This window comes from Cucurbita pepo, chromosome 10 (genome assembly GCF_057944985.1).
Source record: "Cucurbita pepo subsp. pepo isolate OVF chromosome 10, ASM5794498v1, whole genome shotgun sequence".
Lineage (NCBI taxonomy): Eukaryota > Viridiplantae > Streptophyta > Magnoliopsida > Cucurbitales > Cucurbitaceae > Cucurbita > Cucurbita pepo.
Window position 1 is genome coordinate 10,422,669 of NC_141807.1, and position 72,089 is coordinate 10,494,757.

Below are 72,089 nucleotides of genomic sequence, written 5' to 3' on the forward strand. Positions count from 1 at the left end.
GTAGAGAACCACACCTCAAGCCACGTTCATGTGGGCTTAACAAACTTAAAATCCAAGAACACAGCCCCTTAAATGGAAACCGGGATGCTAAGGAATTAAAAAGCTTTATTTTTGACGTAGAAAAATACTTGAAGGTTACTTGAACTTACTCATAGGACCTAAGAGTTACGTTGGTCGCAATGCATCTCATGGACGATGCAAAACTATGGTGGCGCTCGAAGGTGAATGGTATAAGAAATGGGTCATGCACCATAAACTAATGAGAAGACTGTTGATAGAATCGATGCAATCGACGCTCCTTCTTATACAAAATTTGGATCAACCAAGAGATAAAGCTAGAATTAGATTATGGAATCTTTTTCTAAATCGAGTCACTCCACAATCGAACTTCATCGAGGCTTGATTGAATGACTCAGATGCAATCTACCACAAGAATTGCATAAAACTTAGAAATGACAAAGATATGCTCGAATTTATACAGGAGGGGTCATCTCAACTTGAGAGATCAATTTCATTGATCACAAATATGCTTTTACATAATAATGTGTGGGTATTTATAGTCTCCCCACCAAAGAAGTTAGTGGCCATGATTTAATCTCAATCCCTTTAGATCACCACAGAAGACCAAGTCAATTTGAGCATTACAAACTTTATGAAATTAAAATAAGAAATAAAGTTTTCTAACCACTCATGAAATGATGCTTGCAACTTCATCCACTACTTCAACCATGCAAATATTTACTTTTGAATCTCCAAATGGTCTTGACTCAAACGACTCAGCTTGTCACACATGAAATGATGGTTGAACCTAGCCTATCCAATTTTGTAGAGCTTGTCACACATGAAATGATGGTTGAACCTAGCCTATCCAATTTTGTAGATGAAGTATGAATGCTTGTTGAATCTTCTTGGCCTTGGGTTGTGTAATAGGTCTAGTTGGAACACCGTGATTCTTGTCATCATCCCCCTATTCAAAAGGATTTTTCCTCGAATCAGAAAAATCATCACCTACATCAAAAGGACTCAACTCAGCAACATTGAAAGTAGAATGTACACTGTGATTCTTATCATCATTCCCCTCTTTAGTATTCGTCCTCGAATAAGAAAAATCATCACCTACATCAGAAGGACTCAACTTAGCAACATTGAAAGTAGAATTAGGAATCTAAGGGAAGATCAATTTTATTGTTCCATGCAATAAAATGAGTCATTTTACTAAATGTCTTATAGAGCATTTATAGTCAAATAAAGAATTAGGAATCCACGCTATCTACAAACGCACTCCCAATTGAGCTATCCACGCTAACGTTAAAATGAAAATTCATCAGTAAAATTATTTACGCTAACTCATTGAAATTTTAAAAAGAAATCATCTCTAAATTTAGATAAGATAGTAAGTTATATTACTTGAATCAGGTGTGGTGAAGGTCGAACAACACCTGACCTTCAAATCTTCAATATTAAGCTCTCCCAACTAAAATGAAAATTCTGAAATTTTAAAAAGAAATAATCACTAAATTTAGATTAAATTGTCAAGTAACTTTAAAAAGAAATAATCACTAATTTTAGATTGAATATTTAGGTTATGCAAGTTAGTCAACTTGAATTAGGTGCGGTGAACGTGGATCAAACACGTGACTTTCAGATCTTTAGTGATGCTCTCACGTGACTTTCAGATCTTCAGTGACGCTCTCCAAACTGAGATATCCCCGCTAACATTAAAAATAAAAATTCATCGGTTAAGATGTTTTCACTACTTCATTGAGATTTTAAGAAGAAATAATCACTAATTTTAGATTGAATAGCCAGGTTATCCAACTTAGTCAACTTGAACGCTCTCCAAACTGAGCTATCCCCGCTAACATTAAAAATAAAAATTCATCGGTTAATAAGATATTTTCACTACTTCATTGAGATTTTAAAAAGAAATAATCACTAATTTTAGATTGAATAGCGAGATTATACAACTTAGTCAACTTGAATCAGGTGCAGTGAACGTGGATCAAACACGTGGCCTAATCACTAATTTTAGATTGAATATTTAGGTTATGCAAGTTAGTCCACTATAATTAGGTGCGGTGAACGTGGATCAAACACGTGACTTTCAGATCTTTAGTGATGCTCTCACGTGACTTTCAGATCTTCAGTGACGCTCTCCAAACTGAGCTATCCCCGCTAATATTAAAAATAAAAATTCATCCGTTAAGATTTTTTCACTACTTCATTGAGATTATAAAAAGAAATAATCACTAATTTTAGATTGAATAGCCACGTTATGCAACTTAGTCAACTTGAACGCTATCCAAACTGAGCTATCCCCGCTAACATTAAAAATAAAAATTCATCGGTTAATAAGATATTTTCACTACTTCATTGAGATTTTAAAAAGAAATAATCACTAATTTTAGATTGAATAGCGAGGTTATACAACTTAGTCAACTTGAATCAGGTGTAGTGAACGTGGATCAAACACGTGACCTTGAGATCTTTAGTGACGCTCTCCCAACGAAGCTATCCCAGCTAACATTAAAAATGAAAACTCATTAGTAAAGTATTTAGCTAATTCATTGATATTTTAAAAGGAAATAATCACTAATTTTAAATTGAATAGTCATGAGTGAAGTTATGTGACTTGACTCAGGTGCGGTGAGCGTGGATGGAACACGTGACCTTCCCATTTTCAGTCTGACACTCTCAAAACTAAGTTATCTTCGCTAATATTTGAAAAAAAAAATCATAAGTAAAGGTATTTCCGCAAATTCATTATATTTTAAAAACAAATAATCACTAATTTTAGATTGAATAAAGTTATGCAACTTAATGAACTTATGCAACGTAAACCAAGTGCGGTGAACGTGGATTAAACATGTAACCTTCAGATATTAAGTCCGAACTAAGCTATCCCCGCTAACACTAAAAATCAAAATTCATGTGTAAAGGTATTTCTGCTAATTCATTATTCGTTGAAATTTTAAAAATAAATAATAACTAGTTTATTTTTTATGCAATGTAAACCAAGTGTGGTGAACGTGGATTAAACATGAAACATTCAGATATTCAGTCCGAACTAAGCTATCCCCGCTAACATTAAAAATCAAAATTCATGTGTAAAGGTATTTCCGCTAATTCAATTCATTATTCATTGAAATTTTAAAAATAAATAATAACTAGTTTATTTTTTATTGAATAGTCAGCTTATGCAAATGGAAACAGGTGCAGTGAACGTGGAGATTAAACATGCCTTCAAATCTTTAGTTTGACACTCTCCCAATTGAGCTATCCCCGCTAACATTAAAAATAAAAATTCATAAAACTATAAGGTGCAATGGATGCAGATTGAACACAAGACCTTCCAATAATCAATCTGATGCTCTCCCAACTAAGCCATCCTAGATAACATAAAAAATAAATAATCACATGTTTTAGATTGAATAGTAAAGATATGCAACTTAGTCAACTTATGCCAGTTGGATAAAAAACGTGACAGATCTTTTGCTAATTCATTGAGATTTTAAAAAGAAATAATCGATCTTCTGCTAATTCATTGAGATTGAGATTTTAAAAAGAAATAATCGCTAATGTAGTGAACGTGGATCAAACGTTACCTTTAAATCTTCCTTCTACTAATTCATTGAGATTGAGATTTTAAAAAGAAATAATCGCTAATGCAGTGAACGTGGATCAAACGTTACCTTTAAATCTTCAATATGACGCTCTCCTTGAGCTATCCACGCTAATATTAAAATTAAAAATTCAAAAAGAAATATTCGCTAATGCAGTGAACGTGGATCAAGCGTTACCTTTAAATCTTCAATATGACGCTCTCCCTGAGCTATCCACGCTAATATTAAAATTGAAAATTCATAAGTAAAGGTATTTCCACTCATTCATTATATTTTAAACATAAATAATCACTAATTTTTGAAAGAATAGTCAAATTATACAACCTGAACAAAGTGCGGTGAACGTGGATCGAACACATGACTTTCACAGATCTTCAGTCTGACGCTCTCCCAACTGAGCTATCCCCGCAATCATTGGAAATGAAAATTCATCAGTAAAGGTATTTTCGCTGATTCATTGAGATTTTAAAAAGAAATAATGACTAATTTTTTTATTGAATAGTCAGGTTATGCAAAAAGAAACGGGTGCGGTGAACATGGAGATCGAACACGTGACCTTCAAATTTTAAATCTAACGCTCTCCAAACTAAGCTATCTTCGCTAACATTAAAAATGAAAGTTTTTAAGTTTTAAGTAAAGGTATTTCCACTAATTAATTGAAATGTTAGAAAGAAATAATCACTAATTTTAGATTGAATAGTCAAATTATGCACCGTAAACCATGTGTGATGAACATGGATCGAACACGAGACCTTCAGATCTTCAATCTAACGTTATCTCAACTGAGCTATTCACACCAACATTAAAAATGAAAATTCATCAGTAAAGGTATTTTCGCTAATTCATTGAAATTTTAAATAGAAATAATCACTAGTTTTTAATAAGATATTCAAGTTATCCAACTTGTATAAGGTGCGGTGAACTAGAACACGTTAGGTATTTCCGATAATTCATTGAGATTTCAGAAAGGAATAATGACTAATTTTAGATTGAATAGTTGGGTTATGCAACTAGAATCAGGTGCGGTGAACGTGGAGATCAAACACGTGACCTTCAAATCTTCAGTCTGACGCTCTCCCAACAGAGTTATCCCTGCTAATATTATAAATGAAAATTCATAAGTAAAGGTATTTCCGCTAATTCATTGTATTTAAAAAAGAAATAATCTCTAATTTTAGATTGAATAAGCAAGTTATGTTTTTAGATTGTATAGTCAGGTAATAAACTTGTATTAGGTGCGTTGAACGTGGATAAAACACGTGTGACCTTCAAATCTTCAGTCTAACAATCTCCCAACTGAGATACTCTTTCTAACATTAAAAATTAATATTTATCAGTAAAGGTATTGGGTACGCTTCTGGAAATTCAACAAAAGGCAATAGTATTAGATCGAGATGCCAGATTTAAATCTCGCTTCTGGAAAATTCAACTAAGGCATTGGGTACGCAGTTATAGTACGACATTCCACCCATAAACAGATGGTCAAACAGAAATGCTCAAGCAAATATTGGAAGACATGTTGAGGGTATATGTGATGGATTTTGCAGGAAGCTCGGATAATTACCTACCCCTTATGAAATTCACTTATAATAATACTTGCCAAGCCACCATACAAATGGCCACATACGAGTTTCTCTATGGACGAAGATTTTGATCCCTTATCTTTTGGGAAGAAGGGGGGCAAACGACAACTATTGGGCCACAGTTGGTGCAAAGTACAACGCCGTAGTCCAGAAGATTAAAGCTAGGATACAAACCGCACAAAGCCTAGAGAAAAGCTATGCAGACCTAAGGCGCAAGAACATGGAATTGTAGGTAGGGGATCATATATTCCTAAAGGTAGCACCCCATGAGAGGGGTGCTCAGGTAGGGTAAAAAGGGGAAGCTAAGCCCTAGGTTTATCCGTCCCTTTGAGATATTAGAAAGGATTGGATCTGTGGCCTATAGAATCAGGCAATGCCCAAACTTGTCTGCAATACATAATATCTTTCGTGTATCCATACTACGGAAGTATACCCTAGATTGTTCGCACGTACTGGCTCATGAAACTCTCTTCTTGAGAGATGACCTAACGTATAAAGAAGACCCGATTCAAATAATAGACAAGAATGTCAAATGATTGAGAAACAAGGAAATCTCTCTTGTTAAGGTCCTATGGAAGAATCATAGAGTAAAAGAAGCCACTTGGGAAACAGAAGGCAAATAAGAACCTTGTACCTTGACCTATTTTAGAATAAACACTTTCAATGACTGAAAGTTTTCAAAGGAGAGGAGAATTTGCAACACTCAAGGTCTTCAATAAGAGACAGTATATAATCCCTACTAGGTTGTATCTAGAAGTAAAGAACAAGTAAAATTGAAAAAATATTGAGAAAATTGTACTTTTTCTAATTTGTATAAACTTCCCGAATCATTAAATGTTTTATAGAATAAGAATTACAAGTTGCTTAAAAAAGGAAGGCTCCGATCGGAGAAGACTTTTCTGGTAGAAGATTCAGAAAAATCAAGAATGAAATTATAGAAATTCTAGACGTTTCATTGATAGTGGAAAATTCGTCTATAAATTATGAATAAGGGTAGACTATTAGGGGAAAGAAGCAAGCTTAATCGAGTACCCAATCGAGAGATACAAGTTTTTTGTTTTGGGGTATCGTGTTCATGGGTTTACCTAGAATTCGAGAACTATAGTCCACTATTCATGTCCAAACTTGTTCCTGCACCTTCTAAATAAGTTTACCCATAAGTTTGGTGAAGGAAAGAGGTCCTCAAAGTGCTAGTAGGTTTTCACACCAATTAGTCCACGTTAGGTTACCCTTTAATGTTTTCCTAAGCTAAAACCTCAACTCCTAAAGCCTAATCCATGACATTATGTATAAACACCTAGGTTCATCAATAATCCATGTATCAAGTACCTAGAACTATATGAATAACATGTTAAATAAGTTGCTAGGATCCATACCCATAAGTAACCATTATCTGCATTACGATGTGTACTAAAAGGCCCCTATTCCTCTTTAGGTAGGATGTCCTACAATATGTATGAGGAGCTGGATGTTATGATAGGCCTACCTTTCCCATCAGCTAAACGAGATGTCCTGCACCACGATTTACCAGTAGAATTACATGATTATGACGACACCACTCATGTGTTCATGGGGAGAAAATTGAAGGTTATTTTAGCGGAAGGTTTTCAGGATCAGTATATGATACATGACACGATGACCTCTAAGTTCTAAGATCCTGAAAACATAACAAGAAGTAATATCCTTGCTTAAGGTCGCGATTAAGAACCTACGAGTAGGCTACTTACTAAGTTTTACTCACTCCATGTTTATCATTTTTTTCAAGTAACTAAGAGTTGGTCGTGGATGAGAGTGGACTTTGGAGTGTGGTCCATGGACTAACCTCTATTTTTAATCTAGTATTTTTTGTTCTTCTCTAGATTCAAAATAAGCGGAAAATGATAAAAAAGCGATGAGGAATTTGTAGAAAAATTATGGATTTTTCGAGAAAAATAATAATAAAATATTCGAAAAGTAGCAAATGACCAAAATACCCCTAGAAGAATGGATAATTACAGAAATGCCACTCTAACTAGAATCAGAGCATCTACCGTGACCATCCGAGCAAAATCCTTCGAACACAAATTTCAATCGTCGGATCTCCTCCAAAATTTGATATGATCTAGAACGAACACGCACGAATCATCACATCCAACGACTAGTATTCAAAGCCAAGGTCGGTAAGGCTATGATCGGAGTTGATATCTCCGAAAAATTATCCGGAAAGTTTGATCTCTAAATAACGAAGATTCTGGAGCTCTCAATGTCTGTTTAAGCTCCTCTTATAAAGCCAGAAGTAGGAGCAACAATACGGAATAAGAATCGAGAAAGGTCGATCCCACAATCGAAGGCAATAAGCGTTTAGATTGTAGGTCTCTTACTCTCAGATTTCTTCCAAATTCGAGAGAAATCCTCCACCATTTCTCTTCAAACTTCTAAATAACGAAGAATCTGGAGCTCTCAATGTCGGTTTAAGATCCTCCTATAAAGTCTTAAGTAGGAGCAACAATACGGAATAAGAATCGAGAAAGGTCGATCCCCCAATCGAGGGTAATAAGCGTTTAGATTATGGGTCTCCTACTCTCAGATTTCTTCCAAATTTGAGAACAATCCTCCACCATTTCTCTTCAAACTTATTCCTACCGTTTCTCAACAAGATTACCCACAAGTTCTATGAAGAAATATAGTGCTGAAAGAGCCTAGAAACCATTCCCCCAATTCAATCAACCATTGAAGAACTTCAAGAAAAACTTGAAAATCCAATCTGAGGATACATGATGATTCGTAGAGCAAGAATGATTCCAATCAGTTTCTACACCTCCAAGGAATGCTTCCATAGAAGACCACAAAGAAAAGTAACCTCGAGAGCGTGTCGAATTGAAGGAAATAGGTTTCAAAATTAAATTGGGGATAAGAGTCGAATTCCTATCTACGATCTCTTTTTCTTCAAATTAAGGATCCTCTAGCTTCAGAGGAAGAAGTTGAGTAAACTTGATGAAGGAATCGAGAGAGGAAACATCGTAAAACAAGCTACCCAAGAGATCAAAAATTCTGGCGTTTCGAGTGAGTTGCATGCCAAGAACGATTTTTGGAAATTAAGGTCTTACATTCAAAGACGTTCCTCCAAACCAATTCCTTTAGCCTTAAGAAAGGATATGGAAGAGGTTCGATGAAGAAATAGGGCCTTGAAACCCCTAGAATTGGCTACCCAATAAGAAATCCTTTGTTTTATCTCCAGCGATAAATCAGATTTTGGATGAACTTTGGTAGCGAATATCTTAGGTTACAATCCACGAGAAGGTATCAAATCAATCCCTAGCCCTTCCTTGTAATAACAATCTTTAAGTTTCATGAAGAAATCGAGGAGAGAAACGCTGTAAATGTGGCTGTACAGGCCGAGTTTCAGATGGCGACGACGCGAAAAATGCGCATCTTCTTCCTGTTCAGAGGAAGAAAATGATGATATGGCCAGTTCAACTAAACTGTCCAAGTCAACTCAAAATTTGACCTTTTCTCGAGTTTTCTCAATTTTAACCCCATTCCAGACCGATTCTCATAGAAAATCTTATGGTTTCAGAAACTAGACACAATAAGGAGTACATGGAAGGAAATTTTGAAGTAATTTAGATATTGGAAGCTCAAGAATGGACGTCCCAAACGTCGATGACGAGGCAAGTAGCCACCTTGGACTTTTTGTTAAGAAACACTTGTAGAAATCGCTTGGATTTTCATATGAACCCTAAACCAAGTATGAATTAAGGATATATGAAAGAAAAACCCAAAGAACCGTGAGTTAAGACCCTGAACCGATCAAATAGCTCGAGATTTAAGTAACGTTAAAATAATCCACTATGAGCTCCGCTTCCTATCAAATTTTAATACAGAGCATATTATAGTATGTTGAGGTTAGAAGTGAAATTTGGTGGTCATTGGATAAGGATAAGTAGGTAAACGAAGAAACGGTGTAAAATGACCATAGTGCCCCTAAGGTAATTTACCTTCGGTTCATGACCTAGATGACCTTCAAATGCTATGAAATTCATCTGTAGATCTTATTTTATGAAATGTTATATGAATCCTTATCCCAAGAGGTTATATAACGTAATGAAGTTTGGGAGTTATTGGAAAACTTTAGTTAGCGAAACCAAGATATGGGATAAAATGCTCATCACGATCCATATGATCTTTGCCATGAAGCACGATGTTTATAAGTTTTGTAGTCAATGTTGCCAATGTTTGCTGCACACAAAAAAAGATAGGGATGTTAAATTTTTAAGCCACTTTTGGAATATTAAGTTATAAATTGGGTAACAAAATATTAGGAGCATTGCTTAGGGCTATTATTTATAAGAATATTAAGTCATAAATTGGGTAACAAATTATTGTTTTCAACTACATGTCATCTTCATATTAACGAGCAAACTAAGGTGGTTAATAGAACGTTAGGAGCATTGCTTAGGGCTATTAACAACAACTCTTTAATAAACTAAAATCATACCGTCAACATACTTAAACTATATAAAACTCTCTCGCCTCCCTTATTAAGTTTAGCTCTCCATACAAACTGAATTAAACAGAGGAATCCGCATCTTCATCATGTAAGATTGATGGAATAAGGAAAGAGAATAAGGAAATAGAGAGTTATCCCGGTTTGTTGTCGTTCGTCAATGAAAGTTCCCTTCTCTTGAGCTCTCACGTCCACCTCTTTGCCCTAATCAATTCTTGTTGGTCTCCTTTTCTTTCTGCTGTCAACAGCTGCTGGATTAGTGTTTTCTTCTTCTTCTCTGGTTTCACAGTAGAGGCTGCTGCTGTGTAATTCGATTTTCTCCCCAAAATGTGGCTCCTCTTCTCTTGGTCTTCCTTTTCCTTTTATATTGAGCTTGAGTTCCCCTTTAGGGCCGAAAAGAAATAAGTAGTCCACAAAGGATGTTCCTCATTGGGTAGTCAATGACCCACTTGGACTGATGATGTGGATTTAAAATTTTCATGTCATTCCCCATTTGTTTCCAAATTTGCTACTCCCAAATGGTTTAGCATAAATGTCTGAAATTTTACCATATAACTCAACTAAATATACAATTAAGATCGATTTATGCCAAATCATATTTTTTTTTTCATGTTAGACCGCAATAAACGATTTCATGCTCACTAAGTAGAATAAATGGGTAATAAATGAGAAAATTGTGAATAAGGGTGCAATATTAACTATAAAAAGACTTGATATAACTCTACTTTTAGAGAGTTATCAATATTATAATGGCTACTACCTAAATTATAACCTAAAGTTGATAATTGATGTCCAATTAGCCAACCCTAAATTTGTAATCATTGTGGAGTGATTGAAATTACAATGGAAGTAGTTTAAACTCCTAGTACCTTAAATGAAGTTGGTCTCTTCTAATAAAACACGAATTTCTCTTTAATATCATTAATACAATTATGCTTCATCTTGAACCTACTAAACATGAAACTAAAACTGCGTTCAATTTAACTCAATTTTATTGTCATCTTGAATGACGTGTAGGATATATTCTTGATTTACCTCGATATTTCATATTAGTTAAGCTTTTTGCAAAATCACAATTAGACAAAAACAAAGATGAACTTGGGTCAATTCATCTAAACAAATTTTATTGCCATACAACATAGATGACAATTATAGCCTTCAAACAAAAACTAGAATAGTTGTGGTGAACGGGATAGAAACTCTAGTGTTCATCCATAATATACAACCACTACCTAAATTATGACCTAAAAATTTGAAAACATAAGTTGTAGTTGAAAATTACATAAAACAATCCCCTAAATCCAAGAACTCTGTCCAATTAGTAAATCCTGAAGATAGTAGCTAACATAGAGTAATTGAAGCTCCACATGAAGTAATTTAAAGTTCCAGTTACATAACTAAAGTTTATCTCGTCTTTAATGAAGCATGAGTTGCACTTAAGTTCATGAAATGTTTATAGACTCCAACTCTTAGTACTATTAATGCAATTATATTTCATATGAGTTTGTCATAAATGAAACTAAGGTGCATTCAATACAACTTTATTTTCTTGTCATATGAGGCAAAATAGAAAAATTAAATCAAACAAACTAATGAACTGAACCGAATCAATCCAACCAAAATTAATTAGTTTGTTTCTTTTGGTTGGTTGTTGGTTTATTTGATAACCCTTGTATATTATAACGATTCAACTTTTCGTTTTATAGCCCTCCAACTACTAAGAGAAAAATATATTTGAGTAGAAGCTAAAAATATTTGGTGTTCAAGAAAAGGCATTTGGTTTAGTTGGGGTGCATGAGGTTTTGAGTTCAATTCTTGAAATGCCCCTATGTCTAAATCTTTTCTTATCTAAGGACTTCATATTCGAAATCAACCTAACTTCATATTCGACATTTTACACTTATCATCATGCTCTTAATACTCATAGTCTTTCTTAACATCTCATCCCAAGGCTTTATTCTCCAAGACAAATTCTACATCCAAGGTATTCTCCAAGACAAATTCTACATCCAAGGACTCCACGTGTTTCCTGCAATACGACAAAATACGACCTTAATACCTAGGCCTAAGGCTTCATACATACGTTTCAAGTGGTATAACAAGGGCATTTGGTCTAGTGCTATGAAAGTTCGATTCTCAAAATGCCCCTTCAAGAGATTGTAGTATGAAAGACATTTACCAAGTAAATAAATACATTAAAATAACACAAGTGACACATATGTAAACTATGTTATTAATATTTTATTTCTATTACATCTTTCCTTATTTATGAAATAATGAGTGGAGATATTTTTCATTTTCACAATTACCGATGACGGGAGGTTTACGATTTTTTAATGTAAGAATCGTGGGGATGTAGCTCAGATGGTAGAGCGCTCGCTTCCGATGTGGAAAGTACGGAGATCGATACCTTGCATCTCCAAATGAATCGATCACTAAATATATTATTTCTTTTCAATTTTTTCTTATTTACGACATAATGAGCAGGGATAGTTTCTAATGTCACTATTATTGATGACGAGATGTTTAGGATTTTGTGACGTGAGATCGTGGGGATGTAGCTCAAATGGTAGACCGCTTGCTTTGCATGCGAGAGGTACGGGGATAGATACCACGCATCTCCAAAATAAAACTATCTATTATTAAATATATTATTGAAAATTATTTCTTTTCAATTTTTCCTTATTCATGATAGGTTGAGTAGCGATATTTCTTCATTTTCACTATTATTGATGATGAAAAATTAAGGGTTTTGTGATGCAAGAATTGTGGGGATGTAGCTTTGCTTAGCATAAAAGAGGTACGACTTAGCATACGAGAGGTACGAGGATCGATACCTCGCATCTCCAAAAGAAACTATTTATTATTAATATTTTATTTCTATTCAATATTTTCTTATTTATGACATAATATGCAGAGATACTTTTTCATTTTCACAATTATTGATGAAGGGATGTTTAGGGTTTTCTGATGTAAGAATGGTAGGGATGTAGTTCAAATGGTAGAGCGTTCATTTCCCATGTGGAAAGTACGGAGATCAATACCTTGCATCTCTAGTTGAATCGATTACTAAATATATTATTTCTTTCCAATTTTTTCTTATTTAGGACATAATGAGCTGGGATAGTTTTTCATTTTCACTATTACTGATGACGAGATGTTTAGGACTTTGTGACATAAGAATTATGGGGATATAGCTTAGATGGTAGAGCGCTCACTTTGCATGCGAGAGGTACGGGGAGATACCCCGCACCTCCAAAAATAAGACAAATATATTTTTTCTTTTCAATTTTTCCTTATTCATGACATGTTGGGTAGCAATATTTCTTCATTTTCACTATTCTTGATGACGAGAAATTTAGGGTTTTGTGATGCAAAAATTGTGGGGATGTAGCTCAGATGGTAGAGCGCTTGCTTAGCATGCGAGAGGTACGAGGATCGATACCCTGCATCTCCAAAAGAGAGAAATTATTTTTTTAAGTATTGAGTTAATTTAACATGTTATGTATCAGTGGGTACGAGAGAAAAAGAAAAGATACTTATATAAGGATTATTATATTTACTTATATAAAGATTATTATATTATTATGGCTATGCCAGTTTTATAGATAAAAGAGAGAGAGAGGACTTATTGTAAGTAGTGAACAGGGAATTTGATGAATTCCTCAAAAGATAAGTGCTAGGATGGTGGAAGAGAGAGAGAGGACTTATTGTAAGTAGTGAACAGGGAATTTGATGAATTCCTCAAAAGATAAGTGCTAGGATGGTGGTAGCGTCTGATGCATATGACAATGGTGGTAGCGTCTGATGCATATGACAATGGTGGTAGCGTCTGATGCATATGACAGAACTTCTTCACAATTGCAATATCTAACCAATGAATATTATTGTCATTTATAGCTTCTATCCCAATACTATAAAATTTGGGGTCAAAGCCTATATGGGACTGAAAAGACCATTCACCACACGCTTGTAAATTAAATTATATCTACTACCTCTGAAATTTTCCACGGCAAACCTTCCAACAGCTTGCACTTCTTCATCATTGACATCCTTAATTGGAACTAGATTTTAAGGCAAATCTTCTCCACGACTCATTTTGGAACTCTTTTATAGATAGTTTCAACAAACTTACTTTGCTCGTGAATACTTTGGAGTTCAATATTTATAGTTGGAGAACGCTATTCAAATTGATATGGTCGAATCTTACAACAAAGTCTAATTGAGCCTCACTCTATTAGGAGATAGCCTCGAATCAGATTCTTTAGTTTGGACAATGGTTGCATTGTTTTAGTCAAACAACCGAGACTAGTCTATTACCAATAGTATAGACATTTTGTACGTGTATTTTCTTACATATTAACAATTGTATACAAATAATAATTAAATTTATGAGTAGAAGTTTGGATGGAGTTTTATTAAATAGGTACTTAAATTATATATAAAAATATATAAAATTTTTATTTTTTTATTTTTTTTATTTTTTTTATATACATTTAGGAGAACAAAACAAAGATTCAAGAAGATGTCATTCCTGCCATGGTTTAAATTTTATTCTTTCTTATTTCTCGAAGATTAAAAAAAAAAAAAGTTATCCTTTCTCAAATATGGTTCGTTATTTGATTATTTTCTCTTGAGTGAATTTTAAGTGAAACACATTCTCTACCCAAGTAATGGCAAGATGCAAGCTTCACACCAAGAGGAATCAAAGTCTCAAGTATCAACGTCCTTAAGTGTCAATTTTTATTCTCCATCTCAACATAAATTAAACTTATTTTCGTGAAGATATATATTTATAAAAGCAAAATATCTCAGAGTCACAAAAATAAAAATGAGATATAGATACGAGACATAAATATGATACCAAATAGATATGATAACTGTAAGGATTAGATTTGATCGAGTTATTTGGATTAGCTTTTATCTAGTTATTTGAATTAGATTTGATTTAGTCATTCTTCAATTGGATGAGAGATTTCTCCCGATTCTTCTGATCTTTCCAGTTTTCTTTTTCTGTTCCTAACATTTTGGTATGAGAGTCATGCCCTAAACTAGTTAAAACTAGAAGCAGCAGTCTTCTACGTTTGTCATAATAAAAGTATGTCGATGGAGAGTCCACTTGTGCAGTCTGCTGGAGGAAGGAGTCAAGGTCGTGGAAGCTTTAGAGGCATATGAAGGGGACGAGGCCGACAAACCTTCAACAAGGCCATAGTGGAGTGCTATAACTGTCACAAGCTAGGACATTTTCAATGGGAATGTCAAAGCAATACCAGACGAGGCAGACAAACCTTCAACAAGGCCACAGTGGAGTGCTATAATTGTCACAAGCTAGAACATTTTCAATGGGAATGTCAAAGCAAGGAGAAGGAGACAAACTATGCAGAGAGTGAAGAAGAGATGTCGTTGAGGCTTACGTGAATATGAATAAGGCCAATAGAAAAGATATGTGGTTCCTTGACTCGGGATGTAGCAATCATATGTGTGGGAAGAAGAAATATTTTTTCAGCTTTTGATGGAAGTTTCAGAGATTCAGTGAAGCTGGGCAACAACTCAAGCATGGTTGTAACTGGAAAGGGTAATGTATTGCTGGAAGTGAATGAAATCATAATGATACTCACAGGAGTGTTCTATGTGCCAGACCTGAGGAACAATTTGTTGAGTATTGGTAAATTGCAAGCAAAGGCGTTACCTTTTTGTTTCAAAATGGAACATGCAAGGTGTTTCATCCTGAGAGAGGCTTAATCATGGAGACAAAGATGTCTTTGAATCGAATGTTCGTATTGCATGCTATATCTCAGCCTGTAGCAGCCGTTCAAACTCAATTGAAACTGATGGGGAAAAGTGGTTCAAGGTCTCTGTCGTACACTCACCGCTCCAATTCCTATCGCCATAGTCAGAGAAGCAGAAGGGACCCAAGTTCTTCCCCCTATCATTCCACTACCAATTCCAGGAGAAGCAGCTGTTCAAGTTCCCTCAGCCGCCAACGCAGAAGTAGGTCTTCCTCGTTATCTTCTTTTCCCAAATCGTCCAGTTTCAGTCCTAGTCGTGCATCCACTAATCGAAATCATTCCATAGAGAAGCTTAAGAAAGAGGAAGAAGAGAAGAAAAGGCGTGAAACAGAGTTGAAGAAGTTAGAAGAAGATGCAGCTAGGAGGATGGAAGAACTAATTCAGAAGAATGTTGAAGAAAGGCTAAACTCTGAAGAGACTAAATTAGAAATACAGAGGCGAATAGAGGAAGGTCGCACGAAGTTGTTTGATGATGTTGATGTGCAACTTGAGAAAGAGAAAGAAGCCGCTCTTACTGCTACAAGACAAAAAGAAGAACAAGCACGAAAAGAGAGAGAAGAGCTAAATAAAATGCTGGAAGAGAATAGAAGAAGGGTAGAAAAAGCACAACGGCGATTAGTTCTGGAGCTGCAGCAAAAGGAAGAAGAACAATATTGTGAGCTCGAGTTGATTCAGAGACAAAAAGAGGAGGCAGCTCAGAGAACTAAGCTAGATGATAAGAGTTTGAGTTATGTTTTGCTGGGAGTTAGTGAAGAGTCAAAAGCTTACAGACTCTATGATATAGAAACGGCAGATGAAAATAAGGATATAGAAGCGGTAGATGAAAATAATGATATAGAAGCGGTAGATGAAAATAATGATATAGAAGCGGCAGATGAAAATACTGCAGAGGAAAATATTTCATCTGGCTCTTTGGCTGAAGCAAGCTCTCCTAGCTCGAATAAGGCAAGGAATAAGAGACCACCAGTCTGGATGAGAGACTATGCAATAGGAGAAGTTTTTTTTTGTAAAGAAGATGATGAAGCTCAGCCATGTTTACCCCTATTGAACCTGCAAACTTTGTAAACTTTAGAGAAGTATTGAAGAGTGAGAAATGGAGGCAAGCCACGGATCTGGAGCAATAAACAAAAATGACACATGGGAATTGATGAAGTTACCTGGTGGAAGTTTGGTATGAGGTCGTAGATATAAACTGATTACTATTCTTGTTCAGTTTAAGGGAGGGATTGTTAGGATTAGATTTGATTGAGTTATTTGGATTAGATTTGATCTAGTTATGAATTAGATTTGATTTAGTCATTCTTCAATTGGATGAGAGATTTCTCCCAATTCTTCTAATCTTACCGTTTTCTTTTTCTGTTACTAACAGTAACATGTCATTCTTAAAAAACTAGGATACCGATGTGACAATGATACATTAATTAAAAAGAATTATTTCAAAAAATTTATCAATTTTATATTAGAAATAAATTCATATAAATAAGTTTATATATTTGTATACTTAAAAAAAAAGCTTAATGTATGTTTCACTCTCAAAAAATATTCACAGTCAAGTGTCTGATACGATGGATTATAAATTTGTAATGTATCCATTGTATTAACAAGTGTTCAGTACATGCCCAACACGTGTCAGATTAGTGAAACTAAGTTATTCTCATGCTCTCTTTACACCCATTTAAAGTAGTTTGAAAACTAGCACGTCAAATATTATAATTGACTAACTACAACTTCAATTTTGTGCTTTAAGGATTGTTTTGACCCAAGAGAAATAAAATCCTTAATTTAGTACATGGTAGCAAAGATGGACATGAGAATGAGTTATTCTCATATGGAAAGAGATTTAACCTTAAGTTATATCTCATATCCTCTCTTAACCAATTATTTAGTTTTATTTAGTATGTTTTACAAAGATACGTCCATCAATAACAAAAAAATAAAATAAAATAAAATAGAATAGATTAAATTAGCCAAAAGTAATGACTAACATAATTAAAAAAAATATATATAGACATTTCAAGACCTTACTCGTGAAGTAAGATTAGGAACAGGAGTAAAAAAAAAAAAAAAAAAAAAAAAAAAAAAAAAAAAAAAAAAAACAAAAAAAACAAACAGCCAAAAAATCAAGATTTGGAAAGTGTTAAACAGTTTTGATATATAGACATTTCAAGACCTTACTCGTGCAATTTTCCCATGAAATCTAACACTAGAGCATCATAAAATTTAGAGAAATGATTGAAATTGATGTCATGTTCATATAGGTTGACTTTAATACAAAAGACAAATCGAACTTTGTTAAGGATAAATTGGGGACACCAGCCTAAGCTAATCAGGTAGGTGTCCTTACCATCCGTATGGTTATATTTGATGTTGACTGTGCTCGTGGTTCTGCAAGTGTCATATATATTGATATGTGTGAAATGTTTGTGAATCGATATGTTTATGATATGTTAGAATATGTGAATTGTATGATAATACTTACGGTACCATGTGTTCAATGGTATATTTGAGATAGGATACGAGAAGGATGCACTAAACGTAATGTAACGATAGGAGTAAGACATGTTCATGAAACGTTATGGTTTGGTTACGTATCGAAGTGCTATGGGTATGACAGATTGATAACAATGATATGGTCACGATGGATTCATAAAACAATACGATTAGGTTATGGGTAGAAAGGGATAGGATTATGATAGATTGATAGAACGATAGCGTTAGGATACGTTCCTGTAACGTTAAGACTAAGGTACGTTCACGTAACAACACAACTATGATATGTCTAAGGACGTTAAAGCTATGATAAATTAGGGAAGGATATAATCACGAAGTTTTTATGACATGATATGATTATGATACGACATGTGAAGGACTAGTAACACTAGTCTCAATATACTAACAAGTACTAGTAACACTAGTTTCAATGACTTAAAGAATACAACTATTATCTCGAACTATAAAGAATTTAATTCCAACCTATTCTAATGGAGAAACGCTTTATTAGACTCTATTGTAAGATTTCACTTCATCAATTTAAGTAGCGTTCAACTACACCTATAAATATCAAATTCTTAAGTATTCATGAACAGAATCGGCCTAACAATGTCTCTTGGAACTATTTACCAAAGGTGTTAGTAGTGCAGAATGCAGGAAGGTTCGTAGTTGAAAAGAATAACGAGAATAGTGGACATCGTTTCATCTACAAGCTTGTGGTGAACGATCTGGTTGGTATGACTAGAGAACGTCGTCCTCGCAGAATTTATATTATTGTGATAGAAGGTATAAATAACGATGATATTCCTTGGTCTTTTATTACAAAGGTGCAGAACTTTTAAAGAAGTTCTCGAGTTCCTTGTCCCCAAGTAGCAATACAACTACTAGAATGCTATCTCGACTTATAATAAAGCCCTCTCTCTCTCGAAATATATATGTGTGTGTTTGTGGATGTATTACTCTCTTTTATTAATGAAATAAGGCATAGTCATAATGATATTATGAGTATCTTTTCTATCCCTCCCTTCCTTATCGCTATATAAAGAATATGAAGATTATAAGTAAAAGATGTACAAGTAATATGAAGATTATAAAGAATATGAAGAATATGAAGATTAATGAAATATGACATAGTCATAAAATGCTTATAATTCAATATATCTTTGTTATCAACAATAATTATCAAACGGTATATAATTTTGTCCAAGTAAGGTCGCTTCTCATTTCCAGTATGATATCATAACACAAAATCGAGTGGAAGGGTTAACGATAAAATGATAACAAAAACCCATTCGTCGAACTAACTATAAAGGAAGGGTTGGTTGGAAACCATGTCTATACTTCTTTGCTTTAATCACAGGTAACTAAAGATATATAAGAACAACAGAATATAGCATGCCCAGTCAAAACATAAAAAAATTCTTGCCATGTTATAGTTAATGAATATGGTATGCACAAAGATCCGATGTCACACTTCATGATTGGAGACCAATACAGTGAGCTATGGTCGTCCATAACGTCCTTTGGTCCAATTATGTCAAGCAAATGTTGTAGCAAGCAAAGAGTTCTTAATAAGTTTGCTATTGCAAAGAGCTCGGTTTAAGGCACAAATGTCTCTGATGTGAAAGGCGCACCAATTCAACGAGATTTAAGTAACCATGAATAAGACACATGATACAGCTTGTAAACAAAACGATGTCCATGACTCTTGTTATTTTCTTCCACTACAAACCTTCTAGCCTCTTGCACTTTTTTGTCATTGACATCCTTAATTGAAATTAGAATTGAAGGAAACACTTCTCCACAACTCATTATGGAACACCTTTGATAGATAGTTTCAACAGATTTACTTTGCCGAGGAATACTTTAAAATTCGATATTTATAGTTGAACGCTACTTCAATTGATGAAGTGAAATTTTACAACAGATGTTAATAATCGTTTGTCTATTAGAAGAGAGCTTGGAATTAAATTCTTTATAGTTGGGATAAGGGATGTTTTAGTCAAATTAAGTATACTTTTTAGTTTTAAAATAAATTAATTTTTTAGTTTAAAATAAATTGATTTTTTAGTTTTAATTTTATTCCTAATAAATTAATTTTGATGCGGTGTTATGTATTTTAATAAAATTAATATTAACTTAATCAACCAAAATTTGTATTTTTTTTTAAATTATAAGCTAAATTAATAAAAATACCATTGAACTTTGCACTTTATCTAAAAAAATACTCATAATTTTTTTAGAAGTTTCAATAATACACTTAAATCTTTAAAAAAAAATCTATAGAAACTATTAATTTGTTTTTTAAAAAAATACAGTTGAATTTTCAAAAAAAAAAAAAAAACTTAAAAACTACTAGTTAACTTTCAAAAGTGTTTAAAAAAAGATAGATGGGGAGAAAATTGAAGGTTATTTTAGGAGAAGGTTTTAAGATCCTGAAAACATAACAAGAAGTAATATCCTAGCTTAAGGTCGCCATTAAGAACCTACTAGTAGGCTACTTACTAAGTTTTACTCACTCCATGTTTATCATTTTTTTTCAAGTAACTAAGAGTTGGTCGTGGATGAGAGTGGACTTTGGAGTGTGGGCCATGGACTAACCTCTGTTTTTAATCTAGTATTTTTTGTTCTTCTTTTAAGTCTGCTTCTTATTTTGTGTTTGTCACGAGTATGTATATGTAACACCCAAAAAATGAAGGAAATTATCTCCCATAAGAATAAGCCACTCATGAAAGACCCAATGGATAGAAAGGAAAAAAATTAAAGGATTAAGCAAGAACAAAGTACTTAGTCAAGTCACTCGTGTACCCTAACAAGTGATTTCATGGAGTTAAAGGCCTTTTGAAAAGGATTGGAAACGAAAAAGTAAATCAAAAGGGCAAAAAAGTCATTTTATCAATTATAAAAAATCTTTCCGGATTTGTAATTCCTTATCTAGAAGGAATCTCAAGATTCAAAAAAAAAAAAAAAAAAAAGGGAAAAATGATAAAAAAGCGGTAAATTACCAAAAAAAAATAATAAAATATTCGGAAAGTGGTAAATTATCAAAAAAAACCCTAGAAGAATGGATAATTACAGAAATGCCACTCTAATTAGAATCAGAGCATCTACCGTGACCATCCGAGCAAAATCTTTCGAACTCAAATCTCAACCGTCGGATGTCCTCCAAAATTTGATATGATCTAGAACGAACACGCACGGATCATCACATCCAACGACTAGTATGCAAAGCCAAGGTCGAATGGCCATGATCGGAGTTGATATCACCAAAAAATTATCCAGAAAGATTGATCTCTAAATAACGAAGATTCTGGAGCTCTCAATGTCGGTTTAAGCTCCTCCTATAAAGTCGGAAGTAGGAGCAACAATACAGAATAAAAATCGAGAAAGGTCGATCCCCCAATTGAAGGCAATAAACGTTTAGATTGTGTTTCTCCTACTCTCAGATTTCTTCCAAATTCGAGAGCAATCCTCCACCATTTCTCTTCAAACTTCTAAATAACGAAGAATCTGGAGCTCTCAATGTCGGTTTAAGCTCCTCCTATAAAGTCTAAAGTAGGAGAAACAATATGGAATAAGAATCGAGAAAGGTCGATCCCCCAATCGAAGGCAATAGGTGTTTAGATTATGGGTCTCCTACTCTCAGATTTCTTCCAAATTCGAGAGCAATCCTCCACCATTTCTCTTCAAACTTATTCTTACCATTTCTCAACAAGATTACCCACAAGTTCTATGAAGGAATAGAGTGCTGAAAGTGCCTAAAAACCATTCCCCCAATTCAATCCGCCATTGAATAACTTTAAGAAAAACTTGAAAATCCAACCCGAGGATACATGATGACTCGTCGAGAAAGAATGATTCCAATCAGTTTCTGTACCTCCAAGGAATGCTTCCATAGAAGACCACGAAGAAAAATAACCTCGAGAGCGTGCCAAATTGAAGGAAATAGGTTTCAAAATTAAATTGGGGATAAGAGTCAAAGTTCCTATATACGATCTCTTTTCCTTCAAATTAAGGATTCCTCTAGCTTCAGAGGAAGAAGTTGAGTAAACTTGATGAAGGAATCCAGAGCTAAAACGTCGTAGAATAAGCTACCCACGAGATTGAAAATCTGGCCTTTCGAGTGAGTTGCATACCGAGAACGATTTCTGGAAAATAAGGTCCTACACTCAAAGACGTTCCTCCAAACCAATTCCTTTAGCCTGAAGATAAGATATAGAAGAGGTTCAATGAAGAAATAGAGTCTTGAAACCCCCAGAATCGGCTACCCAATAAGAAATCCTTTGTTTTATCTCTTGTGATAAATCAGATTTTGGATGAACTTTGGTAGCGAATATCTTAGGCTACGATCAACGAGAAGTTATCAAATAAATCCCTATCCCTTTCTTGTAACATCCATCTTTAAGTTTCACGAAGAAATCGAGGAGAGAAACACTGTAAATGTGGCTCTACAGGCCGAGTTTCAGATGGCGGCGATGCGAAAAATGTGCATCTTATTTATGTTCAGAGGAAGAAAACGATGATACGGCCAGTTCAACTGAACAGTCCAAGTCAACTTAAAAGTTGACCTTTTCTCGGGTTTTCTCAGTAGATCTTATTTTATGAAATGTTGTATGAATCCTATGAATCATTTTCCCGAGAGGTTATATAAGGTAATGAAGTATGAAGTTTGGGAGTTATTGGAAAACATTAGTTAGCGAAACCAAGATATGGGAGAAAATGCTCATCACGATCCATATGATTTTACCTCCTAGGATAACTAAAGTGGTATCCCTAAAGTAATAGATTCCCCAGGCTCCTAGGATAACTAAAGTGGTATCCGTAAAGTAATAGATTCCCCAGATGTACCCTTGGTCGCTATTCCTAAGAACTTATAAGTGGGATGCTATGGTATATGTACCATGAGCAGCCTACACCACGATTTGCTAGCAGGATGCCACGATTATGACAACGCCACCTATGCACTTATGGGAAGTGGTAACACCGTTTTGTTTTAAAATGTCTTGTGTTGTCAAAGGTCCTACCGGGAGTAGAACCCAAGTCGTTGGATTCAAAGTCCAAAGTGCTAACCACTACACCATAGAACCCCTTGTAAAAATTTATTTTGGAATGGTTTTCCTATTTTATGCAGATTCCATAAGAAGGGAGATCCTATCATGAGTCAAACTCAAGTTATTGGATTCAAAGTTCTAGAGCTATTTTATCTAACTCGTTGTGATCTTGAGCACCTTTAGAGTGGTTGCAGAAGTAACCCTCCGGTGTTGATTGAAGCTCTTGGAGAACATGTAATTTTATATATTTTTTATAGTTAATTTATATATTGTTGTATATTACAAACAAATTGAAATAATACTTTACATCCCCGTCTTTCTTTCTTCCGTGCAAAACTTAACATGAAAACTATATTATTTCAATATTCACTCGAGAAACAAGGGGTGAAAACTATATTATTTCAAACCCTCCATTATTGCTTCTACTTTGCGTGAAAATGCTTCCACTAAATCATGTTACTAACTAGTTGGTTTGGTTTGGTTCAATTCTTGGGTCCACTAGATTGAATTAAACTCTTGATAATATAAAAATCATAAGTTTCTTAAATTAAGTTAACTTAAAAGTTTAACCCCTAATTTTTTTTAGAATGTTTAGCTTTGTGTCTAGTTGATTTCTAAATGCTTAGAAGTATCTAATAAGACTTCTATTTAAGGAACTTTTCACTATAAAAGATGTAAGACTTCATGTTATTATTAAGGAATTTCAAATGAGTGATTTGATATATCGTAGAGGACAAAATATTTATTTGTTTCAAATATCTAACGTTGACCATTCTTTTTTGTCAAGTATTTTGAATATTATCATTGTGAATTAATGGCATTAGATTGAATCTAATTAATAACAATATCCCAAAACTCATATAAAGATGACATCAAAATTAATACTTTAATTTCATCTTCAAAATTTATTTCCACTTAACTCAGTTGACTAATAATCATAATAGTCACTCGTGCACAAATATTTACAACCTTAAAAAGTAAAATTAGAAGGAGTACAAGAAAAAAGTGTTTAAAATAGTTTCAAACTATAGAAAAAAAAAATAGTAGGAATTGGTCAAAGTCAACATCCATTGATCACTTATGGCACAACACAACACAACACATATGAGGGTAACATTTTTTCATTTCTCTACTATATTAGGCCCTTTGGTTTATTGGCTTTACAAGATGGAGACATGAGGTTTTCTATGTTTGAAATAAATTTGGTTGATTGTTTTCTGGTTAGCATTGGTACCATCAAAACTTGTTTATTTCTTTGAAATGTTTGAGTTTACAATTTACATGTTTTCATTTTTCTACTTTGTCTGCTTGCATTTTGAAATGAAGATAAATTAGTCTTAGGGTTTTAGGCAGATTGTTATAATTATAATTTTTAACTAAAAAAAAAAAAATTAGTCTCGTTGTCACGCTTAAAACTACCCTATAGGTATAATCGACCTATTATCCTTCCACCAATAGGAGAAAAAGGCAACGTTACTATGTGAAACTAGTTTCATGTCATTTATTCAACAATAAGGGTGTTAGCATGCATTTGGAAATGAACCCATATTTAAAAAATTTATATAAAATAGAAAAGAATTGTTATTTCAAAGACAATGATACTATGTGAAACTAGCCTCAAGATGCTTCCTTAACTCTTAGGGGCGGTAAACCAATGGTTCCTTCACCCAAGACCCATGGTCCGACTCCCTACATTGAAGGGATAATCTAGAGAATCATTCCAAGAACCCTAACGGATGGGTTACAAACTCACATTTTGGTGGGTTCTTAAAGCACGGATTGCAAGTTAGAGGTTGAAAACAAAGTAAAATGATAAAAGGAACCAACCAAATTCGAACGGGTGACCTCTTGATCTGCAGTCAAATGCTTTACCACTGAGTTATGGACTCATTTTGCATGATTTCAACCTTAATGACCCCTTCTACAGAGTGTCAGTCTAAAAGTGTAAAAAGCGTCTCTCCAAAATAAAAGGGCCCAACCAAGTTCAAACGGGTGACCGGTCAAATTCTCTACCACTGAGCCATGGATCCATTTTGTAGGATTTTAACCTTAGTGACCCCTTAGACATAGTGTCGGTCCAAAAAGTGTAACAAATTTCTATCCAAGATAGAAGGGCCTGTTAGGATCGCACAACAACGCACACGCTCAATCTAGATGAACACAAAGAACAGGATAGAGAAAAGTGCAAGGAGAACTCTGGCTAAAAGGATTTTTCTATTGATGACTTCACGTATGTACAGTAAGAGAGAATTACATAGAATAGAAAGTACTTTTCAAAGCTCTGGCGGACGGGATATATATATAGTTCAGTTTACTATATATAGGTTTACCAGATTTAATCATCTACTATATATAGCCATTTACTATATATAGCTTTACCCTATTTAACCATCTACTATATATAGCTATTTACCATATATAGGTTTACCGGATATAGTTTTACCAAATATAGCTGTACCGGATATAGCTTTACCAAATATAGCTTTACCGGATATAACCGTTGACCAAGATATAAATAAGCCGCAGGCTCCATATCCTAACAATTCTCCCACTTGGAGACTGATCTAGTCAACCAAGAATTTCATTCTCAAACGACCATGAGCATCTTCATGGTCTTCATGGCACCATATCAATTGAGGCTTTGCACAACCTCAATATTCCAACAACACATTTTGTCAACATGTTTGCTGGATTCTTTGCATCCTCTATCTTCTCCAAACACATCACCATCTTTCACTAACCTGCAAGTGAAATGGTATCGTCTTATGTGTTTTCTCTTTAAATGATAGACCGGGTTCCTTCGCCAACTGTATGACACTATGACTATTTCTGTTAAGAATCTTCGTGCTGCTTCTTGCCCATTCTTCCAGATAGTCAGTCATCCATATCGTCTTCTTTCCAGCTTCAACTATTGCCACGTACTCAATGTCAGTACAACGCATTTTTGAAGCCTAGACGTCCCATCATCCATGGCTTGCTCCTATTTGGTTGTATCCTCCAACTGTAGGGTCTCATCAAAGGGTTGTGGTTCCCTTTCATCAGCAACAGATAGTGTAATGAAGGTATATACATATCTGGTACTCTGATAGTACAGGATGATCTTCTCAACACCAGTTCAAGTGTCAGTTGCTCCACTGCTGATTCCTCCGCAACAACCTCAGGAGTTTGTTGAGTATCTTCTACAAGATCACATGGTGATTTTCTCCGCAACTCAACCTCAACTCCCACTTGCTTTGTTGTCTTGGAACCTTGCTCCACATCTGGTTCCTCAGCAGTAGTCTCAGGAGTTTCTTGAGTATCTGCTACAACAACACTAGGTGAGTTTCCCTGCAACTCAAGCTCAACTCCCACTATCTTCATGCTCTTGGAACCGTGCTCCACATCTGGTTCCATTTCCAATCACACTTTCTTCAATTCTCTGGCGGTCCTTGTGAAGCTAACTCGTTTCTGCTTGCTCATAACGTAGTTCTCACAACGACCCACATCAACAGATTTCAGACCTTCTAAAACTCCTTTCGCAGCCAGCCTCTTCATTCCTTTCGCGCTCATAGGTTCAAGTCTATTGTGCTGTAGACTTGAATTTGAAGCACTCTCAGCAACAGCAGCTATGTTCATACACCCTGCAGTGGTGTATAAGGTTCCAGATTTTGAGCCACGTGCTACCACCGTAGCACCCTTCATAATCTTCCACGAACTCTTCCCTAACTTTGTTGCATAACCTGTGTTGTCCAACTGACCAATAGAGATCAGGTTTCTTCAGAGACCAGAAATATATCTGACATCCTATAATGTCCACTGATTTTCTGCTGGAGTTTTTATGCAGACATCTCCTTTTTCTTTAATCTCCAAATCTTTGTTGTCGGCAAGATACACCTTCTCGAAATTTCCAGACTTGAAATTCCAGAACAACTCTTTATTTGGAGACGAATGAAAAGATGCACCTAAATCCAAAATCCAGGATTCAATCGAACTATCCACGCTGAGGATTAGAGCATCCTCAATGTCTTCTGCTGAATTTATAGAATTATCACATCTCCAGATTTGTGATTCTGCTTTCTCTTTGGTCTTGTACAACCTGTCCAAAAGTGACCTTTTTCTCCACAATTCCAACACGTTACGTTTGGTCTATTTGGAGATTTTTCTCGGTTCTTTCATTTTGATCGCCCTTTGTTTGAGCCCTTCGGTTTACTTCTTCCCCTTCGATCAACACTGAGAGCATTGCCTGGTGAATCTCCAGTTTCCCGTTTGTGAATACTTTTGCTGAAAACTACATCTCGAATTTCACAAAACTTCAGTTTATCAGATCCTCGGGAACTGCTGATTGCGGCAACAACAGTATCCCATGACTCGGGTAAGGATGACATCAAAATCAATGCTTTCATTTCATCTTCGAAATTAATTTCCACCGAACTCAGTTGACTTATGATCATATTGAATTCATTTATATGATCAGCAACAGGTCCACCTTCAGACATCTGTAGATTGAACAATCTCCACATCAAATACGCCTTGTTCATAGCCGATGGTTTTTCATACATATTTGACAGCGTCTTCAATAGATCTGGCGTTGTCTTCTACTTGATAATGTTGAACGCCACGTTTCTGGATAGCGTCAACCGAATCAGCCCCAAGGCTTGTCGATCCTTGAGCTTCAGCTGTTCCATGGTCATGGATTCCGACTTCACTCCCAACAGAGGTTCGTGAAGATCTTTCTGGTACAGATCATCTTCAATCTACATCATCCAGAAACCGAAATCGGATCCATCGAACTTCTCAATTCCAATCTTTGAACTTTCCATCTTTACAGATCGTGGTGAATTTCGCCTAGCTCTGATACCAGTTGTTGGGATTGCACAACAACGCACACGCTCGATCTAGATGAACACAAATAACAGGATAGAGAAAAGTGCAAGGAGAACTCTGGCTAAAAGGATATTTCTATTGATGACTTCACGTATGTACAGTAAGAGAGAATTACAGAGAATAGAAAGTACTTTTCAAAGCTTCAGTGGATGGTATATATATATAGTTCAGTTTACTATATATAGGTTTACCAGATTTAACCATGTACTATATATAGCTTTACCTGATTTAACCATCTACTATATATAGCTATTTAATATATAGCTTTACTAGATATAGTTTTACCAGATATAGTTTTATCGGATATAGCTTTACCAAATATAGCTTTACCGGATATAACCGTTGACCAAGCTATAAATAAGCAGCAGGCTCCATAACCTAAAGGGCCCAACTAGGTTCGAATTGGTGACCTCTTGATCTGCAATAAAATGCTCTAACATTGAGCTATGGTCCCATTTTGTATGATCTCAACCTTAGTGACCCCATTTACAGATTATCGGTCCAAAAGTGACCCTACCAAATCGGCTATGGACCAATTTTGTATAAATTGGTGGATTACCTATCGGGAATTAAACACAGGTCGTTAGATTTAAAGTCGAAAGTGCTAACCACTACACCATAAAACCACTTGTTAAACTTTATTTTGGCAGCGATTTTGATAAGCGCTAACAACACTGGATTTTGCAAAGCTAGAGATCGTAGTATCCTTATATACTTTCACAAGGTGTTTTCAACTTCTTTTATAGGTAATTGAACTTTCGAGTCCATGTAAATGATTGGTTGGATTAGTATCAGTTGAAGAAGACAGAGGAGAGAAGAGAGACTTTGTTAGAAATTCTCCCATAGGTAATCCCCCAAGGTGTTTTCAACTTCTTTTATAGGTCGAATTTTAAAATCAAACCACAACAAAATTTACTTCTATCTAGCAAAATTATTTTTTTGTTTGAAACAAGATTATTCCCTTCTTTTTCTAAAACTAAATTTGACTCTCGAATAGATTTTAATAGTTTTGTTATTTAAATGTTCTTTAAAATTTTTGTACACCGAGTACAATGGAAATAATACTTTATTTATTTATTTATTTTTTACTATTTTGTAATTTGTATGGTATTATTGGAGGCTTTTGAATGAAATATGATAATTGATTCTATGTCCTCTTTGACAATTTTAGATACCTCAATATCCGATATTTGATTTTGGGTATGGATACAACTAGCTGATTTCTTTTGATTACATTAATGAATGTATGTAGATGTTTAAAGTGTTGATCTTAATGGTTTTAGAAAATATCAACACATCATCGATATAAACTATCGAATTTTTTTGAAAGGATTGAAAATATCATTCATAATCTTCTGAAATTCGGATGGAGAGTTATTTAGCCTAAATGGCATGACGATCCTCTCATTAAATGCTATTTTATATTTGTCCTTTTAGGAAACTAGAATTTTCCGAAATCCCAATTTCATGTCGAATTTTATAAAAACATTTGACTCTAAATTCTTTTTATCAAATCATTTTTGTTTTGGATTGGATATCTTATTTATTCTAAAACCTTATTCAGAGGTTTGTAGTTAATTACTAGTATCAGAATTTCTGGTTTCTTTTCACCATGTTGTTAACCTAAAATGCCAGACATGACCACATGCTCTTTGAAGACCTTATCAGCTTCCTCTACAAAATATCACCTAAAATGTCACACTATTTAGTGTTCGATGCTTTTTGACTTAACCCTAAGGTTCTATTTAAAGTGAACTTGTGATAATTTTTGTCAAATTATATATTTGAATACCTAATACATTAAGATATAATCTTATTTCAATAATATTAAAATGTCGTAGAATATCATAATATATGTTTAATTAATATGAATCTCATTCAAATTTCAAATATATATTTTTATTTAATGTTTATGATACACATCAATTATTTTAATATTTAACATATCAAATACGTTAATATGTTTTGATATTATACTTCAAGACTATAGGAACTTGCTCAGAGGACCTGAGAGTTACATTGGCCTACAATGCATCTCATGGACGATGCAAAACTATGGTGGCGCTTGAAGGTGAATTGTATAAAAAACTGGTCATGCACCAAAAAATCATGGGAAGACCATTGATGGAATTGAAGCAATCGACGCTCCCCTGTATGGGTTTCCAATCAAAGACCTAATGTTTGATGTTGACTCTTTTGAAGAAAGAGCCACATGATCAAACAACAAGAAACGGGGCGGTATCTCTAAGAACTCTATCACACACATAAAAAAAAATATGTCGAAGAGTTAGACATTACACAGAAGATCTGGCTTTCATCGAGGAGACCCGAGTTCGATTCTCGAAAATGAAATTTTATGTTCTTATTTCGTTTATTTTATAGTTTCATCTTTTGTCACCAATTATATTTAAACTTTACCTAGGTTTGAGAAGCACTATAATGGATGAGTTCAATAGTATCTTAAATTCAAAAGACTTTTATGAACTTGGTTTGAGAGGCACTATAATGGTTAAGTTCAATAGTATCTTAGATTAAAAAGACTTTTATGAACTTTGAACCTTTAATACTGTTATGTCATAGATATTTGGTTCAATTTCAACAAGTGAGGTTGAGGTCATTCAAATGGTTAATGTGATAATCCGGTCATTTTCAAGGTCTCTTTTGTTGAACGCCATCATGGCTGAGATGACTGAGATGAGCACCAGAGTGAGTTTGACAAGGAGGGTCGTAGAGAACCACACCCCAAGCCAAGCTCATGTTGGGCTTAACAAACTGAAAATCCAAAAACACAAACCCTTAAATGGGAACCAGGATGCTATGGAATTAAAAAGCTTTATTTCTTACGTAGAACAATACTTGAAGGTTACAGGAACTTGCTCATAGAACCTAAGAGTTACGTTGGCCACAATGCATCTCATGGACGGTGGCGCTCGAAGGTGGATGATATAAAAAATGGGTCATGCACCATAAACTCATGGGAAGACCGTTGATGGAATCGATGGAATCGACGCTCCCCTTGATGGGTTGCCAATTAAAGACCTGACGTTTGATGTTGACTCTTTTGAAGAAAAAGCCACACGATCGAACACCTCGAAATGTCACGGTAGCTCTAAGAACTCTATCATACGACCTGAGAGTTGAGGGCTACAGGAACTTTCTCATTCGACCTGAGAGTTACGTTAGCCGCAATGCATCTCATGGACGATACAAAACTATGGTAGTTCTCGAAGGTGAATGGTATAAAAAATGGGTCATGAACAATAAACTCATGGGATGATCGTTGATGGAATCGACACTCCCCTGGATGGGTTGCCAATCAAGGACCTAACATTTTATATTGACTCTTTTGAAGAAAGAGCCACACAATCGAACAGCTTGAAACGTCGCGGTAGCCCTTAGAACTCTAACACACACAGGGAAGGACGTGTCGAAGAGTTAGACATTAAGCAAAAGATCATGCTAAAACTCTTCAGCGATCTGACAAAAGACTTCAAGACATCTACACCAAAAATCCATTGTCATCCAACGGTAAGGATATTTGGCTTTCACCCAGGAGACTCGGGTTCGATTCTTGGCAATGGAGTATTATTTTCTTATTTCATTTCATTTTACAGTTTCTATCTTAGACTAAAAAGACTTTTATGAACTTCGTACTCTTGTTATAGTTATGTTATAGATATTTTGTTCAATTTCAAATGGTTAATGCGATAATCCAGTCGTTTTCGAGGTCTCTCTTGTTGAACGACATCGTGGTTGAGATGAGCAGGTAATTCAAATGGTTAATGCGATAATCCAGTCATTTTCGAGGTCTCTCTTGTTGAACGACGTCATGGTTGAGATGAGCAGGTGATTCAAATGGTTAATGCGATAATCCAGTCGTTTTCGAGGTCTCTCTTGTTGAACGACTTCATGGTTGATGAGCACCCGAGTGAGTTTGACAAGTTGGGCTGTAGAGAACCACACCTCAAGCCACGTTCATGTGGGCTTAACAAACTTAAAATCCAAGAACACAATCCCTTAAATGGAAACCGGGATGCTAAGGAATTAAAAAGCTTTATTTTTTATGTAGAACAATACTTGAAGGTTACTTGAACTTGCTCATAGGACCTAAGAGTTACGTTGGTCGCAATGCATCTCATGGACGATGCAAAATTATGGTGGCGCTCGAAGGTGAATGGTATAAAAAATGGGTCATGCACCATAAACTCATGGGAAGACTGTTGATGGAATCGATACAATCGACGCTCCTTCTTATACAAAATTTGGATCAACCAAGAGATAAAGCTAGAATTAGATCATGGAACCTTTTTCTAAATCGAGTCACTCCACAATCGAACTTGATCAAGGCTTGATTGAATGACTCAGATGCAATCTACCACAAGAATTGCATAAAACTTAGAAATGACAAAGATATGCTCGAATTTCTACACGAGGGATCATCTCAACTTGAGAGATCAATTTCATTGATCACAAATATGCTTTTACATAATAATGTGTGGGTATTTATAGTCTCCGCACAAAAGAAGTTAGTGGTTGTGATTTAATATCGATCCTTTTAGATCTCCACAGAAGACGAAGTCAATTTGAGCATTACAAACTTTATGAAATTAAAATGAGAAATAAAGTTTTCTAACCACTCATGAAATGATGCTTGCAACTTCATCCGCTACTTCACCCATGCAAATATTTACTTTTGAATCTCCAAATGGTCTTGACTCAAACGACTCAGCTTGTCACACATGAAATGATGGTTGAACCTAGCCTATCCAATTTTGTAGATGAAGTATGAATGCTTGTTGAATCTTCTTGGCCTTGGGTTGTGTAATAGGTCCAGTTGGAACATCGTGATTCTTATCATCATCCCCCTCTTCAAAAGGATTCGTCCTCGAATCAGAAAAATCATCACCTACATCAAAAGGACTCAACTCAGCAACATTGAAAGTAGAATGTACACTGTGATTCTTATCATCATCTCCCTCTTTAGGATTCTTCCTCGAATAAGAAAAATCATCACCTACATCAGAAGGACTCAACTTAGCAACATTGAAAGTAGAATGTATTGACAATTCTAAGGGAAGATCAATTTTATTGTTCCATACAATAAAATGAGTCATTTTACTAAATGTCTTATAGAGCATTTATAGTCAAATAAAGAATTAGGAATCCACGCTATCTACAAACGCACTCCCAATTTAGCTATCCACGCTAACATTAAAATGAAAATTCATCAGTAAAATTATTTACGCTAACTCATTGAAATTTTAAAAAGAAATCATCTCTAAATTTAGATAAGATAGTAAGTAATATTACTTGAATCACGTGTGGTGAAGGTCGAACAACACCTGACCTTCAAGTAATTTTAAAAAGAAAATTTTGAAACATTGAAAATGAAAATTCTCAAATTTTAAAAAGAAATAATCACCAAATTTAGATTAAATAGTCAAGTAATTTTAAAAAGAAATAATCACTCATTTTAGATTGAATATTTATGTTATGCAAGTTAGTCAACTTGAATTAGGTGCGGTGAACGTGGATCAAACACGTGACTTTCAGATCTTCAGTGATGCTCTCACGTGACTTTCAGATCTTCAGTGACGCTCTCCAAACTAAGCTATCCCTGCTAACATTAAAAATAAAAATTCATCGGTTAAGATATTTTCACTACTTCATTGAGATTTTAAAAAGAAATAATCACTAATTTTAGATTGAATAGCCAGGTTATGCAACTTAGTCAACTTGAACGCTCTGCAAACTGAGTTATCCCCGCTAACATTAAAAATAATAATTCATCGGTTAATAAGATATTTTCACTACTTCATTGAGATTTTAAAAAGAAATAATCACTAATTTTAGATTGAATAGCGAGGTTATGCAACTTAGTCAACTAGAATCAGGTGCAGTGAACGTGGATCAAACATGTGACCTTGAGATCTTTAGTGACGCTCTCCCAACGAAGCTATCTGGGCTAACATTAAAAATGAAAACTCATTAGTAAAGTATTTAGCTAATTCATTGATATTTTAAAAGGAAATAATCACTAATTTTAAATTGAATAGTCACGAGTGAAGTTATGTGATTTGAATCAGGTGCGGTGAACGTGGATCGAACACGTGACCTTCACATTTTCAGTCTGACGCTCTCAAAACTAAGTTATCTTCGCTAATATTTGAAAAAAAAAAATCATAAGTAAAGGTATTTTCGCTAATTCATTATATTTTAAAAAGAAATAATCACTAATTTTAGATTGAATAAAGTTATGCAACTTAATGAACTTATGCAACGTAAACCAAGTGCGGTGAACGTGGATTAAACATGTAATCTTCAGATATTAAGTCCGAACTAAGCTATCCCCGCTAACACTAAAAATCAAAATTCATGTGTAAAGGTATTTCTGCTAATTCATTATTCGTTGAAATTTTAAAAATAAATAATAACTAGTTTATTTTTTATGCAACGTAAACCAAGTGTGGTGAACGTGGATTAAACATGTAACCTTCAGATATTAAGTCCGAACTAAGCTATCCCCGCTAACATTAAAAATCAAAATTCATCTGAGCTATCCTCGCTAACATTAAAACTAAAAATTCATAAAACTATAAGGTGCGATGAATGCAAATTGAACACAAGACCTTCCAATAATCAATTTGATGCTCTCCCAACTAAGCCATCCTAGATAACATAAAAAATAAATAATCACATGTTTTAGATTGAATAGTAAAGTTATGCAACTTAGTCAACTTATGCCAGTTGGATAAAAAACGTGACAGATCTTCTGCTAATTCATTGAGATTTTAAAAAGAAATAATCGATCTTCTACTAATTCATTGAGATTGAGATTTTAAAAAGAAATAATCGCTAATGTAGTGAACGTGGATCAAACGTTACCTTTAAATCTTCCTTCTACTAATTCATTGAGATTGAGATTTTAAAAAGAAATAATCGCTAATGCAGTGAACGTGGATCAAACGTTACCTTTAAATCTTCAATATGACGCTCTCCTTGAGCTATCCACGCTAATATTAAAATTATAAATTCAAAAAGAAATAATCGCTAATGCAGTGAACGTGGATCAAACGTTACCTTTAAATCTTCAATATGACGCTCTCCCTGAGCTATCCACGCTAATATTAAAATTAAAAATTCAAAAAGAAATAATCGCTAATGCAGTGAATGTGGATCAAGCGTTACCTTTAAATCTTCAATATGACGCTCTCCCTGAGCTATCCACGCTAATATTAAATTTGAAAATTCATAAGTAAAGGTCGCTAATGCAGTGAACGTGGATCAAGCGTTACCTTTAAATCTTCAATATGACGCTCTCCCTCAAGCGTTACCTTTAAATCTTCAATATGACGCTCTCCGTTACCTTTAAATCTTCAATATGACGCTCTCCCTCAAGCATTACCTTTAAATCTTCAATATGACGCTCTCCCTCAAGCATTACCTTTAAATCTTCAATATGACGCTCTCCCTCAAGCATTACCTTTAAATCTTCAATATGCTCTCCCTGAGCTATCCACACTAATATTAAAATTGAAAATTCATAAGTAAAGATATTTCAACTAATTCATTATATTTTAAACATAAATAATCACTGATTTTAGAAAGAATAGTCAAATTATACAACCTGAACAACGTGCGGTGAACGTGAATCGAACACATGACCTTTCTTCAGTCTGACGCTCTCCCAACTGAGCTATCCCACAATCATTGGAAATGAAAATTCATCAGTAAAGGTATTTTCGCTGATTCATTGAGATTTTAAAAAGAAATAATGACTAATTTTTTATTGAATAGTCAGGTTATGCAAAAAGAAACTGGTCCGATGAAGGTGGTGATCGAACACGTGACCTTCAAATCTTAAATCTGACACTCTCAAAACTGAGCTATCCCCGCTAACATTAAAAATGAAAGTTTTTAAGTTTTAAGTAAAGGTATTTTCACTAATTAATTGAAATGTTAGAAAGAAATAATCACTAATTTTAGATTGAATAATCAAATTATGCACCGTGAACCATGTGTGGTGAACATGGATCGAACACGAGACCTTTAGATCTTCAATCTAACGCTATCTCAACTGAGCTATCCACACTAACTTTAAAAATGAAAATTCATCAGTAAAGGTTCGCTAATTCATTGAAATTTTAAATAGAAATAATCACTAATTTTTAATAAGATATTCAAGTTATCCAACTCGTATAAGGTGCGGTGAACTAGAACACATTAGGTATTTCCGATAATTCATTGAGATTTCAGAAAGGAATAATGACTAATTTTAGATTGAATAGTCAGGTTATGCAACTAGAATCAGGTGCGGGAAACGTGAAGATCAAACTCGTGACCTTCAAATCTTCAGTCTGACACTCTCCCATCAGAGTTATCCCTGCTAATATTAAAAATGAAAATTCATAAGTAAAGGTATTTCCGCTAATTCCTTATATATAAAAAAGAAATAATCACTAATTTTAGATTGAATAAGCAAGTTATGTTTTTAGATTGTATAGTCAGGTAATAAACTTGTATTAGGTGCGTTGAACGTGGAAAAAACACGTGTGATCTTCAAATCTTCAGTCTAACAATCTCCCAACTGAGCTACTCTTGCTAACATTAAAAATGAATATTTATCAGTAAAGGTATTGGGTACGCTTCTGAAAATTCAACAAAAGGCAATAGTATTAGACCGAGATGCCAGATTTAAATCTCGCTTCTGGAAAATTCAACTAAGGCATTGGGTACGCAGTTATAGTACGACATTCCACCCATAAACAGATGTTCAAACAGAAATGCTCAAGCAAATATTGGAAGACATGTTGAGGGTATATGTGATGGATTTTGCAGGAAGCTCGGATAAGTACCTACCCCTTATGAAATTCACTTATAATAATACTTGCCAAGCCACCATACAAATGGCCACATACGAGGTTCTCTATGGACGAAGATTTCGATCCCTTATCTTTTGGGAAGAAGGGAGGCAAACGACAACTATTGGGCCAGAGTTGGTGCAAAGTACCAAAGCCGCAGTCCAGAAGATTAAAGCTAGGATACAAACTGCACAAAGCCGAGAGAAAAGCTATGCAGACCTAAGGCGCAAGGACATGGAATTGTAGGTAGGGGATCATATATTCCTAAAGGTAGCACCCCATGAGAGGGGTGCTCAGGTAGGGTAAAAAGGGGAAGCTAAGCCCTAGGTTTATCCGTCCCTTTGAGACATTAGAAAGGATTGGATATGTGGCCTATAGAATCGGGCAATGCCCAAACTTGTCTGCGGTACATAATATCTTTCATGTATCCATACTACGGAAGTATACCCTAGATCGTTCGCACATACTGGCTCATGAAACTCTCTTCTTGAGAGATGACCTAACTTATAAAAAAGACCCGATTCAAATAATAGACAAGAAGAGAAACAAGAAAATCTCTCTTGTTAAGGTCCTATGGAAGAATCATAGAGTAAAAGAAGTCACTTGGGAAACAGAAGGCAAATAAGAACCTTGTACCTTGATCTATTTTAGAATAAACACTTTGGATGACTGAAAGTTTTCAAAAGAGAGGAGAATTTGCAACACTCAAGGTCTCCAATAAGAGACAGTGTATAATCCCTACTAGGTTGTATCTAGAAGTAAAGAACAAGTAAAATTGAAAAAACATTGAGAAAATGTTACTTTTTCTAATTTGTATAAACTTCCCGAATCATTAAATTTTTTATAGAATAAGAATTACAAGTTGCTTAAAAAAGGAAGGCTCCGATCGGAGAAGACTTTTCTGGCAGAAGATTCAGAAAAATCAAGAATGAAATTATAGAAATTCTAGACGTTTCAATGGTAGTGGAAAATCCGTCTATAAATTATGAATAAGAGTAGACTATTAGGGGAAAGAAGCAAGCTTAATCGAGTACTCAATCGAGAGATACGAGTTTTTTGTTTTGGGGTATCGTGTTCATGGGTTTACCTAGAATTTGAGAACTATAGTCCACTATTCATTTCCAAACTTGTTCCTGCACCTTCTAAATAAGTTTACCCATAAGTTTGGTGAAGGAAAGAGGTCCTCAAAGTGCTAGTAGGTTTTCACACGAATTAGTCCACGTTAGGTTACCCTCTAATGTTTTCCTAAGCTACAACCTCAACTCCTAAAGCCTAACCCATGACATTATGTATAAACCTAGGTTCATCAATAATCCATGTACCAAGTACCTAGAACTATGTGAATAACATGCTAAATAAGTTGCTAGGATCCATACCCATAAGTAACCATTATCTGCATTGCGATGTGTACTAAAAGGCCCCTATTCCTCTTTAGGTAGGATGTCCTGCAATATGTATCATGAGCTGGATGTTATGATAGGCCTACCTTTCCCATCAGCTAAACGAGATGTCCTGCACCACGATTTACCAGTAGGATTACATGATTATGACGACACCACTCATGTGTTCATGGGGATTCAAGGTTATTTTAGCGGAAGGTCTTCAGGATCAGTATATGATACATGACACGATGACCTCTAAGTTCTAAGATCCTGAAAACATAACAAGAAGTAATATCCTAGCTTAAGGTCGCGATTAAGAAACTACGAGTAAGCTACTTACTAAGTTTTACTCACTCCATGTTTATCATTTTTTTAAGTAACTAAGAGTTGGGTCGTGGATGAGAGTGGACTTTGGAGTGTGGGCCATGGACTAACCTCTATTTTTAATCTAGTATTTTTTGTTCTTTTCTAGATTCAAAATAAACAAAAAATGATAAAAAAGCCATGAGGAATTTGTAGAAAAATTATGGATTTTTCGAGAAAAATAATAATAAAATATTCGGAAAGTGGCAAATTACCAAAATACCCCTAGAAGAATGGATAATTACAGAAATGCCACTCTAATTAGAATCAGAGCATCTACCGTGACCATCCGAGCAAAATCCTTCTAACACAAATTTCAACCGTCGGATCTCCTCCAAAATTTGATATGATCTACAACAAACATGCACGGATCATCACATCCAACGACTAGTATTCAAAGCCAAGGTCGGTAAGGCTATGATCGGAGTTGATATCTCCGAAAAATTATCCAAAAAGTTCGATCTCTAAATAACGAAGATTCTGGAGCTCTCAATGTCTGTTTAAGCTCCTCCTATAAAGTATGAAGTAGGAGCAACAATACGGAATAAGAATCGAGAAAGGTCGATCCCCCAATCGAAGGCAAAAAGCGTTTAGATTGTGGGTCTCCTACTCTCAGATTTCTTCCAAATTCGAGAGCAATCCTCCACCATTTCTCTTCAAACTTCTAAATAATGAAGTATCTGGAGCTCTCAATGTCGGTTTAAGCTCCTCCTATAAAGTCTGAAGTAGGAGAAACAATAAGGAATAAGAATCGAGAAAGGTCGATCCCCCAATCGAGGGCAATAAGCGTTTAGATTATGGGTCTCCTACTTTCAGATTTCTTCCAAATTTGAGAGCAATCCTCCACCATTTCTCTTCGAACTTATTCCTACCATTTCTCAACAAGATTACCCACAAGTTCTATGAAGGAATATAGTGCTGAAAGAGCCTAGAAACCATTCCCCCAATTCAATCAACCATTCAAGAACTTCAAGTAAAACTTGAAAATCCAATCGGAGGATACATGATGATTCGTCGAGCAAGAATGATTCCAATCAGTTTCTACACCTCCAAGGAATGCTTCCATACAAGACCACAAAGAAAAGTAACCTCGAGAGCGTGTCGAATTGAAGGAAATAGGTTTCGAAATTAAATTGGGGATAAGAGTCGAATTCCTATCTACGATCTCTTTTCCTTCAAATTAAGGATCCTCTAGCTTCAGAGGAAGAAGTTGAGTAAACTTGATGAAGGAATCGAGAGATCGAAAAATAAATACATTAAAGACATTTACCAAGAGATTGTACTATGAAAGACGTTTACCAAGTAAATAAATACATTAAAATAACACAAGTGAGACATATGTAAACTATGTTATTAATATTTTATTTCTATTACATCTTTCCTTATTTATGAAATAATGAGCGGAGATATTTTTCATTTTCACAATTACTGATGACGGGAGGTTTAAGATTTTTTAATGTAAGAATCGTGGGGATGTAGCTCAGATGGTAGAGCACTCGCTTCTGATGTGGAAAGTACGGAGATTGATACCTTGCATCTCCAAATGAATTGATCACTAATATATTATTTCTTTTCAATTTTTTCTTATTTACGACATAATGAGCAGGGATAGTTTTTCATGTCACTATTATTGATGACGAGACGTGTAGCTCAAATGGTAGACCGCTTGCTTTGCATGCGAGAGGTACGGGGATAGATACTACGCATCTCCAAAATAAAACTATCTATTATTAAATATATTATTGAAAATTATTTCTTTTCAAATTTTCCTTATTCATGACAGGTTGAGTAGCGATATTTCTTCATTTTCACTATTATTGATGATGAAAAATTTAGGGTTTTGTGAAGCAAAGAATTGTGGGGATGTAGCTTCGCTTAGCATAAGAGAGGTACGACTTAGCATTCGAGAGGTACGAGGATCGATACCTCGCATCTCGAAAAGAAACTATTTATTATTAATATTTTATTTCTATTCAATATTTCCTTATTTATGACATAATATGCAGAGATACTTTTTCATTTTCACAATTATTGATGAAGGGACGTTTAGGGTTTTCTGATGTAAGAATCGTAGGGATGTAGTTCAAATGGTAGAGCGTTCATTTCCCATGTGGAAAGTACGGGGATCAATACCTTGCATCTCCAGTTGAATCGATTACTAAATATATTATTTCTTTTCAATTTTTTCTTATTTAGGACATAATGAGCTCGGATAATTTTTCATTTTCACTATTACTGATGATGAGATGTTTAGGACTTTGTGACATAATAATTGTGGGGATATAGCTTAGATGGTAGAGCACTTGCTTTGCATGCAAGAGGTATGGGGATCAATACCTTTCATCTCTAGATTTTCTTCATTTTCACTATTATTGATGATGGGAATTTGAGGGTTTTATGATGCAACAATTGTGGGGATGTAGCTTATGATGGGAAATACGTTATTAATATTTTAACCTTTACTTATTTATGACATAATTAGCGGAGATATTTTTTCATTTTCACTAGAATTGATGACCTGACATTTACGGTTTTTTGATATAAGTATTGTGGGAATGTAGCTTAGATGGTAGATTGCTTGCTTAGCATGCAAGAGGTAAAGGGATCGGATCGATACCCCATATCTCCAAAAGAAACTATTCGTTATTATTATTTTATTGCTATTCAATTTTTCCTTATTTATGACATAATGAATAGCGTTATTTTTTTATTTTCACTATTATTGATGATGAGATGTTTAGGATTTTGTGACGTAAGAATCTTGAGGATACAGCTTAGATGGTAGAGCGTTTGCATCCCATGTGAGAATTACTGGGATCGATACCATGCATCAACAAAGGAAACGATTACTAAATATATTAGTTCTTTTAAATTTTTCCTTATTAATGACATAATGAGCGGGGATAGTTTTTCATTTTCAATATCATTGATGACGGAAAGTTTAGAGTTTTTTTATGTAAAATCGTGGGATTGTAGCATGCGAGAGATACGGGGATCGATACCTCGCATCTCCAAAAGAAACTATTCGTTATTACTATTTTATTTCTATTCAATATTTCCTTATTTATGACATAATGAGTAGCGATATTTTTCATTTTCACTATTATTCATGATGAGACGTTTAGGGTTTTGTGATGTAAAAATTGTGGAGATGTAGCTTAGATGGTAGAGCACTCGCTTTGCATGCGAGTTGTACGGGGATTGATAACCCGCATCTCCAAAAGAAAGTATTTAATTTGTTATTATATTTTTTCATTTTCACAATTATTGATGCCCCGCATCACCGAACAAAACTATTTGTTATTAATATTTTGATATTTTTTTTATTTTCACTATTATTGATGATGGGACATTTAGGGTTTATGATGTAAAAATCATGGGGATGTAGCTCAGATGGTAGAGCGCTCGCTTTGCATGCGAGAGGTACGGGGATCGATACCCTGCACCTCCAAAAATAGGACTATCTATTATTAAATATATTATTTCTTTTCAAATTTTCCTTATTCATGACATGTTGGGTAGCAATATTTCTTCATTTTCACTATTATTGATGACGGGAAATTCAGGGTTTTGTGATGCAAAAATTGTGGGGATGTAGCTCAGATGGTAGAGCGCTCGCTTAGCATGCGAGAGGTACGGGGATCGATACCCTGCATCTCCAAAAGAGAGAAATTATTTTTTTAAGTATTGAGTTAATTTAACGTTATGTATCCGTGGGTACGAGAGAAAAAAAAAAGATACTTATATAAGAATTATTATATCATTATAGATAAAAGAGAGTAATGTCCCACAAGCACATATAGAGAGAGGACTTATTGTAAGTAAAGTCCTCTATTGTAAGTAAAGAGGACTTATTGTAAGTAAAGTACAATAAGTAAAGTCCTCTATTGTAAGTAAAGAGGACTTATTGTAAGTAAAGTACAATAAGTAAAGTCCTCTATTGTAAGTAAAGAGGACTTATTGTAAGTAAAGTCCTCTATTGTAAGTAAAGAAAGCAATCTAGTAGTTATTATTGTAAGTAAAGTCCTCTATTGTAAGTAAAGAAAGCAATCTAGTAGTTATAAGTAAAGAGGACTTATTGTAAGTAAAGTACAATAAGTAAAGTCCTCTATTGTAAGTAAAGAAAGCAATCTAGTAGTTATAAGTAAAGAGGACTTATTGTAAGTAAAGTACAATAAGTAAAGTCCTCTATTGTAAGTAAAGAGGACTTATTGTAAGTAAAGTCCTCTATTGTAAGTAAAGAAAGCAATCTAGTAGTTATTATTGTAAGTAAAGTCCTCTATTGTAAGTAAAGAAAGCAATCTAGTAGTTATACTGCTACTTGTGAAGAGGGAATTTGATGAATTCCTCAAAAGATAAGAGCTTATAGGATGGCGGTAGATGCATATGACGAACTTCTTCACAATTGCAATATCTGACCAATGAATATTATTGTCATTTATAGCTTCTATCACAATACTATAAAATTTGGGGTCAAGGCCTATATGGGACTGAAAAGACATTCACCACACGCTTGTAAATTAAATTATATCTATCACTCTGAAATTTTCCACGGCAAACCTTCCAATAGCTTGCACTTCTTCATCATTGAAATCCTTAATTGGAACTAGATTTTAAGGCAAATCTTGTCCACGACTCACTTTTGAACACTTTTATAGATAGTTTCACAAACTTACTTTGCTCGTGAATACTTTGGAGTTCAATATTTATAGTTGGAGAACGCTATTCAAATTGATATGGTCGAATCTTACAACAAAGTCTAATTGAGCCTCACTCTATTAGGAGATAGCCTCGAATCAAATTCTTTAGTTTGGGCAATGGTTGCATTGTTTTCGTCAAACAACCGAGACTAGTGTATTACCAATAGTATAGACATTTTGTACGTGTATTTTCTTACATATTAACAATTGTATACAAATAATAATTAAATTTATGAGTAGAAGTTTGGATGTAGTTTTATTAAATAGGTACTTAAATTATATATAAAAATATATAAGATTTTTATTTTTTATTTTTTTTATATACATTTAGGAGAACAAAACAAAGACTTAAGAAGATGTCATTCCTGCCATGTTTTAATTTTTATTCTTTCTTATTTCTCGATTAAAAAAAAAAAAGTTATCCTCTCTCAAATATGGTTCGTTATTTGATTATTTTCTCTTGAGTGAATTTTAAGTGAAACACATTCTCTACCCAAGTAATTGCAAGATGCAAGCTTCACACCAAGAGGAATCAAAGTCCCAAGTATCACCAAGAGGAATCAAAGTCCCAAGTATCAACGTCCTTAAGTGTCAATTTTTATTCTCCATCTCAACATAAATTAAACTTATTTTCGTGAAGATATCTATTTATAAAAGCAAAATATCTCAGAGTCACGAAAATAAAAATGAGATATAGATACGAGACATAAATATGATACCAAATAGATATGATAACTGTAAGGATTAGATTTGATCGAGTTATTTGGATTAGATTTGATCGAGTTATTTGGATTAGATTTTATCTAGTTATTTGAATTAGATTTGATCGAGTTATTTGGATTAGATTTTATCTAGTTATTTGAATTAGATTTGATTTAGTCATTCTTCAATTGGATGAGAGATTTCTCCCGATTCTTCTGATCTTTCCAATTTTCTTTTTCTGTTCCTAACATTTTGGTATTAGAGTCATGCCCTAAACTAGTTAAAACTAGAAGCAGCAGTCTTCTACTTGTGTCATAATAAAAGTATGTCGATGGAGAGTCCACTTGTGCAGTCTGCTGGAGGAAGGAGTCAAGGTCGTGGAAGCTTTAGAGGCATAGGAAGGGGACGAGGCAGACAAACCTTCAACAAGGCCATAGTGGAGTGCTATAACTGTCACAAGCTAGGACATTTTCAATGGGAATGTCAAAGCAATACCAGACGAGGTAGACAAACCTTCAACAAGGCCATAGTAGAGTGCTATAACTGTCACAAGCTAGGACATTTTCAATAGGAATGTCAAAGCAAGGAGAATGAGACAAACTATGCAGAGAGTCAAGAAGAGATGTCGCTGAGGCTTACGTGAATATGAATAAGGCCAATAAAGAAGATATGTGGTTCCTTGACTTGGGATGTAGCAATCATATGTGTGGGAAGAAGAAATATTTTTTCAGATTTTGATGGAAGTTTCAGAGATTCAGTGAAGCTGGGCAACAACTCAAGCATGGTTGTAACCGGAAAGGGTAATGTACTGCTGGAAGTGAATGGAATCATAATGATAATCACAGGAGTATTCTATGTGCCAGACCTGAGGAACAATTTGTTGAGTATTGGTAAATTGCAAGCAAAGGGGTTATCTTTTTGTTTCAAAATGGAACATGCAAGGTGTTTCATCCTGAGAGAGGCTTAATCATGGAGACAAAGATGTCTTTGAATCGAATGTTCGTATTGCATGCTATATCTCAACCTGTAGCAGCCGTTCAAACTCAATTGAAACTTATGGGGAGAAGTGGTTCAAGGTCTCTGTCCTACACTCACCGCTCCAATTCCTATCGCCATAGTCAGAGAAGCAGAAGGGACCCAAGTTCTTCCCCCTATCATTCCACTACCAATTCCAGGAGAAGCAGCCGTTCAAGTTCCCTCAGCCGCCAACGTAGAAGTAGGTCTTCCTCGTTATCTCCTTTCCCCAAATCATCCAGTTCCAGTTCTAGTCGTGCATCCACTGATCGGAATCATTCCATAGAGAAGCATAAGAAAGAGGAAGAAGAGAAGAAAAGGCGTGAAACAGAGTTGAAGAAGTTAGAAGAAGATGCAGCTAGGAGGATGGAAGAACTAATTCAGAAGAATGTTGAAGAAAGGCTAAACTCTGAAGAAACTAAATTAGAAATACAGAGGCGAATAGAGGAAGGTCGCACGAAGTTGTTTGATGATGTTGATGTGCAGCTTGAGAAAGAGAAAGAAGCCGCTCTTACTGCTACAAGACAAAAAGAAGAACAAGCACGAAAAGAGAGAGAAGAGCTAGATAAAATGCTGGAAGAGAATAGAAGTGTTAGGCTATGAAGCCTGATACTTATTTATAACTTGGTCAACGGTTATATCCGGTAAAGCTATATTTAGTAAAGCTATATATAGTAAAGCTATATATGGTAAAGCTATATCTGGTAAAGCTATATATGGTAAATAGCTATATATAGTAGATGGCTAAATCTGGTAAAGCTATTTATAGTAAACTATACCATATATATATCTCGTTCGGTAGAGCTTTGAAAATGTACTTTTCTATTCTCTGTACTCTCTCTTGTTGTACATACCTGAAGTCATCAATACAAAATCCTTTTAGCCAGAGTTCTTGCAACTTTTCTATATCCTTTTTTTCTTTGTGTTCATCTAGATCGAGCGTGTGTGTTGTTGTGCGATCCTAACAACTGGTATTGATCCTAACAAGAAGAAGGGTAGAAAAAACACAGCGACGATTAGTTCTGGAGCTGCAGCGGAAGGAAGAAGAACAATATTGTGAGCCCAAGTTGATTTAGAGACAAAAAGAGGAGGCAGCTCAGAGAACTAAGCTAGATGATAAGAGTTTGAGTTATGTTTTGCTGGGAGTTAGTGAAGAGTCAAAAGCTTACAGACTCTATGATATAGAAACGGCAGATGAAAATAAGGATATAGAAGTCGCAGATGAAAATAATGATATAGAAGCGGCAGATGAAAATACTGCAGAGGAAAATATTTCATCTGGCTCTTTGGCTGAAGCAAGCTCTCCTAGCTCGAATAAGGCAAGGAATAAGAGACCACCAGTCTGGATGAGAGACTATGCAATAGGAGAAGTTTTTTTTTGTAAAGAAGATGATGAAGCTCAGCCATGTTTGCCCCTACTGAACCTGCAAACTTTGTAAACTTTAGAGAAGTATTGAAGAGTGAGAAATGGAGGCAAGCCAGGGATCTGGAGTTATAAACAGAAATGGCACATGGGAATTGATGAAGTTACCTAGTGGAAGTTTGGTATGAGATCGTAGATATAAACTGATTACTATTCGTGTTCGGTTGAAGGGAGGGATTGTTAGGATTAGATTTGATTGAGTTATTTGGATTAGATTTGATCTAGTTATTTGAATTAGATTTGATTTAGTCATTCTTCAATTGGATGAGAGATTTCTCCCAATTCTTCTGATCTTACCGTTTTCTTTTTCTTTTACTAACAGTAACATGTCATTCTTAAAAAACTAGGATACCGATGTGACAATGATACATTAATTAAAAAGAATTATTTCAAAAAATTTATCAATTTTATATTAGAAATAAATTCATATAAATAAGTTTATATATTTGTATACTTAAAAAAAAGCTTAATGTATGTTTCACTCTCAAAATATATTCAAAGTCAAGTGTCTAATACGATGGATTATAAATTTGTAATGTATCCATTGTATTAACAAGTGTTCAGTACATGCCCAACACGTGTCAGATTAGTGAACTTAAGTTATTCTCATGCTCTCTTTACACCCATTTAAAGTAGTTTGAAAACTAGCACGTCAAATATTATAATTGACTAACTACAACTTCAATTTTGTGCTTTAAGGATGGTTTTGACCCAAGAGAAATAAAATCCTTAATTTAGTACATGGTAGCAAGGATGGACATGAGAATGAGTTATTCTCATAGAGAAAGAGATTTAACGTTAAGTTATATCTCATATCCTCTCCTAACAAATTATTTAGTTTTATTTAGTATAATTTAGAAATATACGTCCATCAATACCAAAAAAATAAAATAAAATAAAATAAAATAAAATAAAATAGAATAGATTAAATTAGCCACTAACATAATTAAAAAAAAAAAACATAAAGAATGAATTGATTAAATTGGCTAATTGCTAACATAATTAAAAAAAAAATGTAACAAACACACCGAAGTAAGATTAGAAACACAAGTAAGAAAAAAAAAAGAAAAAAAAAAACACAAACAGCCAAAAAAATCAAGATTTGGAAAGTGTTAAACAGTTTTGATATATAGACATTTCAAGACCTTACTCGTGCAATTTTCCCATGAAATCTAACACTAGAGCATCATAAAAATTTAGAGAAATGATTGAAATTGATGTCATGTTCATATAGGTTGACTTTAATACAAAAGACAAATCAAACTTTGTTAAGGATAAATTGGGGACACCAGCCTAAGCTAATCAGGTAGGTGGCCTTACCATCCATATGGTTATATTTGATGTTGACTGTGCTCGTGGTTCTGCAACTGTGATATATATTGATATGTGTGAAATGTTTGTGAATCGATATGCTTATGATATGTTATAATATGTGAATTGTATGATAATACTTACGGTACCATGTGTTCAATGGTATATTTGAGATAGGATACGAGAAGGATGCACTAAACGTAATGTAACGATAGGAGTAAGACATGTTCATGAAACGTTATGGTTTGGTTACGTATCGAAGTGTTATGGGTATGACAGATTGATAACAACGATATGGTCACGATGGATTCATAAAACAATACGATTAGGTTATGGGTAGAAAGGGATAGGATTATGATAGATTGATAGAACGATAGCGTTAGGATACGTTCCTGTAACGTTAAGACTAAGGTACGTTCAGGTAACGACACAACTATGATATGTCTAAGGACGTTAAGGCTACGATAAATTAGGGAAGAATATAATCACGAAGTTTTTAGGACATGATATGATTATGATACGACATGTGAAGGACGGATATATATATCCAACAAGTGTCTAAGAGGGACGTGAGAATAAATTATTCTCGAGCTTTCTTTACATCGGTCAAAGAGTATTTGATAAGCTTTCAAAATGAAGGGTTTTCTCTTTTCTTCTTCCTTCTTTCTCCCTTTTCACGTTTATTTTTTTTTTTAAATAAAAAAAAAGTTTAATCTGAGAATGAAGAAGTTAGAAAGGAGAAAGAAATGAATGTAATAAAACTTTTCCGTCGGTAGGAATGGAAATGGTGAATGGGTCCTTGACGATAGTCGACCGCTATACTCTTGTTTTGGATGTAAGTGATGATTATCAGCAATATGAGTTGTGTCAATACCACACCGTTATCAAGAGGAAGTAAAGTAGAGTAGAATAGATCAAGCGATCCATTTGTTGAGAGTACTGTAAGAGGCACACAATTAAGAATGTTGGATATAACTACTCTTTCACATCTGAGGGATGAGTCTCAAAGATCCAACTACAATATCAAAGAAACTTCGGGTGGTAGCGATTGCTTGCATTGGTGTCTCCGTGGTATCCCAGACACATGTAACATGATTTTTCTTGCTCAAATATAGCTTCATTTCTCTTAAAAGTTCACTTTTGAGTAATCCTGGAAGGCTTCTTAATTTGCAGCCTCGGTGAAGATGATCACTCCGAGGTGGGTTTGTTAGTGATGATGCAATTATATAATCACGGTTTTATATCAATGGTTCCATTTATATCTATAAATGAAATTTGTGGTGTATTTTTTGGAAATTCAACAATAATCATCGGTTATTTGGTTACCATTCTAAAGAAATTCAACTTTCGACCTTTTGTGAATGCTCAAAGCTACTTGCAAAGTACTGTTGATTATGATCCATAATACTCACGGACTCGAAATTGAGGTTTGTTCATGTTTGGAAATGTGACAAACCAAAAGACAAGATGCTAATTAATATTGTTTGTGATTGTTGTTGTGAATTCTTCATCTTTGAATACATATTTTGGTTGGCTCATGAATTTTTCCATATTTTAAAAATATTATTTTTTTAGTTCGGGCCTAATTTCATAATAGGCTATTGAATCACAATATTGCAATATTTTACGTTACTTTTAAGATTAAAGGTCGATGAATAAAGTAATTATGGCAAGTTCTTTTTATTCATCTTATTTTAATCTAGCACATAAATGCTTCCTAATTATTTTATTTATTTTTTTATGAATTAGGTTATGAAGATCATTTGAATTATAAACGCTTTAATTCAAACAATATTTAATAACTAATCATTTTAATATTTATACTTAAATATACTAACAAGTACTAGTAACACTAGTCTCAATGACTTAAGAATACAACTATTATCTCAAACTATAAAGAATTTAATTCCAACCTATTCTAATGGACAAACGCTTTATTAGACTCTATTGTAAGATTTCACTTCATCAATTTAAGTAGCGTTCAACTACAACTATAAATATCAAATTCTTAAGTATTCATGAACAAAATTGGCCTAACAATGTCTCTTGGAACTATTTACCAAAGGTGTTAGACTGAGCCGTGTGGAAGGGTTGCCTTTAGATGCTTTAGTACCAATTAAGGATGTCAATATCCTAGTAGTGCAGAATGCAGGAAGGTTCGTAGTTGAAAAGAATAACGAGAATAGTGGACATCGTTTCATCTACAAGCGTGTGGTGAACGGTCTGGTTGGTATGACTAGAGAACGTCGTCCTCGCAGAATTTATATTATTGTGATAGAAGTTATAAATAACGATGATATTCCTTGGTCTTCTATTACAAAGGTGCAGAACTTTTAAAGAAGTTCTCGAGTTCCTTGTCCCCAAGTAGCAATACAACTACTAGAATGCTATCTCTACTTATAATAAAGCCCTCTCTCTCTCTCGAAATATATATGTGTTTGTGGATGTATTACTCTCTTTTATTAACTTTTTAGTTTTAAAATAAATTAATTTTTTAGTTTAAAATAAATTGATTTTTTAGTTTTAATTTTATTCCTAATAAATTAATTTTGATGTGGTGTTATGTATTTTAATAAAATTAATATTAACTTAATCAACAAAAATTTGTATTTTTTTTTTAAATTATAAGCAAAATTAATAAAAATACCATTGAACTTTGCACTTTATCTAAAAAAATACTCATAATTTTTTTAGAAGTTTCAATAATACACTTAATCTTTAAAAAAAAAATCTATAGAAACTATTAATTTGTTTTTTAAAAAAATACTGTTGAATTTTCAAAAAAAAAAAAAAAAAACTTCAAAACTACTTAATTTTCAAAAGTGTTTAAAAAAAGATAGATGGGAAAAAATTGAAGGTTGTTTAAAAAAACTACTTAATTTTCAAAAGTATAAGATCCTGAAAACATAACAAGAAGTAATATCGTAGCTTAAGGTCGCCATTAAGAACCTACTAGTAGGCTACTTACTAAGTTTTACTCACTCCATGTTTATCATTTTTTTTCAAGTAACTAAGAGTTGGTCGTGGATGAGAGCGGACTTTGGAGTGTGGGCCATGGACTAACCTCTGTTTTTAATCTAGTATTTTTTTGTTCTTCTTTTAAGTCTGCTTCTTATTTTGTGTTTGTAACGAGTATGTATATGTAACACCCAAAAAATGAAGGAAATTATCTCCCATAAGAATAAGCCACTCATGAAAGACCAAATGGATAGAAAAGAAAAAAATTAAAGCATTAAGCAAGAACAAAGGACTTAGTGAAGTCACTCGTGTACCCTAACAAGTGATTTCACGGAGTTAAAGGCCTTTTGAAAAGGATTGGAAACCAAAAAGTAAATCAAAAGGGCAAAAAAGTCATTTTATCAATTATAAAAAATCTTTCCGGATTTGTAATTCCTTATCTAGAAGGAATCTCAAGATAAAAAAAAAACAGGGAAAAATGTAAAAAAAGCCATGAGAAATTTGTAGAAAAATTTTGGATTTTTCAAAAAAAATAATAATAAAATATTCGGAAAGTGGTAAATTACCAAAAAAAACCCTAGAAGAATGGATAATTACAGAAATGCCACTCTAATTAGAATCAGAGCATCTACCGTGACTATCCGAGCAAAATCTTTCGAACTCAAATCTCAACCGTCGGATGTCCTCCAAAATTTGATATGATCTAGAACGAACACGCATGGATCATCACATCCAACGACTAGTATGCAAAGCCAAGGTCGATAAGGCCATGATCGGAGTTGATATCACCAAAAAATTATCCAGAAAGATCGATCTCTAAATAACGAAGATTCTGGAGCTCTCAATGTTGGTTTAAGCTCCTCCTATAAAGTCAGAAGTAGGAGCAACAATACGGAATAAGAATCGAGAAAGGTCGATCCCCCAATTGAAGGCAATAAACGTTTAGATTGTGTTTCTCCTACTCTCATATTTCTTCCAAATTCGAGGGCAATCCTCCACCATTTTTCTTCAACCTTCTAAATAACGAAGAATCTGGAGCTCTCAATGTCGGTTTAAGCTCCTCCTATAAAGTCTAAAGTAGGAGAAACAATATGGAATAAGAATCGAGAAAGGTCGATCCCCCAATCGAAGGCAATAGGCGTTTAGATTATGGGTCTCCTACTCTCAGATTTCTTCCAAATTCGAGAGCAATCCTCCACCATTTCTCTTCAATCTTATTCCTACCGTTTCTCAACAAGATTACCCACAAGTTCTATGAAAGAATAGAGTGCTGAAAGTGCCTAGAAACCATTCCCCCAATTCAATCCGCCATTGAAGAACTTCAAGAAAAACTTGAAAATCCAACCCGAGGATACATGATGACTCGTCGAGCAAGAATGATTCCAATCAGTTTCTGTACCTCCAAGGAATGCTTCCATAGAAGACCACGAAGAAAAATAACCTCGAGAGCGTGCCAAATTGAAGGAAATAGGTTTCAAAATTAAATTGGGGATAAGAGTCAAAATTCCTATCTACGATCTCTTTTACTTCAAATTAAGGATTCCTCTAGCTTCAGAGGAAGAAGTTGAGTAAACTTGATGAAGGAATCCAGAGCTGAAACGTCTTAGAATAAGCTACCCACGAGATAGAAAATCTGGCGTTTCGAGTGAGTTGCATATCGAGAACGACTTCTGGAAATTAAGGTCCTACACTCAAAGGCGTTCCTCCAAACCAATTCCTTGAGCCTGAAGATAGGATATGGAAGAGGTTCAATGAAGAAATAGGGCCTTGAAACCCGTAGAATAGGCTACCCAATAAGAAATCCTTTGTTTTATCTCCAGCGATAAATCAGATTTTGGATGAACTTTTGTAGCGAATATCTTAGGCTACGATCCACGAGAAGTTATCAAATAAATCCCAAGCCCTTTCTTGTATCATCCATCTTTAAGTTTCACGAAGAAATCGAGGAGAGAAACACTGTAAATGGGGCTGTATAGGCCGAGTTTCAGATGGCGGCGATGCGAAAAATGTGCATCTTCTTCCTGTTCAGAGAAAGAAAACGATGATACGGCCAGTTCAACAAAACTTTCCAAGTCAACTCAAAAGTTGACCTTTTCTCGGGTTTTCTCAGTAGATCTTATTTTATGAATTGTTGTATGAATCCTTTTCTTGAGAGGTTATATAAGGTAATGAAGTTTGAGAGTTATTGGAAAACTTTAGTTAGCGAAACCATGATATGGGAGAATATGCTCATCACGATCCATATGACTTTACCTTCTAGGATAACTAAAGTGATATCCCTAATAGATATGTTCCCTTGGTCTCTAATAGATACTACGTGCACAATATCATGCTGGGCTATTTCCTAAGAACTTTTAAGTTCCAAGCTTGACCCAAGACGTTATGCATAGAGGCCCCTATTTCTCTTTAGGTGGGATGCTATGGTATATGTACCATGAGCGCCTGCACCACGATTATGACAACGCCCTAAGAACTTTTAAGTTCCAAGCTTGACCCAAGACGTTATGCATAGAGGCCCCTATTTCTCTTTAGGTGGGATGCTATGGTATATGTACCATGAGCGTCTGCACCACGATTATGACAACGCCACCTGGGCTATTTCCTAAGAACTTTTAAGTGCCACCTGGGCTATTTCCTAAGAACACGATTATGACAACGCCACCTGGGCTATTTCCTAAGAACTTTTAAGTGCCACCTGGGCTATTTCCTAAGAACTTTTAAGTTCCAAGCTTGACCCAAGACGTTATGCATAGAGGCCCCTATTTCTCTTTAGGTGGGATGCTATGGTATATGTACCATGAGTGCCTGCACCACGATTATGACAACGCCACCTATGCACTCATGGGAAGTGGTAACAATGTTTTGTTTTAAAATGTCGTGTGTTGCCGTTCCTTATTTATGCACTCATGGGATGGGAAGTGGTAACAATGTTTTGTTTTAAAATGTGTGTGTTGCCGTTCCTTATTTATGCACTCATGGGATGGGAAGTGGTAACAATGTTTTGTTTTAAAATGTCGTGTGTTGCCGTTCCTTATTTATGCACTCATGGGATGGGAAGTGGTAACAATGTTTTGTTTTAAAATGTCGTGTGTTGCCGTTCCTTATTTATGCACTCATGGGATGGGAAGTGGTAACAATGTTTTGTTTTAAAATGTCGTGTGTTGCCGTTCCTTATTTATGCACTCATGGGATATGTCGTGTGTTGCCGTTCCTTATTTATGCACTCATGGGATGGGAAGTGGTAACAATGTTTTGTTTTAAAATGTCGTGTGTTGTCGTTCCTTATTTATGCACTCATGGGATGGGAAGTGGTAACAATGTTTTGTTTTAAAATGTCGTGTGTTACAACGCCACCTATGCACTCATGGGAAGTGGTAACAATGTTTTGTTTTAAAATGTCTTGTGTTGTTGTTCCTTATTCAGTGTTTTAAGGTCCTACCGTGAGTTGAACCCAGGTCGTTGGATTCAAAGTCCAAAGTGCTAACCACTACACCATAGAACCCCTTGTAAAAATTTATTTTGGAATGGTTTTCCTATTTTATGCCGATTCCACAAGAAGGGAGATCCTATCAGGAGTCAAACTCAAGTTATTGGATTTAAAGTTCTAGAGCTGTTTTATCTAACTCGTTGTGATCTTGAGCACCTTTAGAGTGGTTGCAGAAGTAACCCTCCGGTGTTGATTGAAGCTCTTGGAGAACATGTAATTTTATATATTTCTTATAGTTAATTTATATATTGTTGTATATTACAAACAAATTGAAATAATACTTTACATCCCCGTCTTTCTTTCTTCCGTGCAAAACTTAACATGAAAACTATATTATTTCAATATTCACTCGAGAAACAAGGGGTGAAAACTATATTATTTCAAACCCTCCATTATTGCTTCTACTTTGCGTGAAAATGCTTCCACTAAATCATGTTACTAAATCATAAGTTTCTTAAATTAAGTTAACTTAAAAGTTTAACCCCTAATCTTTTTTAGAATGTTTAGCTGTGTGTCTAGTTGATCTCTAAATGCTTAGAAGTATCTCATAAGACTTCTATTTAAGGAACTTTTCACTATAAAAGATGTAAGACTTCAGGTTTATTATTAAGAAATTTCAAATGAGTGATTTGATATATCACAGAGGACAAAATATTTATTTGTTTCAAATATCTTACGTTGACCATTCTTTTTCGTCAAGTATTTTGAATATTATCATTGTGAATTACTAATGGCATTAGATTGAATCTCATTAATAACAATATCCCAAAACTCAGGTAAAGATGACATCAAAATTAATACTTTAATTTCATCTTCAAAATTTATTTCCACTTAACTCAGTTGACTAATAATCATAATAGTCACCCGTGCACAAATATTTACAACCTTAAAATGTAAAATTATTAGGAGTACAAGAAAAAAGTGTTTAAAAATATAGGAAAAAAAAATAGTAGGAATTGGTCAAAGTCAACATCCATCGATCACTTATGAAACAACACAACACATAAGAGGGTAACATTTTTTCATTTCTCTACTATATTAGGCCCTTTGGTTTATTGGCTTTACAAGATGGAGACATGAAGTTTTCTATGTTCCAAATAAATTTGGTGGATTGTTTTCTGGTTAGCATCGGTACCATCAAACCTTATTTATTTCTTTGAAATGTTTGAGTTTACAATTTACATGTTTTCATTTTTCTACTTTGTCTTCTTGCATTTCGAAATGAAGCAAAATTAGTCTGAGTGTTTTAGGAAGATTGTTATAATTCTAATTTTTAACTAAAAAAAAAAAATAGTCTCGTTGTCACGCTTAAAACTACCCTATAGGTATAATCGACCTATTATCCTTCCCCCAATAGGAGCAAAAGGCAACGTTACTATGTGAAACTAGTTTCATGTCATTTATTCAACAATAAGGGTGTTAGCATGCATTTGGAAATGAACCCATATTTAAAAAATTTATATAAAATAGAAAAGAATTGTTATCTCAACTTCACCCAAGACCTATGGCCCGACTCCCAACATGGAAGGGATAATCTAGAGAATCATTCCAAGAACCCTAACAGATGGGTTACAAACTCACATTTCGGTGGGTTCTCCAAGCACGGATTGCAAGTTAAAAGAGAGGTTGAAAACAAAGTAAAATTGTTAAGGATAGTTGATCGTTCATTATAAGGCAAATATCTAGATATTTGCCTTACATTACGGGTTACCATATTTGCCATTTTATTAAAGGCAAATATATTGTATTCATTTATTATTCTTTCCTTTTATAGCTATTTCCATATTATTTGTATTTTACCATATTTCTGTATTCTGTAAATGATTATAAATAAGAGAACTCTCACCACCATTTAGGTGTGGTGGATTCAGCAAACATTCACATGGTATCAGAGCCCTTTCGGTTTAACAACTTGATCCTGTCTTCTCTATGGCTTCTGAATCTTCTTATCATCTTCTTCTTTTCAATACTCTAATCCATATGATCACCATCAAACTTTCTTCCTCCAATTATCTTCTCTGGAAAAGCCAACTTCTCCCTCTCCTTGAGAGTCAAGACATGCTGGGCTATGTCGATGGAACTATGGTTCCACCACCTCGCTTTGAACCAGAAACCTCCTCTTCCTCCTCAACACTCAACCCCAAATATTTGGCATGGAGAGCAGCCGATCAACGACTTCTCTGTCTCCTGCTTTCCTCTCTCACTGAGGAAGCCATGGCTATTGTCGTTGGTCTATCTACTGCACGTGATGTTTGGCATGCGTTGGAAACTATGTTCAGCCATCAGTCGAAAGCTCGTGAACTGAGACTCAAGGATGACTTGCAGTTGATGAAACGTGGCACCAAACCTGTTGCTGAGTATGCCCGTGCCTTCAAAAAAATTTGTGACCAACTTCATGCCATTGGCAGACCCGTCGAGAACATTGATAAAGTGCACTGGTTACTTCGTGGACTCGGCACCGAATTTTTAGCGTTTTCTACTGCTTAGATGGCTCTCACGCCTATCCCCTGTTTTGCAGATTTAGTCTCTAAAGTTGAAAGTTTTGAGTTGTTCTAGCGCTCCCTTGAGTCCTCTGACACCACTCCTACAGCATTCACAGCCACTAATCGTGGTCGCACCCATGGAAGCCACCCTACTTCCTTTACCAACCAGTGAGGTCGTTCTTATTCTCACAAAAACAACTCTTCTAATCGAGGACGAACCCACTCAAGTCAGGGTCGTCGACCACCTCACTGCCAAATATGTCGCAAAGAGGACCATTATGCTGACCGTTGCAACCAACGGTATGTTCGACCTGATTCTTCTCATGCTCACCTTGCTGAAGCCTTTAACACGTCATGTTCTATTGCTGGACCCGATGCTGCTGATTGGTTTCTTGACACTGAAGCTTCACCCACTCCTGATGGTCTCTTTATTAGTCAATTAAAATATGATCGAGATATTCTTACTCGTGCTCAGTTGCTCGATAGCAAACCAGTTCACACTCCCATGGTTGTTTCTCAACACCTAACTGCTGATGGTTCTCCTTTCTCTGATCCTACTCTCTATAGATCTCTTGTTGGCGCCCTTCAGTACTTGACTATTACGCGTCCACTATCAATTCTGTCAGTCAATTCTTGCATGCCTCTACTGCAGATCACTTTCTTGCTGTCAAACTTATTCTTCGCTATGTCAAAGGTACACTCCACTTTGGTCTTACCTTTCGTCCATCCACTGTTCCTAGTACGCTAGTCGCTTATTCGGATGCTAACTGGGCTGGTTGTCCCGATACTCGTCGTTCTACATCCGGCTATTCTATTTACCTTGGTAACAATCTCGTTTCTTGGAGTGCCAAAAAGCAACCTACTGTCTCACGCTCCAGCTGTGAATCTGAGTATCGTGCTCTTGCCACAACTGCTGCTGAACTTCTTTGGGTTACGCATCTTTTGCATGACCTCAAGGTCCCTATCTCACAGCAGCCCTTACTCTTATGTGACAACAAAAGTGCTATTTTTTTGAGCTCTAATCCCGTTTCTCACAAGCGGGACAAACATGTTGAACTAGATTATCATTTCCTTCGAGAACTTGTTATCGCTGGCAAACTTCGCACACAATATGTACCCTCTCATCTCCAAGTTGCTGACATCTTCACAAAGAGTATTTCTCGACCTCTCTTTGAATTTTTCAGATCCAAGCTTCACGTTCGTTCAAATCCGACGCTCAACTTGCGGGGGGGTGTTAAGGATAGTTGACCGTTCATTATAAGGCAAATATCTAGATATTTGCCTTACATTACGGGTTACCATATTTGCCATTTTATTAAAGGCAAATATATTGTATTCATTTATTATTCTTTCTTTTTATAGCTATTTCCATATTATTTGTATTTTACCATATTTCTGTATTTTGTAAATGATTATAAATAAGAGAACTCTCACCACCATTTAGGTATGGTGGATTCAGCAAACATTCACAAAAATGATAAAAGGGCCCAACCAAATTCAAATCATATTTCTGTATTCTGTAAATGATTATAAATAAGAGAACTCTCACCACCATTTAGGGGTGGTGGATTCAACAAACATTCACAAAAATGTTAAAAGGGCCCAACCAAATTCGAATGGGTGACCTCTTGATCTGCAGTCAAATGCTTTACCACTGAGCTATGGACCCATTTTGCATGATTTCAACCTGAGTGACCCCTTCTATAGAGTGTCAGTCTAAAAGTGTAAAAAGTGTCTCTCCAAAATAAAAGGGCCCAACCAAGTTCAAATGGGTGACCGGTCAAATTCTCTACCACTGAGCCATGGATTCATTTTGTAGAATTTTAACCTTAGTGACCCCTTAGACATAGTGTCGGTCCAAAAAGTGTAACAAATTTCTATCCAAGATAGAAGGGCCTGTTAGGATCGCACAACAACGCACACGCTCGATCTAGATGAACACAAAGAACAGGATAGAGAAAAGTGCAAGGCGAACTCTGGCTAAAAGAATTTTTCTATTGATGACTTCACGTATGTACAGTAAGAGAGAATTACAGAGAATAGAAAGTACTTTTCAAAGCTGATGGTATATATATATATAGTTCAGTTTACTATATATAGGTTTACCAGATTTAACCATCTACTATATATAGCCATTTACTATATATAGCTTTACTCGATTTAACCATCTACTATATATAGCTATTTACCATATATAGGTTTACTGGATATAGTTTTACCAAATATAGCTGTACCGGATATAGTTTTACCAAATATAGCTTTACCGAATATAACCGTTGACCAAGCTATAAATAAGCCGCAGGCTCCATAACCTAACAATTCTCCCACTTGGAAACTGATCTAGTCAACCAAGAATTTCATTTTCAAATGACCATGAGCATCTTCATGGTCTTCATGGCACCATATCAATTGAGGCTTTGCACAACCTCAATATTCCAAAATCAACACATTTTGTCAACATGTTTGCTGGATTCTTTGCACCCTCTATCTTCTCCAAACACATCACCATCTTTCACTAACCTGCAAGTGAAATGGTATCGTCTTATGTGTTTTCTCTTTTAATGATAGACCGGGTTCCTTCGCCAACTGTATGACACTATGACTATTTCTGTTAAGAATCTTCAAGCTGCTTCTTGCCCATTCTTCCAGATAGTCAGTCATCCATATTGTCTTCTTTCCAGCTTCAACTATTGCCACATACTCAATGTCAGTACAACGCATTTTTGAAGCCTAGACGTCCCATCATCCATGGCTTGCTCCTACTTGGTTGTATCCTCCAACTGTAGGGTCTCATCAAAGGGTTGTGGTTCCCTTTCATCAGCAACAGATAGTGTAATGAAGGTACATACATATCTGGTACTCTGATAGTAAAGGATGATCTTCTCAACACCAGTTCAAGTGTCAGTTGCTCCACTGCTGATTCCTCCGCAACAACCTCAGAAGTTTGTTGAGTATCTTCTACAAGATCACTTGGTGATTTTCTCCGCAACTCAACCTCAACTCCCACTTGCTTTGTTGTCTTGGAACCTTGCTCCACATCTGGTTCCTCAGCAGTGGTCTCAGGAGTTTCTTGAGTATCTGCTACAACATCACTAGGTGAGTTTCCTTGCAACTCAAGCTCAACTCCCACTATCTTCGTGGTCTTGAAACCGTGCTCCACATCTGGTTCCATTTCCAATCGCACTTTCTTCAATTCTCTGGCGGTCCTTGTGAAGCTAACTCGTTTTTGCTTGCTCATAACGTAGTTCTCACAATGACCCACATCAACAGATTTCAGACCTTCTAAAACTCCTTTCGCAGCCAGCCTCTTCATTCCTTTCGCGCTCATAGGTTCAAGTCTATTGTGCTGTAGACTTGAATTTGAAGCACTCTCAGCAACAACAGCTATGTTCATACACCCTGCAGTGGTGTATAAGGTTCCAGATTTTGAGCCACGTGCTACCACCGTAGCACCCTTCATAATCTTCCACGAACTCTTCCCTAACTTTGTTGCATAACCTGTGCTGTCCAACTGACCAATAGAGATCAGGAATATATCTGACATCCTTTAATGTCCACTGATTTCCTGCTGGAGTTTTTATGCAAACATCTCCTTTTCCTTTAATCTCCAAATCTTTGTTGTCGGCAAGATACACCTTCTCGAAATTTCCAGACTTGAAATTCCAGAACAACTCTTTATTTGGAGACGAATGAAAAGATGCACATGAATCCAAAATCCAGGATTCAATCGAACTGTCCACGCTGAGGATTAGAGCATCCCCAATGTCTTCTGCTGAATTTATAGAATCATCACATCTCCAAATTTGTGATTCTTCTTTCTCTTTGGTCTTGTACAACCTATCCGAAAGTGACCTTTTTCTCCACAATTCCAACACGTTACGTTTGTTCTATTTGGAGATTTTTCTCGGTTCTTTGATTTTGATCGCCCTTCTAGAAAATAAAAATAACTTCTATTCTTTTTTCTTCTCTCTACAGTAATTCTATTCTTTTTTCTTCTCTCTCTACCGTATGTAACTTCTAGAAAATAAAAATAACTTCTATTCTTTTTTCTTCTCTCTATTGTAATTCTATTATTTTTTCTTCTCTCTACAGTAATTAACTTCTATTCTTTAATTAACTTCTATTCTTTTTTCTTCTCTCTACAGTAATTATCGCAAACCCTATGTAAATAATTTAACAGCGGTCTAGATCTAAAAGATATAATAATAATTGCTCATGGATTTCATTAACAAAGAAAATAAATGAAATAATGATGATACATTCCATAAACAACTTAATATATTGTCATTAATAAGGGCATTTGGTCTAGTGGTATGATTCTTGCTTTGGGTGCAAGAGGTCTTGAGTTCGATTCTTGAAATGCCCCTCCAAAAGAAAAAAAGCACTTTGAAAGAAAAAAAAAACAAAAAAACAAAATAGTTATCAATGGGGCCGCAATCCTTCAACTTCTATAAATTTTTCATATATTGAGGCATGGAAAATATATAGACTAGCAACTAAGAATTATAAATCTACTACATCTACTACAAAGGCATTTGGTCTAAGTGGTATGATTATCGTTTTGGGTGTGAGAGGTCTCAAGTTTGATTCTCAAAATGCCCCCAACAATATTATATCAAAATGAATTATGCAAGATAATATGATTTAAAATGTGGTTTTTAAACATTGAACCAAGAAGATGAGAATACAGAATGAAACATATTCTTGGAAGGGCTGGACTTCAAAAAGAGCATTGTAAATTGTTCTATTGTATTCTTTCTAGGAACTTTTCATTATGTTGTCCGCTGTCGTCAAATGCGCCCAAATAACCGATAAAGAAGTTTCAGAGAGCCATAGGTTCGAATCCTGTCACCATGTGGTATTCTTAGGGGCCGAAGTGCAAAGCTCCGTAGTCTATCCGTGGTCAGGAAGGCATGCATGTTGTCTGCTGTCGTCACATAGGTCATCTGTCGTCACAATTCTTTTAAGAAAGATGCTCCCAAATAACCGATGAAGAAGTTTCAGAGAGCCATAGGTTCGAATCCTGTCACCTTGATGTGGTATTCTCAGGGGCCGAAGTGCAAAGCCCCGTAGTCCATCCGTGGTCAGAAAGGCAGACATGTTGTCCGCTATCGTCATATAGGTCATCTGTCGTCACAATCCTTTTAAGAAAGATGCGCCCAAATAACCGATGAAGAAGTTTTAGAGAGCCATAGGTTCGAATCCTGTCACCTTGATGTGGTATTCTCAGGGGCCGACGTGCAAAGCCCCGTAGTCTATCCGTGGTTAGGAAGGCAGACATGTTGTCCGCTGTTGTCACATAGGTCATCTGTCGTCACAATCTATTTAAGAAAGATGTGCATAAATAACCGATGAAGAAGTTTCAGAGAGCCATAGGTTCGAATCCTGTCACCTTGATGTGGTATTATCAGGGGCCGACGTGCAAAGTCCCGTAGTCTATCCGTGGTCAGGAAGGCAGGCATGTTGTCCGCTGTTGTCACATAGGTCATCTGTCGTCACAATCTATTTAAGAAAGATGCACCCAAATAACCGATGAAGAAGTTTCAGAGAGCCATAGGTTCGAATCCTGTCACCTTGATGTGGTATTCTAAGGGGCCGAAGTGCAAATCCCCAAAGCCTATCCCTGGTCAGGAAGGCAGGTGAACCACGCACACTGAAAAAAAAAACATCTCCTTTTCTATCACACGTAGAATTGTCATTCTTTTGTCTTTTGAAACCCCTTACCTTATCAGTCATCAGGCAGGTTTTTGGTATCATATATCGAGATAATTATTATGAAAAATCTATTCCACTAGTGTGACTTAGATACCCTTTCTTTGTGGTATCAGCCATGCTATTTGAATAGCCTGAAGTCATCATAGCCTCTCCACCGGTTCCGAAGACTCCTTCGGCATCAATGTGCTCCAATGAAAGAGATGAGACCCTTTCCTGAACTAGAACCGGGCATAAAATGCCGAGGAGAAAGTCGAAAGCGAGCTCTTTTTGCGTATACACAATCTCGAAACCCAATTAGCTCACGGACTGTCTCCTCAACCCTGGCGAGTATGAGTGCTTGGTAAGAGAGAATGTCGAATGAGAAAGACATTCGATTACGGCAACATTCGCAACTACCAAAGTGCACTAAACCTAGTAGAGATCTTCGACCTAACGACAATGGAACTTCAAGCCCATTTTATCAATCCGCTTTGTACCTTATTGTTGACCGAATCGGATGCATGCCAGGCCTAAATTCTCTCTCAGTCACCTGGAGACGAAAGGATGATCAGATCCGAAGTTTACGAATCGAAGAGAAAGTGGATCTGAGTTCTACACGCTTTCATTTTCAAAAGCTTCGCTTGCCTACGGTACTTTATTCAGGATGTGCAACAACACGGTCATCTCTCAGCCGTGTATAGAGAATTTCTTGATCATTTCCTTGGCGGATAACACAAATGAAATCGTTTCCCTGACCGCCCATCTTATGAGTCCATTCTTGTCTTGTTGGTTTGTTGTACTATTCTATACCTCTCTCGATTGATAGAAAGACGTTCGGGACCTGGGAGGGCCTATCGTGAGGGAACTTTCCTTTTCACGGTAGGCAAATGTAAAGCAGGAGCTGCATATATCCACGGTGAGCAAGGCAGAGCGACTCCTTCTTTAAAAGAGGTTGGGTTTTTCGAAACTGTTAGATCCGCTTTCGTTAAAGAAAAAATAGTAGCTCTTGGTTTGGCCGATGTTGGTTCGTATGGCAATGCGGACTCGACTTAGGATGAGGATTTCGCTTTTCATACTGCTGCTATGAGCCGAAAGAGCTGGTAAGCTATCTAGCTAACGAAAGGAAAAAGCACGTATGCGTTGACCTCTTTAGGACCGGTTGCTTCCTCTTTTTGTTTATACGTTTGGAGAAACCTGCTAAGCCCGTCTTTCTTATCAGGTGTGATTCAATCTTTCAGCTCAAACTTTCCTATCGTCCGACGGAAAAGGTAGGAGTACGACTACCTTTTCCTTTTCTTGCCCGAGCCAAGGGATCATTCAGTTTCTACCAAAAAGTTCGCTATCTATTAGTTGCTGGAATCGAATGTATTTCTCATTTCATGTTAGCTCCTCCAAGAGCTTCCTGGTCCGTAGTAGACGAAATCTTGGACTTCTATCAGACTTATAGCATTGCCTGGTGAGCTCGCCGTTGAGGGTGTGCCTTACAGGAGATCGAGCAACCTTTCTTTCCCTACCTGGTATGCTTTTCCGCTTATCGTGCAACTAGCCAACTAGCCAAAGAGAGAAAGAGAGGGATCATGTCAATCAATTTGTATGTGCATTTTGTTCGTCCTGTACTTGCTTGCTTAGCTTTCTTAACCAACATCTCCGGTTTCCCTCGAACCAAGAGGTCCTGCTTATCTATACCCAACAGTCACACTTTCAGCCGAAAGACTGATTTTTTTCATAAAGTCGGTTCATAGATCAAGAAAGAATGAAGCTGCTTACAGGGACGGTTATGCGATATGTCTTTTCATACTCGCCTTTGCTTTAACCCTGCTATCAACCTAGCCATTCTCGCTTGTTACTTTAAGGGGTCTCCCCACTGTAGATTACTCGGATTGGTTCTCGCGTCCCTGTGCCAAAAAGGATGGGCGAGTTTGGTTTGAGTGTTCATCGATTGGGTGGATCCATTTGCTTCGGGGGGGGGGGGTGAGACGAGGTGTAGCGAAGTCTGGTCAGCGCATCAGTTTTGGGTATGTTATCTGCTAAATGTTTTAGGAAAGGGGGTACAAATTTTCTACATAGGTCTTCTATGGTCACAATTCTTTTAAGGAAGATGTTCCCAAATAATCGGTGAACAATAGCCTTTAAAGAAGTTTCAGAGAGCAAAAAGAGGCAGAACAGAGAATAGGAGTGAGTCGTGCAATGAAGAAGGAACTAATAGGTTTAATTTGGGTTCGTTTGAACTAAAAAACGAACCAAATTTTTTCAAACGAACCCAAATTCAAGACTCACTAGCCCAAAGTTTGGTTGATAGAGATACGAACCCAAAGCCAACACCTCTACTGAAGAAGACATCTAACAAAGCCACCAACCAAGCCAATTATGACCGCGACATCTACCCTTACACAATTTGTCAATATCTCTATCAACCGGCTCTTCATAAACTCAACGTTGTAGGATGAGGCTGACTTTAGGTCTCCCGACGCACTTCTAGCTGATCACAGTATTGAGGAGTCTTTTCCAACCTACTAGGAACTATTGAAAATCACTTCTCGGTTTGTTAACTCATCAAGTCTTCTCTGTTGGTGTTTATCCTACTTTCTTCGCTTGAAACAATTTCTTCTTTGCATGATGTTATACCACCTGCTTTTACTTGATGTTTTCTTGGTCGGAATAATAACGTTTCAAGTTACTGACGTGGACAACAGGGTTAGTCTGTATCTATAGGAGCAATTGGATCCTATATGATGTCTTCCTAATCATGTGGATAACTTCGACTAGTCCATAGAATTTTCGCACCAGTCTTTGGTTCTTGTTGCTTTGAACTCAAAGTTGATCTGACCTTAACTTATCATATTAATCTATTTGCTTTGAAATTATCGTGGTCGACCCTTCTTTACATCCGTCTGGATGATATTTTTGCGTGAACATGTGTTGCTTTAGTGGTTTGTTTTTGTCTCCCTTCTTCAGTAGAGGTGTTGGCTTGGTGGCTTTGCCAAGCATTTGAGTGATCACTGACAAGAGCCTTTGCAGGTAAAATAAACCCGACTGTGAACATGCCATTTTGCTATTTGTAGAATTCAACTAGCTCAAGCTGAGCCGCATGACATCTATTTGTGGTAGACGACATAAAACTAATCTTGTGATTTATCTCTCTTGGTGGGGTTAAACCCAATATCTGACGTTCTTGTTTTGGGTCGTGGTGTTCATGTAGTGGCAATAAAGTTTTTGTTGAGGTTGGCACACTTGAGCTCCCCTTTTCAAATACAACAATGGCAGCAAGTGTAGATTCATCATGGCTAAGATTCTTTCTCAACTGTACTATAGTCATCATTTTCACCCCTCTTGGTTGATGGATGTTTGTCTGAATGATCGTTGGGTTAGACTCCGTTACTACTAGGCATTTTTCTAGGGGCATGTACATGACTTTGTGTTCTAGTAGGATGTCAATCCCTGACTATTTGGGCTCTAGAAGGTTGGATATGAAGGATGACTATTTATAGTAAAAATCTGATAGAGATATATATACTAAATAATTCTATATTGTAGGCGGTTACATATAGTGAAGCTATATATAATAAACTGAAATCATATGTATACTCATTAGTCAGTGCTTCCTAAATGTACATTTCTCATTCTCCATATCCTCTCTTTGCATACCAGAAGTCATTAATACAAAATCATTAGTCAATATTTCTTCTTACATTTTCTCTATCACGTTCTTTGTGTTCATTTAGATCAAGTGTGTGCGTTGTTGTGTGATTCTAATAACTGGTATCAGAGCGAGGAGAGATTCATCCCGATCTGTGAAGATGGAAAGTTCAAAGACTAGAATTGAAAAGTTTAATGGATTCGATATCAGTTTCTAGAAGATGCAGATTGAAGATTATCTGTACGAGAAAGATATTCAGGAACCCATTTTGGGGGTGAAGCTGGATACCATGACCACGGAGGAGTGGAAGCTCAAGGATTGTCACGCCGTAGGATTAATCTGGTTGACGCTGTCAGGGAACCAAAGAAAGTGCGATTGGAAATGGTCCATACAGACGTTTAGGGACCATCTCTAGTTTCTTCATTTCTAGTACCAAAATTTCATGTATTAGAGGTCTAGCCCTGTGCAACGACAACTCTCTGTTTTCCTAAGGCTAGTCAGATATCTCATGACCACTCTTTTCCTCCTCACCATATCTAGACACTATAACGTTGATCCAGTATTGTCTTATATAGTTAACGTTCACTCTTTAACGTCCAAGGACATTTTAAAACTACCACGAAATTTCAAAACATACAATAAATTCATACAAGTTTTACAACATATCATATACTGCTTACTTGGTCGCGGAGAGACGTGTCATCGAGCTGAGTAATAGAGATATACGACTCTTTATCCTAAGAAAAAATCTATATAATTTAAAATATGGCTGCTCTCGTACCAATCTGTCACAACCCAACTTTTAAGGGTTCAAAACTCTGACAACTTTTAAGGGTTCAAAACTCAAATAGAAACAAAAATTTAGAGTGAAAATAAATAAAAATAAAAGTAAATTAATATAAAATAAGAAAATGTTGTAAATTAATTCAAAACTTTCAAATCTTACTGTTCCTTAACCAGATTCAAATCTAGATTCTTGAACTCCTAGTACCATAAATAAAGTTGGTATGCTCTAATAAAACAGTAATTTCTCTTAAGATCATTAAATTCTTATAGACTCTAGGCTCAATATCATTAATACAATTATGTTTTATCTTGAACACGCCAAACATGAAACTAAAGTGCGTTCAATTTAACTAAATTTTATTGCCATCTTGAATGATGTGTAGGGTATATTCTTGATTTACCTTAAAGTTCTTGTGACATGATAGTTCATATTAGTTAAGCTTTTTGCAAAATCACAAGTTAAAAGACAACAACGATGAACCTGGGTCTATTAGTCAATTCAAAGACAATTTCTTTCTCCATCTTATCGATAATAATAGTTCAACTAAATCCATTTTATACAAAGAAACAAGTTTACGACTCATAAAAACAACTACCTAAATTATGTCCTCAAAATTTGAAAACATAAGTTGTAGTTGATAATTACACAAAAATTTCCTTAAATCCATGAATTCGTGTCCAATTAGTCAATCCTAAAGATTGTAACTAGCATATAGTAATTGAAGCTCCACATGAAGTAATTTAAAGTTCCCCTTACCTAACTAAAGTTTATCTCATCTTTAATGAAGCATGAATTGCACTGAAATTCATGAAATGCTTATAGACTCCAACTTCGAGTACTATTAATGCAATTATGTTTCATATGAGTTTTTCATAAATGAAACTAAGGTGCATTCAATACAACTTTATTTTCTTGTCATACGAGGCAAAATAGAAAAAATAAATCAAACAAGCTAATGAACTGAACCGAATCAATCCAACCAAATTTGATTAGTTTGTTTCTTTTGTTGGGTTGTTGGTTTATTTGATAACCCTTGTATATTATAACGATTCAACTTTTCGTTTTATAGCCCTCCAACTACTAAGAGAAAAATATATTTGAGTAGAAGCTAAAAATATTTGGTGTTCAAGAAAAGGCATTTGGTTTAGTTGTATGATTTTCACTTGGGGTGCAAGAGGTTTTGAGTTCAATTCTTGAAATGCCCTTTCGTCTAAATCTTTTCTTATCTAAGGACTTCATATTCGAAATCAACCTAACTTCATATTCGACATTTTACACTTACCATCATAATCTTAATACTCATAGTCTTTCTTAACATCTCATCCCAAGGCTTTATTCTCCAAGGTATTCTCCAAGACAAATTCTACATCCAAGGACTTCACAATACGACAAAATACGACCTTAATACCTAGGCCTAAGGCTTCATACATACAAGTGGTATAACAAGGGCATTAGGCTTCATACATACGGTTCAAGTGGTATAACAAGGGCATTTGGTCTAGTGCTATGAAAGTTCAATTCTCAAAATGCCCCTTCAAGAGATTGTAGTATGAAAGACATTTACCAAGTAAATAAATACATTAAAATAACACAAGTGACACATATGTAAACTATGTTATTAATATTTTATTTCTATTACATCTTTCCTTATTTATGAAATAATGAGCGGAGATATTTTTCATTTTCACAATTACTGATGACGAGAGGTTTAGGATTTTTTAATGTAAGAATCGTGGAGATGTAGCTCAGATGGTAGAGCGCTCGCTTCTGATGTGGAAAGTACGGAGATCGATACCTTGCATCTCCAAATGAATCGATCACTAAATATATTATTTCTTTTAAATTTTTTCTTATTTAGAACATAATGAGCAGGGATAATTTCTCATGTCACTATTATTGATGACGAGATGTTTAGGATTTTGTGACGTGAGATCGTGGGGATGTAGCTCAAATGGTAGACCGCTTGCTTTGCATGCGAGAGGTACGGGGATAGATACCACGCATCTCCAAAATAAAACTATCTATTATTAAATATATTATTGAAAATTATTTCTTTTCAATTTTTCCTTATTCATGATAGGTTGAGTAGCGATATTTCTTCATTTTCACTGTTATTGGTGATGAAAAATTTAGGGTTTTGTGATGCAAGAATTGTGGGGATGTAGCTTCGCTTAGCATAAGAGAGGTACAACTTAGCATACGAGAGGTACGAGGATCGATACCTCGCATCTCCAAAAGAAACTATTTATTATTAATATTTTATTTCTATTCAATATTTCCTTATTTATGACATAATATGCAGAGATACTTTTTCATTTTCACAATTATTGATGAAGGGACGTTTAGGGTTTTCTGATGTAAGAATCGTAGGGATGTAGTTCAAATGGTAGAGTGTTCATTTCCCATGTGAAAAGTACGGAGATCAATACCTTGCATCTCCATTTGAATCGATTACTAAATATATTATTTGTTTTCAATTTTTTCTTATTTAGGACATAATGAGCTCGAATAGTTTTTTATTTTCACTATTACTGATGACGAGATGTTTAGGACTTTGTGACATAAGAATTGGGGGATATAGCTTAGATGGTAGAGCACTCGCTTTGCATGGGAGAGGTATGGGGATCAATACCCTACATCTCCAAATTTTCTTCATTTTCACTATTATTGATGATGGGAATTTGAGGGTTTTATGATGCAACAATTGTGGAGATGTAGCTTATGATGGGAAATAACTATTTGTTATTAATATTTTACTATTCAATCTTTCCTTATTTATGATGATGCAACAATTGTGGAGATGTAGCTTATGATGGGAAATAACTATTTGTTATTAATATTTTACTTCTATTCAATCTTTCCTTATTTATGACATAATTAGAGGAGATATTTTTTTTCCTTATTTATGATGATGCAACAATTGTGGAGATGTAGCTTATGATGGGAAATAACTATTTGTTATTAATATTTTACTTCTATTCAATCTTTCCTTATTTATGACATAATTAGGGGAGATATTTTTTCATTTTCACTAGAATTGATGACAGGACATTTAGGGTATTTTGATATAAGTATTGTGGGAATGTAGCTTAAACAGTAGATTGCTTGCTTAGCATGCAAGAGGTACGGGGATCGGATCGATACCCCATATATCCAAAAGAAACTATTCGTTATTACTATTTTATTTCTATTCAAATCTTCCTTATTTATGACATAATGAATAGCGTTATTTTTTTATTTTCACTATTATTGATGACGAGATGTTTAGGATTTTGTGACGTAAGAATCTTGAGGATATAGCTTAGATGGTAGAGCGTTTGCATCCCATGTGAGAAGTACTGGGATTGATACCATGCATCAACAAAGGAAACCATTACTAAATATATTAGTTCTTTTAAATTTTTCCTTATTAATGACATAATGAGCGGGTATAGTTTTTCATTTCAATATCATTGATGACGGGAAGTTTAGAGTTTTTTGATGTAAAATCGTGGGATTGTAGCATGCGAGAGATACGGGGATCGATACCTCGCATCTCCAAAAGAAACTATTCGTTATTACTATTTTATTTTATTCAATATTTCCTTATTTATGACATAATGAGTAGCGATATTTTTCATTTTCACTATTATTCATGACGAGACGTTTAGGGTTTTGTAAAGTAAAAATTGTGGAGATGTAGCTTAGATGGTAGAGCGCTCGCTTTGCATGCGAGTTGTACGGGGATTGATAACCCGCATCTCCAAAAGAAAGTATTTAATTTGTTATTATATTTTTTCATTTTCACAATTATCCGTGCCCAGTGTCACAACCTTACTATGAAGAGAGTAGGTTGTGACCCTCACGCCATGACAAGCAAAGGGGCGTCCCTCAAGAGACGCCCATCCGGCCGTATGCAGGCCAACGTAGAAGAATGCCATGATGCGATCGAGGAGGACGATGCATCATCCAACACACCACCACGCAAAGTGGGTATTGAAGACATGTTGAGACACAAGCATAACAGAGACATCAGCAGAGACATGAAGGACAAGATAGGCTTGTTGAAGGGCCGGGTAGGGCCCCGGGCCTTAACCTCAAAAGTCGAGGTTCCAGAAGGAATTTGGTCATGCGGTTCGGGAGTTAAGTCCGTCCATATGAAATATGAATGCTCGCCAAGTTTGGTGTCAATCGGACATTGGACGGACAATGCACGACACCGTATGACACCTCACGAAAATCATGTCTACTCCTGGTAGAATGAAAATGGCTCAAAATGTACTATAGGGGGTACCATGGTGTTAGCTCTCCACCACCCCTGGGCCCTGTGGCCTAAGTGAGCTACCCTGTGGCACATACGTGTGTCACAGTGTGGGCGAGCGTGCCGAGACGAGTGTCTCGGGCGACTTCCTTTGAAATGGGTTTTTGAAGGACAGTACCGGACGGCACGGGTGTGCCGGTATTGCGCCCTAGCCCGCGTGTTGGAGGTTGCTACATACACCCGCTATCCGGTACGGTATCCGTAAATGACTCGGCATGGGCACGGGAGGGCCTATGCCTCGATAAAACCCGGATGGATGGATGTTCGGGAAGTCCCGATGAGATGAACGACACGCGGGCCCATTCTCGATGGCACGACTGAACGAGTTATGATGGCCGACGACATCCCGAGACTCGGGATGGCGTCAAGACATATGGGCCCCGTCGATGGGGATCGAGATGGCTAGATGAGATGCGACGTTGTATTGAGAGACCTTGGCCCGAGTAGAGGCAAGGTTGAGCCGAATGAGTTGGCCTAGCGTAGAGGCAAGTCGGATGTGTCGCAGACGATTGAACATACACGCACAGGTGGCGTGTGTGGTTGGACAAGCTTGGATTCCGCACAAGCGATGTTCGATTGGCGAAGACAAACCTCGCCTAAGGTCCGACGAAGCCACAAAGCCGGGCGAAAAATATATATGGGGCTTAATTCCCCTTAAGGCTGGTCGTGAGCGTGTATAGATCACGACGCCGCACGGTCAAGAACATAGGACCGTGACACCCAGCATCACCAAACCAAACTATTTGTTATTAATATTTTGATATTTTTTTATTTTCACTATTATTGATGATGGGACATTTAGGGTTTATGATGTACAAATCATGGGGATGTAGCTCAGATGGAGAGCGTTCGCTTTGCATGCAAGAGGTACGGGGATCGATACCCTGCATCTCCAAAAGAGAGAAATTATTTTTTTAAGTATGAGTTAATTTAACTTGTTATGTATCCGTGGGTACGAGAGAAAAAGAAAAGATACTTATATAATGCCATTTTTATAGAAAGATACTTGTATAAAAGGAAAGATACTTGTATAAAAGGAAAGATACTTGTATAAAAGGAAAGATACTTATATAAGGATTATTATATCATTATGACTATGCCA

At 35.5% G+C, this 72,089-nt stretch overlaps 1 protein-coding gene and 5 non-coding genes across 6 annotated transcripts; 3 read left to right on the forward strand and 3 right to left on the reverse strand.

Moving 5' to 3' along the window:
* Positions 1 to 15,436: 15,436 nt before the first annotated feature.
* LOC147790680 (uncharacterized) lies at positions 15,437 to 56,573 on the forward strand. The gene is made up of 2 exons (XM_087127640.1): positions 15,437 to 16,202; positions 56,197 to 56,573. The coding sequence occupies exons 1-2, from the start codon at positions 15,437 to 15,439 to the stop codon at positions 56,571 to 56,573; spliced, it is 1,143 nt and encodes a 380-aa protein (XP_086983766.1).
* Positions 22,987 to 23,058, reverse strand: TRNAQ-UUG (transfer RNA glutamine (anticodon UUG)). The gene has a single exon. It is a non-coding gene; the product is annotated as a tRNA-Gln (tRNA).
* TRNAA-UGC (transfer RNA alanine (anticodon UGC)) lies at positions 41,870 to 41,942 on the forward strand. The gene has a single exon. It is a non-coding gene; the product is annotated as a tRNA-Ala (tRNA).
* Positions 42,080 to 42,152, forward strand: TRNAA-AGC (transfer RNA alanine (anticodon AGC)). Its single transcript has one exon. It is a non-coding gene; the product is annotated as a tRNA-Ala (tRNA).
* TRNAQ-UUG (transfer RNA glutamine (anticodon UUG)) lies at positions 54,030 to 54,101 on the reverse strand. Its single transcript has one exon. It is a non-coding gene; the product is annotated as a tRNA-Gln (tRNA).
* A 1,593-nt stretch (positions 56,574 to 58,166) lies between the features above and the next one.
* TRNAC-GCA (transfer RNA cysteine (anticodon GCA)) lies at positions 58,167 to 58,238 on the reverse strand. Its single transcript has one exon. It is a non-coding gene; the product is annotated as a tRNA-Cys (tRNA).
* Positions 58,239 to 72,089: the final 13,851 nt, after the last annotated feature.

Bases quoted from the DNA above. Each gene is read 5' to 3' on its own strand.
- LOC147790680 (XM_087127640.1), top strand. From the start codon at position 15,437: ATGGAGACAAAGATGTCTTTGAATCGAATGTTCGTATTGCATGCTATA. The intron at 16,203-56,196 runs GTTTGAGTTATG...GCTTTGAACCAG, and splicing joins AACTAAGCTAGATGATAAGA to AAACCTCCTCTTCCTCCTCA.